At 44.4% G+C, this 61,013-nt stretch overlaps 1 pseudogene; it reads left to right on the forward strand.

Moving 5' to 3' along the window:
- Positions 1-8,658: 8,658 nt before the first annotated feature.
- Positions 8,659-60,356, forward strand: LOC123326389 (annotated as a pseudogene).
- Positions 60,357-61,013: the final 657 nt, after the last annotated feature.

Here is a 61,013-nt window from a genome sequence, read left to right on the forward strand (position 1 = left end):
TTAAAGATTTTATTTATTTGAGACAGAATGAGAGAGACAGAGAGCACATGAGAGGGGGGAGGGTCAGAGGGAGAAGCAGGCTCCCTGCCGAGCAGGGAGCCCGATGCGGGACTCGATCCAGGGACTCCAGGATCATGACCTGAGCCGAAGGCAGTCGCTTAACCAACTGAGCCACCCAGGCGCCCTCCACTATTCTTTTTATCAGAAACAATACTGTTTGGTTCAGAGGACCACTCTTTTCACTCCTCATTCTTCCCAAACATTTTCTACATGTATGTTTAGCATAATAATAAGGTTAGAGTTATCCAGTGAAAACATCATCTAGATGCTTCTGGTACATTTTGAAAAGACAGAATCATTTGACTATATTTGAAGCTGAAGAGATTATTTGCTGTATCCACTAAGGTACATTTGGCTGCAAGTAGCAGAAACCCTCCACTAAGCCATAACAGGAAACTCAGAGACAGTTCCTATCAGGACGGGTCTGCCAGTTTACCAGTGTCATTAAGAACTCAGTCTTTCTGCCTTTCCACTTTGTATATTGGCCTATCACCCCCATGCATGTCACCTCATGGTTGCAAGACGGCTGCTGCCGTTCCAAGTATCACGTGCAGATTCAAGGCAGAAAGAGGGGGCAGCCACTACGAGTCCACCACTACTTTCTCAAGAAAGCAAAAACTCTCTAGAAGTTTCCCTGAAGACTCCCTCTTGCATCTCATTGGCATGAAATGGAACACACACCCACAACACTACTCGCTGAGAGGGCAACTGGGAAATTGTCTAGTGAAAGAGGATGAGATCGTCATGACTGGTTTTGAAATTTGATGACTCATCCTCTCAGACTGGGCACACTGTCACTGTGAGCAAAATCTGGGTTCTGTTAGCAGAAAGAAAGGAGGAAATGGATCTGGGCAAACAGCATTTGCACGTTGCCTTAGCTGCCCTCATGTACCTTGTCTTCTCAACCTGTTGGAGGCAGAAAAATAAATAAGACCTGAAATGTGCTTTTATCCTTTTACCTTTTTTTTTTTTTCCAGCCTGGGCAACCTGAACTCCTTTGGGCTTCTGAGTAAGTAGCATAAACTGCCCTACCCCCCAAAATGTCCAAACAGGGCATTCTGGGGAGGGCCTTGAGTCCCTGAAACCCCTCCATGGGTGACTAAGTTAAGAAATCCAATCAAGGTCAACTCAGTCTTGTAAGCATAGCCTGGTCCCCCACAGTATACAGCTTCTAGGTTCCACTCTGCTGTTTCAAGTATAGTTGTGTGTAGGGTCTGCTGCTTGCTGACTCTGAACTTCGTTGTATCTCTCCATAACTGAGCTTGCAATGGAGGAAACTTAACATCTAAAATAGTATAACAAGATAAATTAGATTTTCATGGTTCGTTATGTTGAAAATAAAGAGACCCAAAGTTAAAAACTGAGTTCCCTTCTTCAAAGCATAGTCATTATCAAGCATCTGATTCCAGAATATTAGACACGGGAAACTGCCTGAGCCCAGCTCCCGCTGCTGAGAATCTGTAATCCGAGACAATCTGGTAATAATCTCATTTGGGTCATCAAAGGGGAGGGCACAATGTTAAGTTATTAAATAATATGTGATTGCTTTTAGACGCGCAGACTCTTTTGAAAATGCCAAGTTCTGGAATCAGTTGTTAAGTCTTCAGTCCATGTTGCAACAAGTAAAATCAGAGACTGCCAACAGTGTCCTAAATCACATCTGCTACTCTATGGAAACAGATTACCGGGCACGCTTTGATTGTGAAATAAGCACAGCGATTTGTAAGCACGGACTCTGCCCTCACACCTAGAAATACTGTCAGATTTCTAGTAACAACTGAACGTGATTCAAAATTCATTCTTAGGCAGAGAAAAAGTAGAGGAAAGGAAAAGAACAGAAAATTGTGGGGCAAATGTAAATAAAATTCTTTTTTCTGCCTAGATTCAAAGAGTTTGCTTTTCAACTTCATTTCCTTCTTTGTCAGTCCAGTAAAGCATTACCATGTGCAACTTTATGCTTGTTTTAAAAAAAAAAAAAAAACTAAGCTCCTGGTTCAACTTACCACATTTCCTCTCTACCAACAGACATTCTCCATGGCTCCTTCCCTTGGTCTCCGTGGGATCCTGTACTTCGCACGAGTTTTGGTTTTGTGAAGACCTGAATCATTCTGTAAGCGGTTATGAAATATCTCCCATCGAGCTGTGGCCCAGGGCAGATGGAGAAATTAACTCGACGGAGGAAAGAGCAGTCTGAGCGGCCTTCTTCCCAGGCAGATAGCTGATGATGTGGTCTCAGCCAGAACTAGAGCATCGACTCCTCCCGCCTGGTCCACAGCTCGGCCAGCAGAGCCTCGGTTCCATCGAGGGAGGCTCTGGGCTCTGGTTTCAGCCCAGGGACGGTGAGATCCTATTTCCTCCCTGTCTGAGCCCAGTTATCTGAAGCAGATGCTTGTTGGAGGCTGCCTACAATCGCAACCTTACTTCGGCCCCTTATCGTTTCCTTCTAGCTCAGCTTCAGCTCCGAAGGCTTATTTATGCTCAGGAGGAATTTGGTTTGCCCACTGGCTTTCTCCTAAGCATACATAATCCCGACCTTGACAGGGCTTCGTAGGGTGGGGTCTGGGTTCCAGGGGGAAATTTCTCCCCAAACGTAACCAGAAGCACAGCGATTTCACATCCACTTTCTTTTCTTCTTCTTCTCTTTTTGCTCCGTCTGTGCTTTCTTTCCCCTCCCCCCTTCCCCGATACAAATTTATAGCAGAAACCTGCCATTCTAGTAATTTAAAAGCTATTTTACTCTAGTGTTAAAGATGTCCTGTATAACAGAGCTCGTAGTTCATTTCATGAAAATTTATTTCCATACACATGAACCAACAATTTCAAAGACTCCAATGCATATAAAATTAATAAACCTGAACACTGCCTGATAGCACAACCGTGGTGAAATCTACAAATTGAAATCACTGTTGCGGCCCCAATATATCCACATTTTAAAACTGCGTAGCCTTCTATTTTTTTTTTTTTTTTTTTACTTTTGTTATACATCTGCAATTTTATTTTTTCTTTGGGGTTAGGGTTGGGGGAAACAGAGGTTTTGGCTGAGAAATAAACTTTTTTGCTGAAATTATATCCTGAAAATTTTAAATAAGTACCAGAAAAAGGGGAAGATTGGTAGTTGGTAAACTGGGGCCTAAAGTTGCTATTCCATTTCTGCCACCAGGACTTCCTGTCCCAAACCAAATTATAACAGAGAAGAAAACTCTTCTGTATTTTGCTCGTTAATGATCTAGACAAGAGACAGAGAAGGAGGTACCACCACAAGTTCCCAAGAACGAAGGGCACAGGTCTGTTCATTCTACTGTCTGTGTCCGAGGTACAATCCCTAAGACCCCTATCAAAGAGTGGAAGGTAACTGTATGGACTCGATTTGCTTCCGGACCTTTTCCAGAGCTTTTCTGTCCAGCTGTCGCTGACAACAATGACAAGGCAAGCGAAGACCAAGGCCACACCCATGATGGCCCCTTCAAATTTCCAGCATAAGTGTTGTTCCCTCAGAGCTGAGTGGCAGCTTTTGAATTCATGTCCTCTTAGATGAGCTGCATGTGATTTTCTCCGCGTACCCTGAGGAACCACACTCAGGGGTGGTTTTAGTCTGGAAATTAGAACATGGAGCACATTCTTCTGCCACCACAAACTCTTCCACCAGCCAGCACGGCAAATTTGAGGTGCTCACAGAGCTTTAAGGTGAAAGCGCAGAGCACCCAACAGAGGTGGCTGCCCTGGGGGGAGGCCACACAGCCCTCCCCCACAGGCATGGAGTGCTCAGTGTTCCGCCCGTTGGGACAGAGGGACTTACTTGACTGGCCTCGTGCCTCCGTCGGAGCGCTTACACTGCAGCCCTCCAGGAGGTTCCAGGTCAGGGCTGCGAAATGCTGGGATTGCCTATGGGGGCAAAGGCATTATTGGGACGTCCCCATGGCCACGGCAAGAAAAAGCCAACACGCGTTTGTTGGACGGGGTTGTGAGCTCACTTCTTCAGACCCGCACGGCCCTCGGGACAGGCTGCGGGGCGTAGGGTCTAGTTTCCCCCCACCCCATGGCCTTCTAAACCAAATAAACGTTTGCCCTCTAGTGAGCCGTCTTGGTGTGGGGGTAGGGGGCACCGGAAGGGCAAGTTCAGCTGTCCTTAGGACATTTGGGTTAAGACGAGAAGGTCTAGAGTTGGGGCCATGGAACTGTCCTGGTGATAGACCAGAGTAACCCAGGACAACTCAGGCTCTTGCATCAAAGAAAAGAGAGAAGGAGATCGAGCAGCTAGAGTGCCCAATACCTGCCAAGTGTTTTCTACTCACTTTGCATACACTAATTCATTTAATCTTCGGGTTTCGTACATGAAGGAGGTAGGCTTTCCCCTTTTACAGATGGGGAAACTGAGTTCTTTGAAAGCTCCCTGGTCAGCAGTCCTCAGTGCCTAAGCCAGCTGAGGGGTAGATCCTATTTCCCTTATTCTGCATTATTCCGTTGTTTTGCACTGTGTCTTATATAGAGAAGGCACTCATTGAATACTTGAAGAAGCAGCCCTCCCCTGTCTTCCTAGGGTGGCCTGCCCCTTAGAGCAGATCTTGCTAGACTTTAATAAGACCTTAACTAATTAGGGGTGCTCTCTGTTTCCTTTGAGGCAGGGGATCATCCATAAGCCTCCAGTTCCCTGATACAAATCAGGACCACATGCTCTGGCCACATCTGTGTCTCAGTCCGGGTAAACATATCTGCAGGAGGCTCCCGGGGTCAGGTTCCCGGTTCTGCAGTTCAAGCCCTCTAGTTGGTATCACAGCCTTTCATCGGGCTTCTTCAAGAAAGACAAGCACATGACCGCCATTACCTTTCCTCTGTCTGACCCACTGCCAAGCCCACCATGTATCTTAACAATAATATTGTGTCCTGTGTCCCCAAAACATTTGATAAGAGCGTTCAGAACAAATACAGATCCCCCAAGGGATTATAATCCTATTAATTTTGATTTTACATCTACGTTAGTCAAATTAATTCCTTCTGGGCTGAGATTTATACGTATCTCACAACCACTATAACAGCAAGTAGAGAATCTTTTCATTTTCTGACCTGATTTATTCAACTATATCTCTTTGCGTCTAGGAAAAAACCAAAAAGATTGTTTTTCGAAATGTTTGAGAAGTTGAGCGGAGTATATAGAATCTGGCTGTGTGATCACCAATTTCTTGGAAACACTGTTAAGGTTTGTTGCTTCCTACCATTAACACACCCCATCACCACACCCCTTCTCAGTCCTTAAGGTGTAAGGTAGCATGTATTAAACTTCTTTTTACTTATTTATTTTTAAAGATTTTACTTATTTGAGAGAGAGAGTGCGCATGAGCAGAGCAGAGGGGCAGAGGGAGAGGGAAAAGCAGGCTCTCCACTGAGCAAGGAGCCCGAAGCGGGGCTCAATCCCAGGACCCTGAGATCATGACCTGAGCTGAAGGCAGATGCTTAACTGACTGAGCCACCCAGGCACCCACTTCTTTTATTTTTAATTTGAAAAAAATTTAGACAGAAAGAAGTTGAAAAGATAGTGCAAAGAATTTTTATACATTCTTCACTGAGATTCCCCAAATGTTAACATTTTATATTCATTCTCTCTCTCTTTCTATATGTGTACATATACACATAGAGGGTGCTCAATTAATGCATGTTGAGTTACTTGATGTCTTGAGGGCATTGGATTATATGATCTCTAATTTTCCTTCTCTAAGGAATCTATGATCTTATTGCTTGTATATAAGGTAAATTCTTTCATAATATTTGTAATATGTATTCATATACAGCATCAAAACACCAATAACTAATCAACTTAGCCAAATGATAAGCTAATAGTTCAGATGCAAATGCTTGGCACTTCCATAGAAAAAACATCACACTAGATGCCAACTCATACAAGAATTGTCTTGTAAATAGGACATGAGTGAGAGCTAATTACCCCTGCCCAAGAAATGGAAAATAAGAGGAAACTGACGTAGACCCAGAAGAGGTAGACCTGGGGATGGATCAAAGTCACCTGCCCATCTGGGACTCACTGAAGCTTACAGGCGACATTGATGCCCACACTCATGGGTCCCACCAGTGCCGCAGACTGAACTGGCTCACGCCGAAGTCCCTAAGTCAGCTTGTGTCCCTGTGTCCTCTGTTCAACGTGGTGACACGGTCACCAGTTCTGGAAGTTGAGATCCTCCTCAAAAATGTTCTTCCATTCCCAGCTTCTGATCAGTCACCAAGTTCTGCCCAGCTAGGCGACTGTGGGCCCTGCTTGATCAGGAGAGCTCAGGAGCTATCCATGTGAGAGAGACATGGGGGCTTGGTATTTAGAGAGTCTTAATCAGAAAATGCCCAGAGATAAGTATTTAAGGAGACATGGTCTAGAAAGCTGACTGGGGAAGCCAGGGTAGTTCTGAGGATGTGGCTGCTTCTGTGCCATTGTATCTTGTGAGCTTAGTGCTAGCAAGAGTTAGAGACCGGTTGCTAAGAAAGCAACTTGGAGGGGTGCCTGGGTGGCTTAGTCGTTAAAGGTCTGCTTTTGGCTCAGGTCATGATCTCAGGGTCCTGGGATCAAGCCCCATGTTGGGCTCCCTGCTCAGTGGGGAGTCTGCTTCTCTCTCTCCTGCTCCCCCTGCTTGTGCTCTCTGTCAAATAAATAAATAAAATCTTTTTTTTTTAAGATTTTATTTATTCATAAGAGACAGAGAGAGAGAGAGGCAGAGGGAGAAGCAGGCTCCCCGCTGAGCAGGGAGCCTGATGCGGGACTTGATCCCAGGACCCTGGGATCATGACCTGAGCCGAAGGCAGATGCTTAACCATCTGAGCCACCCAGGCGCCCCAATAAATAAAATCTTGAAAGAAAGAAAGAAAGAAAGAAAGAAAGAAAGAAAGAAAGAAAGAAAGAAAGAAAGAAAGAAAGGCTCTAAATGCCATCACAGGGATAACTCCGCAGACTCAGAGGGACCACCTGGTCCAGGGGGCCATGGGGGGCTTCGGGGGAAGGACCCCGGAGAACTGCACTAGGAAACAGCTTGCAGAGCCCGCCTGCCTGCTTCTGCCTATGCTCATCTCCAGATTGCTAAATCATGTCTCCCTGCTTTGTTGCATTAGGGGTGAGCATTCGGCAGAGATGTGTGGCCTAATCATCGTTTTCAGACACACTGAATCAGGTCAAACCTAAACTAGAAAGGAGTTGTAATAGAGATGAGAGAAGAGAGAGACTCTAGAGACAAAACAGGCAGACCTTGGGAACTAAATGTGGGAAGTGAGCATGAGATGCAGAAAAAGGGCATTCACCCTGGTTGAGGCCCTACTGTGTGCCAGGCACTGCACATACTGTAGTATTTATGTGAGGCAGCCCTCATTAGCCCCATTTTATGGATGAGAAATTGAGTTTCAGAGAGGTGAAGTGACTTGCCAAGGGTCACACAGCTAATAAGGACGGGGTCAAGACACTACCCATTAACATAAAACTTTTTTTTTTTCTGTTTAAGCAGCATAACCTAGTCTTGAAATGAAACCTTAAACAAAAGCCCAATACATAAAACAGATCTGCTCTCATGGGGCACCCGGCTGATTCAGTTTGAAGAGCATGGGGTGCATGATCTCGGGGTCATGAGTTTGAGCCCTATGTTGGGCATAGAGATTACTTAAATAAATAATAAATATACTTAAAAAAAAAAAAAAAACCAGATCTGCTCTGGTTAGAAAGGTATAAAGGGAAAAGCAAAACTATGGAGACAGTAAGAAAATCAGTGGTTGTCGGGGGGTAGAGGGAGGGAGGAATGACGAGGTGGAGCAAGGAGAATTTTTAAGCTAGAGAAACAGCTCTTTATGATATTATAATGGTGGATACATGTCATTGTATATTTGTCCAAACCCACAGAATATACACCACCAAGAGTGAACCCTAATGTTGACTATGGTCTCTGAGAGATGAGGATCTGTCAGTGGAGGTTCATCATCTGTAACAAATGTCCCACTCTGGAGGAGGATGTTGATGGTGGGGAGGCTGTGCATGTGTGGGGGGCAGAAGGAAATGGGGACTCTCTGTACCTTCCTTTCAATTTTGCTGTGAACATAAAACTGCTCTAAAAATAAAATCTATGTGGGGCGCCTGGGTGGCTCAGTTGGTAAAGTGACTGCCTTTGGCTCAGGTGATGATCTGGAGTCCCAGGATCGAGTCCTGCATCGGACTCCCTGCTCGGCAGGGAGTCTGCTTCTCCCTCTGACCCTCCCCTCTCTCATGTGCTCTCTCTCTCTCATTCTCTCTCTCAAATAAAAAAATAAAAAGAAAAAAAATCTATGTAAATTTTATTATTTTTTTTAAGAGTGGGAGAGAGGCAGAGGGAGAGAGAGAGAGAGAGAGAATCTTAAGCAGGCTCCATGCCCAGCATGGAGCCCAATGAGGGGCTCGATCTCATAACCCTGTCATCATGACCTGAGCTGAAATCAAGAGTCAGGTGCTTAACTGACTAAGCCACACAGGTGCCCCCCCCCCCCCCGGAAATTTTATTTTGAAAAGGATGAGGGGCCTCAAATCTCCCCAACCTCCATGCCACTCTTCCCTTTGGAAGTCCCTGATGCCACCAAGGGTCCTTCAAGGGCATGGGCGATATAAAGGCCATCATGCCCACCACAAGAGGCAACCCCTTCTGTGAAGAGGCCAAAAGCAGCCCTCTGCAGTCCACACCAGAGGTATGTATGGTACAGCTCTTTCTTCTCACCATTCTGAATTCTGTTCCTGGGTCTCCTCCCCCAGATGGATAGCAGGAATCTATCTCCCAGAGGGTGATCCTTCCAGGTGTTAACCTCTCAGGTCATAAGGAGCTCGCATAACTAGAATGTGTTTGCCCCAGTGCTATGAACTCTGGGGGTCTACTCAGGCCCAGACAACATCTCAGGCCAGCCACCCTGTGGGAAAAGAAAGGGTGTCTAGAGACAGACATGGCCAGGACAGCTCTGAGACCCAAACACCTTCTATAGCTCAGAAAGGAGAATGAAAGAGAAAGTTACGAGAGGCTTCCTGGGTCCATCTCCCTAGGTCGCAGGCCTTTTTTTTTAACTTTTAAAATTCCTACTTATTTCCTTGTCTCAGCAGTCAACCCAGCGTGGACCCCCAGGAGGCATTTAACAAAGGCAAACTGAGTAAAGAATTGTGAGGCCTTTAGGGAGACTCCCTCCTCATCAGCTAGGGACTCACTGAACATGGTATAACAGTTGCAATAAATGATTCACTTAACTGACAGAGCCACCCAGACATCCCAGCAATAAGTGATTCAAAAGCAAGGAGAGAGGAAATGTCTCCTCCAGCCTCCTAAGCTGTGACCCAGAGGTGAGAAAGTTTTTTTTTGTTTTTTTGTTTTTTAAAGATTTTATTTATTTATTTGACAGAGAGAGACACAGCGAGAGAGGGAACACAAGCAGGGGGACTGGGAGAGGGAGAAGCAGGCTTCCCGCGGAGCAGGGAGCCCAATGCAGGGCTCGATCCCAGGACCCTGGGATCGTGACCTGAGCTGAAGGCAGACGCTTAAGGACTGAGCCACCCAGGTGCCCCGAGAAAGTTTCTGATGGGGGAAAATGGATTGAAGAAGCTCTCCTTAAATTTAGAACCGTAAGAACCCTTCAGAACCCTTCATTAGCCCTTCTGGGTCCCAAGGTAGCATTTGCTATCCTGAGGAATAATGTTTCCTCCAACCTAATCTTGTTCATCAATATCACCAGTGGGAGGCAATGGCTCAGAACATCTCAAAGAACCATCCCTCAATCACTAACTTTGAGTTCAGTTATATCCCCTCAATGTGTGTGACTAATAGGATGCAGCGGAACAGATGCCATTCTATTTTCTGGCCAAGGCCTTATTGGCCCAGCAGTTTTTACTTCCTGCTTCTTTGGAATGGTTGTCCTCGAGCAACCGCCACGCTGCGAGAAACCCACACTACATGAAGAGGCCATGTGCAGGTGCTCCAGCTCACAGCTCCATCTGAGCCCCCAGCCAAACCCAACATCACCTGTGGTCATGTAGATGCACCATCTTGGATACCCAACCCAGTCATACCTGCAGATGACTCCAATCCCAGCCACCATCTCAGATTCCTGACAGAGAAGGACCCAAGTGGGCCCCGTAAACCCACACAAATATGAGGGGTATGTTCATTTCCTAGGGCTGCCTTACCACAATACTACAAACTGTGTGGCCTAAAACAATCGAAAGTCATTCTCTCACAGTTCTAGATGCCGGAAGTCTGAAATCAAGGTGTAAGCAGGGAGGTGCTCCCTCCGAAACCTCTAGGAGAGGGTCCTTCCTTGCCTCTTCCAGCTTCTGGTAGTTCCAGGCGTTCTTTGACTTAATGGCAACATAATTCCAATCACTGCCTCCAATGTCACATGGCCTTCTTCACTGACGTCTCTGACCAATTTCCCTCCTCTTGTGAGGACACCAGTTATACTGGATTTGGACCCACCCTAGTAAGCTCATCTTAACTTGATGACATCTGCAAACATTTTATTTTCAAATAAGGTCACATTCACAAGTACTGAGGGTTAGAACTTCAGCATGTATTTTGGGGGGACACAATTTAACCCACAACCCTTGTACACAAGGGACATAAGCTGACTATTTAACGGACGCCAGTCTATGATTAAAAAGTGGATATGCAGGGGCGCCTGGGTGGCTCAGTCGTTAAGCGCCTGCCTTCGGCTCAGGTCATGATCCCAGGGTCCTGGGATCGGGCTCCCTGCTTCTCCCTCTCCCACTCCCTCTGCTTGTGTTCCCTCTCTCGCTGTGTCTCTCTCTGTCAAATAAATAAATAAACTCTTTTTTAAAAAAGTGGATATGCAGGTAATTGAAATGTAATTGGCAGTTTGTTTGACTTGGTTTTAGAATAGATTTAAATTGGGTTTTGTTTTGTGTCTCTTATGGTGTATTCTTCATTAATCTCTATGTACTTTTACAAAAGTCAAGGTTTCTATTCTAAGCCTATTCTATGTAACTCTCAAAGGCTGAGAGTCAGAATTGTATCTGTCCCTGACTAACTGTGTGATCTCAGGCAAATCAACCAGCCTCTCTGGGCATTAGGTGCATTCATTCAACAACCATTTATTAGACTCCTACAATATGTTGGCAGTGGTAGGGGATCAAGAGTTCATACAGCCCAGTGTCTCATTTCACAGATCAGGCAGGTGAGCCAGTGTGGGTTAAAGGAGCTTCCAGTCATAAACCAGCTGTATTCTGATAGTATTCATCGTTAAATGATGGTTCGGGACAAATTTTCTGAAAGGCTTTTTCCAGTCATTAAACTGATTCTGATTCTAAAACCATGAATCTATATTTTACCCATTTAAAATTAAAAAGAAATACTACATTCAATTCAGCTGATGCATTTCTGAGACTCAGAAGTTGTGGCTGCCAAATTATGTCACCACAGTTTCCTTGACTTTGATGCTTATGAATTACGAAGGCAGTGAGTAGAAAGTTTCATCAAACCATCAAAAGCTAAAATGGGGGTTTTTTTTGTACTTTCAGTTTGCATAATTTTGAAGATGCTGTTTTTACTAATCCTAATAATGTCTCCATACTTTTAAAAGCCCCTAGAATACCTCATCGTGGCAAAGCTGAATCACAGGGCTCATCTACCAAGAGCTCAGCCTTGCAAAGGCACTCATTGCCTGATTTAATAGAAAAAAATTAATTTGAGACTAACATGCAAGAAAAAAAGCGAGTATACATCGTACGTACATGATATATGATGTATACACATATCTATACATTATATATACATATGTATATATCACATACTCATATATCATTTTCTTTTTTTTTTTTTAAGATTATTTATTTATTTATTTATTTGACAGAGAGGGAACACAAGCAGGGGGAGTGGGAGAGGGAGAAGCAGGCTTCCTGCTGAGCAGGGAGCCCGACGTGGGGCTTGATTCCAGGACCTTGGGATCATGACCTGAGCCAAAGGCAGACGCTTAACCACTGAGCCACCCAGGCGCCCCTCATATATCATTTTCTTTGAAAATAGGAAGCAATCTCAAATGTTGTATGGATAGGTGTTGGAACTGTTTGTTTGAGATGTATTATTGGATTCATCCTCCAATTATGTGCCAGAGTACCAGACTTAATGATCTGCAGGAATATTTATACGAAAGGATTGCTTTTGAAATTGAAAGGCACGTCATACAGAATATAAGTTAATGGTGACACCAAGCATGTGCTGGGTAAAAAGATGTTTTAATGATGTATCAGGAGAAAAATCTGGGTAAGTGGGATTAAGATACAGATTTAGACTATATGTTCTGCCAGCATCGCAAAACCTGAGAATATGAATCAGAATTAAAGAGTCATAAAATGAGGAAGTGTTTGCTACCTAGTCAGAGCACGGTTATCAATCACGGTCGGCTCCAAATGTTGAAAGCCTGTCAGAAGCACGCAGGGACCATTTCTTTGTTCCTGGGCACTCCTGGGCTCCTTCCCCCCTGTTCCCAAATCCTTGTTAAGTGCATTTTTATAGCACTTGACCCACGCATGGTCCTTATTAGTTTATAGTTCATGTACCTGTCCAGGCTGTGAGCATCTGTGGGAGATAAATTATGTCTTAACTGTCTTGTGTACCCAGGGTCTCCCCGTGCCTTGGGTACAGAAGGTGATCAAGGAGCCATCTTTCTCCAGTCCCTCCACTGACAGCAGCAAAGAGGCTGGGGGCGACGCAGCCATGAAGAGGAAGCTGAAATAATGTGCATTTGGAACAGAACAGATTTTTCCTTCCAGGGAGCTCCGGGTAACTGTTAACAAACGTGCTATTCATTCGTACCTGTCCCCATCCATCCCTGTCTCGGCTGGCGTGGTGACTTCTAGCCTCTGGACTGTTGGGGGAGGGCCTCCTGCCCCGCCGCCCGATGGCAGCCCCAAGGGCAGCTGTCTCTCCGAAGCACCTGCCGCGGACTCAGACGCAAACAGAGCCGCCCTCGCAAAGGTCCTCCTTCTCCCCCGCTTCCACCGAGTCCCGAGCGTGACTCAGACGTGGCAGCGATGAAGGAGAGGGAAGTTTTCTCGGACAGACAGTTTTGGAAGCACGGATCGTACGCACCGCGCCTCGGTTGGGGCGCACCCTTGCCAAGGGCCTTTCCGCCCTGAACGGAGGGTCCCCCCCCCCACCTCCCGACACCCACCCCCCTCCCCGCCCCGGCTTTGCCCGGGCTTCGCGGGATCTCCGCCGGATCTCCTAGCCCAGCTGCCGCTCCCTGGGGACCCACAGAGGACAGCGGGTCGGCCCCGGGTCCGAGATCAGGGACCGGGACCGTCTGGGATCTGGTTCCCCGGCGAGCGCTCAGCGGCGCGGGGTGCCAGGCGCTGGGCCCGGGGGGCTCCCGCCTCGCACGCGAGGCCCGGAGCCCGCTGCACGGCGCTCGTGAAGGTGGAGCTGGAATTCGCTGCGTGAGACCTCGCGGGTAGGCCCTGCCAAAGCCTCGGCTGGCTGCCCTGGGGCTGCCTCGTGGCTTGCACCAGAAGCTTCTCCACGAACTGTCCTTTCCTGATGCTCTTTGCTAGTGAGCAAATGGGAGCCTGGCTCTGCTCTCCACACCGCTTCGGGTGGGACAAAATGCACAGTTTTGCGGAGACTTTCTGCTCTCCTCCGAGTTTCCTTTCCCACCGCTTTATATTAAAGGCAGCTAGCGAGGGCCCAAGAGCGAGCCGTGGCTCCTCCCATTTGCCTGGCACTTTCCACATTAGCAGTTCCTTCCATCTTCCCGGGAGAGGTCGGCTTCACTCCCGCCCTTCACTCCTTCTCTGGTCTGGAGGCTGAAAGGTTCTGGTGAGCCGCGGACTTCTGTAAGGAGGAGAGAATGTCAGGAGTGTCGCCTGCGGCCGCACCACAAAAACGAAAAGGCTGACAAGAAGGGGCAATGCTCTGAGGTTGGCAGCGACCTGGGCCCGGCCGGGTCCTTTGACAGAGGAGTCGCAGAGAGCGCTAACCGGGGCTGTGTGTTGGGTGCCACCGTGGATTAGGCCCTTTGAGATCCTAGTATTTACACGCCACCTCCACAATAGCCTTCTGAAGAGGGCGGGATTCCCATTTCACAGATGGGAAGATGGCGGCCCAGAGACTTTAATCGCCTTCCCAGGCTCATGCAGCGGGCCCCGCCTGGCTGTCTACACGAATCATCTTTCTTATGGTTCATCACTACTCTTCATTTTCCTGTGCTCATTCTGGTCTCTTGCTTATGACAAAGTGTCACCGATTTCAAGGAGTAGAGAATTCGGGTTGGGATCTGTCTGACAACCTTACTGGGTCAGAGTTCAAAGTAAGTACATTAGGGCAGTTCTCAAAGTGTCGTCTGTGGAGCGGGGTCCAAAATGTCACCATCTGCCCAGGGAAAAATATAAAAACTAACCACCTAAAAAGTTTTAAGGCAGGGTTTTTCAACCTTGGCACTGTTGATATTTTGAGCCTAATTATTCCTTAGCATGGGTGTGGGTGGGGGCTGTCCTGGGCGCTGCAGGACATGGAACAGCCTCCCTGGCCTCTGCCCACCAGTCGCCAGGAACACCCCCTCCCCAGCCGGGACAGCCGAAACTGTCTCCAGACATTGCTAAATGTCCCCTGGGCGGGGCAGGGGGAGGGGGCAAAATCATCCCCTCCCTCAGTAGAGAACGCCTTTTTAAAATTGCCCGAGGGATTTTATGTCTTTTCAATCAAATAATAAAAATATTGGACCCTGAATTTTGTATGTCTTCCTGGTTTTTTAATTTCATTTTTCCAGTAATTCATTTTTATTGATTTTATTAAAGTATCAGTCTGCAAGACATTGGGGAAATAAAAAGCAAAACAAAACTGGTCTTTCCCCATGGATGGCTGGAGAAGGAAGCCCTGTCTCGGGGGGAGAATATAACGGACAGCCTTGTGAGAGGCCATTGGGAGGACACAGGAACTACCCCACCGAATCCTGTCCGATGCTCACCAGTGGCTGTGGTGTGTGGCCCTGAACAGAGCCTTTTCTTTTTTTAAGATTTTTATTGGGATGCCTTGGTGGCTCAGTCCTTAAGCATCTGCCTTCGGCTCAGGTCATGATCCCAGGGTCCTGGGATCGAGCCCCGCATCGGGCTCCCCGCTCAGCGGGAAGCCTGCTTCTCCCTCTCCCACTCGCCCTGCTTGTGTTCCCTCTCTCACTGTGTCTCTCTCTGTCAAATAAAAAAAAAAAAGTATTTATTTATTTGAGAGAGAGAGAGAGAGCAAGCACAAGCAGGGGTAGAGGCAGAGGGAGAGGGAGAAGAAGCTGAGCAGGGAGCCCCACTCGGGGGGGGACTCTAGGGTCCTGACCTGAGCCAAAGGCAGATGTTTAAGCGACTGAGCCACCCAGGCGCCCCTGAACAGAGCCTTTTAATATTTAATTTTTTTTAACATGTGGCAAAGACACATGGTACAAAATTGCAAAGGCACAACGCCCCCTCCACCGCGATACACCTCCCCTTACGGTTACCAGTGTCTCATCTTACACCCCCTACAAGATCTTCCTAGTCTGGGCAGACAGACAGACATTCCTATGTCCTCTTTCTCTCCCTCCGACGATAGACTTTCAAGTGGTGGCAGGTCCGGTGGTGCCACAGTGCACACCCTGCCCCCCACGCGCGCAGGAAATCATCTTGATGGACGACTCTGCAACTAGATTACTTTCAGGCTCTTGGCAACACTGTTTTTATTGTCGGTGTCATCAACTTCAGGTCTGTATGTCAATATATCTTTTTCTGATTGCAAAAGAAATATACGCATATTATAAAATTGGAGTATCCTAGAAATCTGTAACTCTAAATGTGAAAATACCTATAATCTCACTCTGTCCTGCTCCTCATGATGATCACTGTGGTTAGATAATCTTCCAGAGGGGTGTGTGTGTGTTTAACCATAAATCTGTATATGTATGTGTGTGTGTGTGTGTGTGTATTTAAACAAATGGAATCATACTGTGTATTCTATTCTACAACAACTGTCCTTGGATAGTAAGGGTACGTAGAAAAATGCCAGACAAAGGTTCTGATACTAGAACAAGAACAATTTAAAATAATCTATTTGTAAAGCAAAGAACTCCTGAGACTACATCTCACCAGATTTCAGAGATGTGAAAATTCGCTGATGTGTAGCCATATGGTTGTATGTTTATTTCCTTAAAGTTCACCCAAAAGGATTGTTCTCATGCAGTATTTATTAAAATGTATGTTTTCTGTCTAACATTATTGAACAAAACAAATATTTCCCTGGACCAGCCTAACCATCTTATTAACTGTAAATTGCATTATCTGAAGTGCAATCAATATTCTTCTGGTATACAGTGCTCCTAACATATAATTCTAAACCACATTAGTAGAGGGAGAAGCCTGCAGAAGATTTAACAGGCTTTGTCTTGTCTAGCTATTGTTCAGATTTCTTCATCCAAACCCTGCAGTCTGAACTGAGCATTAATTATCACCGAGAGCAGGGAAAATGTCATTTAAAAAAAAAACAACCATTGACAATCGTAGGTCAAGAAATGGCACTTTCAGGTTTGGATACCCAGATCAAACGTTCCTCCCAAGAACATGCTTTGAGCGTGTTTTATACTCCCAAGTTCTGAGCTGGGGGCTGTGGGTGACACGAAGATGGTAAGGATGTAGTCCCTGTCTTTGCAGAGATTTCTTAGGACATGGTTTCTCTCTTTAAGAAAGAGTATACTGTAAAACATTCTACTTCTTGGTGATTTAAGCTCATGTACTAGATATCAAGTAAACATTTTTGCTGCATAGGTACATATTAAAACCCCCTTCTTGGGGCGCCTGGGTGGCTCAATCAGTTAAGCGTCTGACTCTTGATTTCGGCTCAGGTCATGATATCAGGGTCATGGGATGGAGCCCCACATCTGACTCTGCACTGGGTGTGGAGTATGCTTGGGATTCTCTCTTCTCTCTCCCTCTGCCCCTGCCCCCACCCTGCTTATGCTCTCTCTCAAAAAAAAAAAAAAAAACACAAAAACTTCTCAGTGTAGGCATCTCTCATCTCCTGCAGAATAAAATTTTTTAAAGTTTCCTTAAACTGAATTTCCACTAAATGAATCCTTCCATTATAAAGTCAGACGGGCTTTCCAAAAACAAAACCAAACCAAAAGCACTGTCTTGAAATGCAAGGGAAGTATCACTTAAAAAGCAGGCATCTAAAAATTACAATACTGAAAATGCCTGCTTAAGAGTGTATAGCACTGAGCAAGCACTCGATACATTTTCATTGTTAAATTAACATATTAATGATACTAATATTGGCCATGTTTTTCAAATTCCCCTTTGTCCCTAAAGGGCTTATCCGCTTCCTAAGTCTGACTCGGAAAATGGCAACACAACCATCAATGAAAAAGGAAACATACCCAGCGACCCTGACAACAACCGTGGGTCTGGTTCACATCCAGTCCCCCTGTGAATATTGCAGTTACCGGAGCTTTAGGATTTGGTGAAGTTCTATTTTACCCTCAAACCTCCATATCTAGCTGCGTCTCTAAAGCAATTTTTTATAGGTTTCGCTTTAATATGCTTCTAGAATTTACTTTTGTCTTACCAATGTATTCGGTAAAGAGGTAAGTGGATAATTGATTAGTTGCCTAAGACCGGAATTCTAATATCCAAGCCTCAGTATGAGGGGTCTGATTTCTAAAAACACAGCTTTCTCCTTACTGACCTGGTGAATCTGCCCCCAACAAACATTACCACTGCTCTCCCTGGAGAGGCAACTCCAAAGCGTCCTGAGTTTTCGCTCATGGTTATCACCCTCAGGTGATTAGAGATGCCATAATTGCATGGTCTGATAGTAAATCCCCCCTTACATGTACAGATACATTTAAAAATACCGAAAGTCCTGGATTTAAGATGACACACTTTTTAAACAAATTAATACTAACTCCATAATACATAAACAAACCTTTCTACTACTTCTTTTCCCATAGTAGCTTTTATGCTCTCTCCACTCTTATCCCAGACCTTTATTTAAAAGGTCACGTTTAGGGGCACGTGGGGGGCTCAGTCAGTTAAGTGTCCGACTCTTGATTTGGGCTCAGGTCATGATCTCCGGGTCGTGAGATGGAGCCCTATGTTGGGCCCCATGCTCAGTGCAGAGTCTGCTGGAGATTCTCTTTCTGTCTCTCTCTCTGCCCCTCCCCCCTCTCTAAATACAACAAAATAAAAAAATAAAAAGTCACCTTTATAATTCACCCACACTCTATTTGTGATGTCAGTTCCCAGCGGGCAACACTGGCCTATGTTCTTTCCAATTCAGGTTGGTGTCTGGTGTCTGTCTGTCTGTCTCTCTCCCCTGTCTCTTCTCCATCTAAGAATCCATTCTGCATCCAGCTCCAGAGGCCAGTGGTGGCCCAGCGTTTCTCCAGCTTTCTGTTTTTTTTCTCCACTCAAATTTTGTAGCCAAAAGCCTGTGTCCAGTGGACACATCAGAGTCTGTGAAAAAAAAATCCTGAGTTCTACTAGTCACTAAAAGAAGAAAGTCACTTAAACTACTCTGTATAATTTGCCATAATATTCAAGTTTACAGGCTTTAGGTTATAAAGCTTCCCTTAGCAAGAGATGTCTACAGAAATCTTGAGCTGCTCAGCTGACCCCATCATCACACGAAACCTCAACCACACACACACAAACATTCACTCAACTTACGAGGTGTCAGGCCTACAGAATTTCAAATGACGTCAGCCACCACCTACTACAGTTTTATGGGCTGGCAACATCTGGAGATGAAGAGCCCGAAGTGTTTTAACAGCAGCCAGCAGTCTGGTACTACAGTTTCCTGCAAGGATATCACCCCACAGGTAAAGTCTCCTCCGTAATTGTCAGGGATTAGTCTCCCAGCAAGTACTAGATCCTCCTTCCAGAACTTTCCTGGTACACCTGACACTATCAGTTACCACCAAGGTCTACATATGATGATTTTTTTAAAAGAAGAGAGACAGGAAGTGAATCATCGTAAGGTTGGTTTGGTGGGAAGGAAAGATGCGAGTTCGAGTTCTAGCTTTGGGATATTATTATGGGTTGGAAAAAGATATCTTGAAGTCCTAACCCCCAATACTCCTCTGGAACTAGGATTTTTGCAGATGTGACTCGTTAAGATGAGAGCATACTGGAGTAGAGCGGGCCCTTCGTCCAATGACTGGCGTCCTTACAAGAAGAGGGAAGACCACCATGTGAAGACGGACACACAAGGGAATGTCATGATGACTGGAGGAGGAAGAGATTGGAGGGATGTGTCTGCAAGGCAAGGGACACCAAGGGTTTCCAGCCACAGCAGAAACAGGAAGAGGCAAGGAAGGATTCTACCCAGAGTCTCAAAGAGAACTTGACCCTGGTGACACCTTGACTTTGGACTTCCAGGCTCCAGAACTGTCCAACAATCAAGTTCTATGGTTCTCGGCACCCAGCTGATGGTACTTTGTTCAATCAGCCCAAGGAGACCGATCCACATGTAGAAGGCAGGTGACATTGGACGAGAATCCTCATCTTGCCGAAGGTTTTTGTTACTGTACAAAACAGCCTAGGAGGCAGGTACCACAGGACTGTAAAGAGCCCTTTGTGTAAAATAACTACAAAACTCTGGTTATAGTTCGTGTCTGTTCAATTCTCTTCTAAAAGTGGCTCAGAAAGAGCTGGGTGGTGATGACCTAGCATTCAGCATTTGGGTTTCACCCTCGGGACAGGTTTGGTCACATTCTGAGAACAGCAACAAATCGAGAGTGCCAATTCCTCACATGGATGTGGAAAAACCCCGACCTGGGAGGGGGTCTGGCCACCTGGCTCACAGCGTGTCCTAAGTACAGCCGGGTGCCTGAGCTACATCCTCGGGAAGAAATTCTGAAACCAGCACTTACTTTACTTCTCAAAATGGCAGACCAAATGAGGACAAGTTTTATTCAAGACAAAAAAAAAAGCCAGTCTATCTATGGTGTCCCAAAGGTGAGGTGACCTTTACCACTTTCTCGAAGGTCTAGGTGTCTATTTACACCAGCTGTGCTCGCCTTGAGATTTTTGCCTCCATCTTTCCTTCTTTCTTTTTTTTTTTTTAGATTTTATTTATTTATTTGACAGAGAGAGAGACCGCAAGAGAGGGAACACAAGCAGGGGGAGTGGAAGAGGGAGAAGCAGGCTTCCCGCAGAGCAAAGAGCCCGATGTGGGGCTCCATCCCAGGACCCCGAGATCATGACCTGAGCTGAAGGCAGGGAGACACTTAGCTGATTGAGCCACCCAAGGGCCCCTCCATCTTTCTTTAATTGTTTTAAATTTCACAAGGGATTTGTAAATATATTCTCCATTTAAAAGTTTCAAATGATGGGGCACCTGGGTGGCTCAGTCATTAGGCGTCTGCCTTCGGCTTGGGTCATGGTCCCGGGGTCCTGGGATGGAGCCCTTTGTCGGGCTCCCCGCTCGGTGAGCCTGCTTCTCCCTCTCCTACTCCCCCTGCTTGTGTTCCCTCTCTCGCTGTCAATCTCTCTCTGCCAAATAAAAAATAAATAAAATCTTCAGAAAAAAAAAAAAAGATTCAAATGATACTAGAGTAGGTAGGGGAAAAGGGGACAATCCCCTCCCCTCACCCCATCCCCACCTTCCTCCTCAGAGGTGGCCACTGTTAGCAGCAGGCCTGGCCTAGTTGAGCGCTTTTCCTGTGCATTTGCACAACGCACGTGTTCGTAAGCACGCAGAGAGCATGTAAGATGTCACTCTCTTTCTAAACCCACGCCTCCAAAAGCCTATAGGTTGTCCTTTCCCCAGACACAGCCTACATATTCAATCTGAACTTTATCACAGCGTGACATCTTCTCATGGTGCTCTTAGAATGTTGAGCTGTTATGATTTAGGTTGGGGATGCAATAGAAACTCCTTGTAAATACCCTTTAAAAGCAATTTTCATTTAACTTTAGGACACTGTCATCACACAACTATGTACAATATAATGCAGGTCGTAGGACAAATGGAAACGGATGTTGTGGAGAAAAGGTGAGCCGGACCTCTGGAGCTGAGAGCAATGAAGTCCATGTCTGCCATGAGAGAAAAGTTCAAGATGCTCATGAATGTGGTTTATCATTTCCATCATGTCTACAAGTTCAGCCACTAGGGGTAAAAGTTTCCAAACTGAGTCTGGACTTTAGGAAGATTCTATAAGCAACAGTGGAACCTGCCACCCAAATTGTTCCCTTCCTCACCTTTGGTCGCAGGGCCTCCTTTGCCTGTTCTGGGCTTGCAAGCCCAGAGTCCTTTTTATTTATTTGTTTGTTTATTTTAAAGTAGGCTTCATGCCCACCATGGGGCTTGAACTCATGACCCTGAGCTTCAGAGTCGAATGTTCCACCAACTGAGGCAACCAGGCATCACCCCTAGGATTCTTTTTATATCCTCTTCCCTTCACTCTCTGCAGGCAGCCCATCACCTCTGCCCTTTCTGAATGTGTGTTGGCTTTGACCTTCCCCAGAGCTGCAGTGGGGCCTTCGCAGCCTCTCCTCTAGGTCATGCCTGCCATCTCCTGACCAGACTCCCTGGCTCGGACTTCCCTGCTCTAAGCTGTCTGGCACCCTGGTGCCCTTGAAAATTCCCAGGCCCAAATCTTCTTTGTCATGCTATAGGAGGTGATGTGGGCTGGACACTTTTCGGGGGTAAAGATTTGAGGTTTCAACTAGTTCTCATAGGAAAAATGTGGCCATGCCTTCAGGTGCTCAGTGGGCCACCTCCTCATGGGCTGGCTGACTCTCCATCAGTGCATCCCTGGGAACTGTATGTAATGAGAGTAAGCCCAGTTTTATGGGGAAGGAGATTCATAATTTTCCACTGCATTTTCGAGGGCATTCTTGACCCCACAAAGAAAAGGCATAAGAACCTTTAAATATTAGAATCTCTTCTGAATTTCAACATTGGTCAGAGGTCAGATTTAAATTGGTTACTCATTCATTCATCCATTAAAATAAAGGTGACGGGTGGGGGGGTGGTGCCTGGCTGACTCAGTCAGTAGAGCATGAGACTCTTGACCTCAAGGTTGTAAGTTGGAGCCCCACGTTGGGTGTACAGATTACTATAAAACAATCTTTAAAAAATAATTTAAAAAATAAAAGCAACAGGGCCATAAACTGTCCTTCAGCAGGATCAATCCTTTGTCAAGGTAGATCATAAGATGAGAATGGACCTGGACAGCCAAGGCTTCTTGGGGAAATGCTGTGGTTGACCTATGGTTCCTGGTTATGACCTTGGCTTTTTATTATCAGGTTGTTTTCAATTTGCTTGATTTTTTCCTCACAACACTTACTACCATGTAACATGCTATGTCTTGTAGTTACTTACTTTTCTTTTTTGTCTGTCTCCCTCCACTGGGCTATAAATTCCATGAGAGTAGTAGGAACTCAATCCATTTCTGTTGAATGAATGAATGATGCGTTCTCCCACCATCCAGTGGCACTCTCCACATCACCTGTAACTTTATCTCAGTCTCTGCCCACATCTCAATTCATCCAGACTCACTGAGCCCTCATTTCCAATTGCCTCAAATCTGCCCCTTCCTCCTCTTGGTCACTGCTACCACCACCATTTTGCCCAGTGACCCATGAATTAGCCTCCTAAATCGTCTCCCTGCCTTAGCTCTTCCCTTGGTACATCCTATATTGCCACCTCATGTTAATTCCTAAAAATATCACTTAGATAATGAGTCTCCCCAAGCCAAAAAAAAAAGGGGAGGGGGAGCAACCACAATGGCTCTAAAAAACAAGATTATAACTTCCTCTTTGTACCTCTGGTTTTTTTCTAATTTTTCCACATTAAAGGTATTCTCTTTTCATTCTAAAAGGTTATTGACGATAAACCCCCAAAATGGTTTTCTCGTGCCTACACGAAGGTTCTCCACGGTGTGGCCACCGCAGTCCAGATACCCTCAGCTGCCCTACCTGCCCCTCTGAATGGTTTCTACCCTTCTACGCACCGACGAAGCTAAACTCTGACCTGCATTTCAGGGACAGAGTCTCCCTCAGATCTCATGAAAGGAAACCAGATGGGTCAGGACGATTCCAAGGCATGAGGGGCTACAAACTTAGTCAGATGGAAGCCATATGTTGAAGACACACATCTGACCAAGCGAGAATCCCCCAAGGCAAACACTTGAGGTCTCAGTTGCATTACTCACTCCCGCGTTCTGAAATTCCTTCCTCTCACTCCATTATCCTTAATTTGAATTTGGAGTGTTGCACTGATTTTTTCTCATTGCTTACTTTTTTAATGCTAGCATGGTCATTGTGCTTTACTATTCAATAAACCATAAGAAATCTAAAATGCAAGCCTTCCTCTGAGGATAAATGAAATTGATTTTTTAAATCCATTTGGATTCACCAGAAACAACTGCCTTTTAACACTCATGTGAACTCCTACCTAATTATTTTTAGGGCTTTGGGCTAGAAAGCAAATTGCATTATGTTCTTCTAAAAGTATATACTTACAGAACCATCTGTAATCCCTTCAAAGCAATCTTTGCAAGTCACTACTGGAATACATATTGTTATAAATTCTATTAGATCATAGAATTACAGGGCTGGAAGTGATCTAGAGAACTGACAGATCCCCAATGTCTTCAAAACCACATCTTCACTAGGCCAGGAAATAAAGGACCAAATGTGCATGTTCCAAAATTTCTTCCTGCTTCCACCTCCCTAAGCGGTAAAAATACTTTCATGTAGAATGAGACCAAATCCATAAGCATTTAAATTTAAAAAGGGAATGCAGGAAGACTTGTGCTGTGCTAGGACCCATGATGACTTCCCTTACCATGCACATCTGCAGGAATCAAGTGCAAATACTCGGAGGCCAGCCCCATCCTTTCCAGTCCAACCTTTTCACTAGCTTATCAGAGGCGGGAGCCACCAGGAGCCAAATCCAGTCGACTGAGTTGACCCCCACCCGAGTTCCCACAACAGAAGCTAGCTGTTAACCCTATAAATATTATTGACCCCGGTGCTGGGGTTATCATTAACCTAGGGAATCAAGAGCTACTGGCGATTGTCTGGCAAATGGATGAGGACACTTCTCCTTCTTCCTGAGATTACATGAAGGCCACTTGGCAGGTGAGGCCGGCTCCAAATGAAGGTCCTTCACTCGATGTACTGGTTACTACCACTCTCTTCAAGGACAGAGGCCAAGTGCCCCTGACTCTTGATGCACTCAGGGCACAGTGATGGCCGAGCTGACATCTAAGCCACTCTCTGCCACCGAGTTTTGGGGATGGCGCTACCCCAGAGGACAAGTGGGAGGGATGGTTCAGCCAAGCCATCCACCCCGCCAGCCTCCCTGGGACCACCCAGTGTTTGATTTACAGACCTGAAAATCAGACAATGCCCCAGGCTTCTGTGATAATGCATTCTGTTGTTCTAGGCAGTGGTCACACAGGCATGCTCACTATAAAAATTCCACCTTATATCTTTCTTACACTTCAATTTAAACGTTTATTTAAAATATCAAGCAATGTTGAGGCGCCTGGGTGGCTCAGTCGTTAAGCGTCTGCCTTCGGCTCAGGTCATGATCCCAGGGTCCTGGGATCGAGCCCCACATCGGGCTCCCTGCTCAGCGGGAAGCCTGCTTCTCCCTCTCCCTCTGCTTGCTGCTTCTCCTATTTGTGCTCTCTCTCTCTCTAATAAATAAATAAAAATAAATAAAATAAAATATCAAGCAATGCGGTTTACTTTTTGGTTATAGTTAGCATTATGGGAAAAGATACTATGTGAGCTGGAAGACAACTTGAGAGCAACTAGTACAGCATTTACCAAAGTGTGTTCCATGGAACCCTGGGCCCGAGAGATGTTCTGCCAAGAAGAAATGGATTATGGGTCCAATAAACTCGATAAATGCCGCAAACTCTTTATCTTAGGATTTCACAATATTGGCTCCAAAACCAAGTTCACTGGCCTCCACACCCCATAATATTCCCTGCATCAGTATCACCACCAATGGCACAAGCCAGAAACTGGGGAACTGTTTCCAACTTCCTTCCCTCACTTTTTGCAATTACATCTCCAGAATTGTTCTCAGACCTGTCCACTTTTGCCCCATTTTCACCCCCATCACCCACCATCGCCAGCATCTCTCCTCTAAAATATTGCAGGCCTCCTAACGGTTCTGCCTGTTCTCTACAAAGCAGTTGGAAGGGTCTCTGCAAAGACATAAACATCACTCCTCCAGTTAAAATTCTCAGTAGCTTTTTGTCTCCCCTAGGATAAAGTCCAAAATCCCCCCCAAAGGCTTTCAAGTTCTGCAACGATCTAGCTTCCAGCCTGACTTTCTCTGATTTCTCCAGCATTCCACGTCCTCTCACTTAGCATTTATTTGCTCTTTTCTCTGCCACCCCCACCCTTAACCTGGGCAGCCCACCACCCCTGAGGGCTCCCGTGCCCAGCACTCCTGACTTCCCCTTTACAGTTCCCCTGGAATTGGCCATGGTTTGCTTTTCTGCACAGGCATGAACTCCACAGGGCGGCGGTGTCCCTGGCTTAGGAGGCGCCCAATAAATGCTTCTGGATAACTAGTAATATTAGAGGTAAAATAAAATGTAAAAACCCTTTTACACCTTATGTAACTCAGAATTTCCAAAACAAGTTTGCCCACACAGTTCCTTCTCATTGAGGCTTGCCAAACTTGTGCTTCTCAGAATATTCGGGGGGCAGTGGGGGAGCAGATCCAGCCCAAGTCTCTCTCATTTTACAGAAGATTCTGAGACCCAGACTGGTGAAAAGAGCTACCCAGAGTCATTCAGCATGTTAGTTCTTGAAGGAGTGCAGTTTGTTCTCAGAAAAATCACCTATAGCATAGTAAAATTTCACTATTTTTACCCTACCTGGAGAGGTTTTAAAGCTAAGAAACCTCACAGAAATTAGGAATCCTAATTAAGATAAGAGGGCACAGCCAGGCAAGGAAGATGGGAAGTTGGTTTTTCATCACTTACACTGAAATAAAATTAAAGAGTTGATGAAATTAAGAGTGAAACCTAGAAGGCAACGTAGGTGGATATTTAACTGAATTATCAACAAGAACTTTAAACCTAAAAGCAGTGGAAGAAACCAGATAGGAAAAGATGTGACAACTAAAAATTAATCTGAACTGTCTCATTCCTACGTGTGGCCCACCTGGCAGATACGATACTTTTTTCTCTAGCCGTATGAACGTGACCAGCCATATCGTTAACGCGTGAACAACTCGGGTTAGAGGCATCAATCCCCCCCACACCACCATGCACCCTGTCCAAAGTCTGCATATAAATTTTTTTTTAGATTTATTTATTTATTTGAGAGAGAGAGAGAGCGCATGAGTGGGATGGGCAGAGGGAGAGGGAGAGAGAATCCAAAGCAGACTCTATGATGAGCATGGAGCCTGACGGTGGGGAGGGGGGGCTCAATCTCACGAGCCCACGATCATGACCAGAGCCGAAAGCAACAGTAGGATGCCCAACCGACGGAGTCACCCATGCGCCCCCGCATATAACTTTTGACTCCCCCAAAACTTAATAGCCTACTGTTGACCAGAAGCCTTACTGATAACAACAGTTGATTAACATTTATTTTGTACATTACATGTATTATATATTGTATTCTTACAATCAAATAAGCTAGAGGAAAAAAACAGTAAGAAAACCATCAGGGAAGGAAAATACATTTACAGTACTGTATTATAAAAAAGATCTATCTGCAAGTGGACCTGCGCAGTTCAAACCTGTGTTATTCAAGGGTCAACTGTATTCAACTGGATAACCTTAAAGAGAAAAGGAAGTATCATTAGCGTAAGTCCAGGAAAATAGAAAAGCATAGCAGGAAAGGAAAAGAAGACACAGATGTAAAGTTGGTCGGTTATTAAAATTAAAACTCTGGAGAATCAAACTCAGGGGTCATTAATGAACAAATTCAAATGAATCTTTTTTGAGTGTGCGTGACGTGTGCCTGGCATCAGATGATGTGCCTTTGAGCCCTGCAGTAACCTTTGAGGGAGAGAAAGATGTATGGGGTACGAAGTAGCATTTTGATACATTAGCATTTAGCCTTTTAAGCTCAGAGAAGGTACCTGCTCCGTTTTGTGGGTTTTTTAAAAAATAGATTTTATTTATTTATTTAACAGAGAGAGAGAGAGCACAAGCAGGGGGAGCGGGAGATGGAGAAGCAGGCTCCCCACTGAGCAGGAGCCCGCCTGCCACATGGCTTGATCCCAGGACCCTGGGACCATGACCCGAGCTGAAGGCAGACACCCAATGGACTGAGCCACCTAGGCGCCCCATCTGCTCCGTTTTCTATAGTATGTGGCCCCGGGGATGTCACCTACTTTCTCTGATTTACCAACCTGATGAAATTGTTTTGAGGGTGAAATGATATAATGCTAGCAAAGATCTTAGCACAGTGCTTGGCAGGGAGGTAGATCTCAGTAAAACATTAAAAGAAAGCTGACTTGATTTGGGCATTGCAGATCTAGGACTAAGACCATTCCTATAAAGATCAAGGGCTAAACTCCTCTCTCCTCCGTGGCCCCCCCCCCCCCCCCCCCGGAAATCCCCATTAACCTCTTTGATCAGTACTTGTCCTGGTATTTCATGTTAATTCCTTCAGGTCAGTAGGGGAGGAAAAAACTTTTCCTCCACCCTCTCATGGTTAGTGTCTAGGGGTCTGTGAATTGCTCTGACAAAAGACAGTAGTAAGAGAAGAAAACAGAGCACTCAATGATGAGTAACTCAAAGGGGTGGTTAGAATTTGGAATTTATATACTTAGGGGAAAGGGAGGGGGAGAAAAGGCTGCTGGGGGATGAACAAAAGGGTTTCTTTAGGAAAGACAACTAGGTTTTCAGGAGACAGAACAGGAGATAAGAAAGTCTGTGATGTTTGTCTATACAAGTCTGAGGGGTCTTTCTGTCTTCTGCAGGGCCATAAAACTCTCCCAGAGAGGGCATTTATGAGTAGACACTCCCCAAAGAGTTAATTTATGGCAGCCTTATTTCCCAGAAGTTGCTGCTTCTGGTCAGACAAGGGAAACTCTGCGAAGTCTACTTTCTTCCTCTGTTGATTCTCAATTGTCTTCAGCTCAAAATAGTTTTATGTCAAAGTGGCATATTTGGGGGTGAGACATCCTGATTCCCTTCAGGTCCAATTACTATTACAAAGGGGAGTAAAAGCTGATGTGTTCTACGGATTTCTAAAGATAAAGATACCAGTAACATAATATGAGATAATATAAAGAAAAGTGGAAACTGTACAAATTACAATGATTACTAACCATATAAATTCCCACCTTATTCAAAAGAAAGAATCTTAAAATTCCTAAGGATGTCACTACAGTAATTATTCACTTTTAAAATGCAGGATCTGACAACATTACAAATACCTTTCTTTATCTACTGCCTTTCTTACATGTATTTTTTAAATATCACTGAATCAGCTAGCTCAGACTTCAGAATTCACTAGGTTTTTTTGTATGCACATTTTTTAGTAGTACAATTTAAAAACCTAGCATCTTAAATTTGAGGTTTTCTCCATTTTTCCAAAATTCTCAACCCAGCCCCAATATTCCCAATTTCTCAAGTTTTTCTCACTAATCACAATAGGTAATTAGGAAGTCAGCTAGAGCCTTTTTCTGAATAATTTCCTGGTTTTGTCTTTACAGGAAGAAAGAACAGTTAAGTTAGTAGGAAAACCCTAAGAAATATGTTGAATAAGAACTTTAGTTTGACTAAGTGCAGGAGATCTGTCAAAGTTTCCCCAAAAGGAATTTTTTAATTTAAAAAAAAAAAAAGGGCAAAACTGTCTTTAGGGGGGAAAAAAAATCAGATGATGCCGATATTCCAAAGCGTTCATGTATTAAACCTATTTCATACTTTGGTTTCTGGGACGTAATTCATATCTGACATAGAAAACCAAGGTTCAGGCCCATATCCTCATGGAAACCCTCTCCCTTAAGAAAAATAATTGCACGTTTTCGTTGGCAATGTTTTTTTTTTATGTGCAAAATACTTAGTGGGCAATCTCCTCTCAGTTTGTCCTTAAACTTTCACTACACATATTTAAAGCTTTGGAAAAAAGTATTAATAAAGCTTTGAAAGGTCACCAATGGTTTTGCATTTTCCCAGCCAGTTCTTGAGGAGGAATACCCCAGGCCCCTTTGGTGGGTCGAGAAAACATTAGTAATTTATGGGCGATTTAAGCTGCTGAGGAACTCCCAGAATGGGGTTTTTAGCACACACGAGGTCTGGGGGGGGTGGGGGTGGGGGAGAGGGACTCTTGCTGGAGCCACCTGTTTCACTCCCCAACTCACCTTTAATCCCTAACTACTAGCGACGTGGGTGTAGACGCTCAGGATTGGGGGGTTGAGGGCAGGCGGGCAGGGGCTCCTAAGGATAAAAGGAAGCTGAAGGGTGGTACCTGCCAGGCCCGGGAGAGGGTCCAGCAGGTCGGCGCCCCTCCGCCTCCCGGGCCCAGCTGCCCCGCGGGGGCTGTGTGCACCGTCCACACGCGGCCACGGGCTGCCGACACGCACACGAACCTGACAGGACAGCCCCCGGCGCCCCCGCCACCAAGCCCCGGGCCAGCGCCGCCCCTCCCAGCCCCGGCCAGCTGTCCTCGCCTCCCTCACCGTCGCGGCTGCCAGCCGCCCGCCCGGTTTACTTTCATATTCAGCTAGGCACTACCCATAATGCATTGGTGAAAATGAAATGCAACAAAAAGGTTAGCAGTTAACGTAATTCTCACAAACACTACTTTTAAAATAGCGATTTTCTTTTGTTTACCTCCTGTGTAATTGGGAAGTTGTACACGTCTTATTTTTTATGGTTGTGGCATAGGCCATGAAAAGTCTCCTTACTTAGAAAATAGTCTGGATGGGAACTATAAATAATCAGAAATTCAATATCTCTCATAGTTGGTCCGAGGGTTGTGGGTTATTGTTAAGCTGTTTAACATTGTCTCCCCCCACAACCATCCTTGACTGGCTTTGTCTTTTACCTCAATGAAGAACGGTCAACTGCAACGTTGACACGAATACGAATTAACCAAAGTGCATATGAAAGGAACTCTGAATTTATAATCTGAATCAGGAAAGACTTTCAAAATTACCTACTTGTTCGTAATTTTTTTTAGTAAAAATAACTTGCCAGCAGCATTTATGCATTAACCAAGTGCCTTCCCCCCCCCCCAAAAAAAACTACAAGAATGACTTCGTTTTAAATTAGCTTTAAAAAAATAAATAAATAAACCTATTCCAGAGTATAGTAGGTTTTTAGAAATCCTATAAGGAAGATTGTTAATTTGTAGCTAAACAGCAATGTATTTCTCATTATAAATCAGAAGAGGGAAAAAATCAATTGAAGAATCTTCCTCTCAAGAATATATACAGTACCATCTCACATATCTGTGTATATAAATATATGCATGTTTGTAGATGGATAGAAAAAATCTGGAAGTAACGCAGTTTAACATAACTCAAGGAGGGCATTTAAAGAAACTTTCAAATTAAAAAAGGTACAGAAAGGGGGGGTGGGAGGATGGGTTAGCCTGGTGGTGGGTATTGAGGAGGGCACATTCTGCATGGAGCACTGGGTGTTATGCACAAACAATGAATCATGGAACACTACATCTAAAACTAATGATGTAATGTATGGGGATTAACATAAGAATAAAAAAAAGGTACAGAAAGTTTGTTGCTATAAATTTAACAATTTTGTAGGTGTCTGTGAATAAGTAGATAATGTACACTTTTTGCAATAGCTTGCTTATTTCACATATATACAAGGCCGCACAGGTTCACAGACATTGATCAATATCCAATTTAAAACCAGGTCTGAGAGGAGGTGTAAGTCAGTTTCCACTCTGTATCAAGGCTTCCTGCTCCACATTCATCCATCCTTTCTGTCTGCAGTTGTCAGCAGGCTGTCATCTCCTTCTTCTTTGCTGTGATCTGAGAGTTGACACGAATAGTCAAGCAACAGGTTCCAACACACCGACTTACTTCATTAGCAAATAAACTTGACAGCTTTGTTGAAAATCTGCACCCTCTATTGTAAATGTGCTTTAAAAAAAAAAAAACTTGGAAAAAACTGGAAGGGAAGGCTCTATATTTACTCAATCTTGATAGACAAAAAGGGCATCATTTGTTAGGGAGGACGATACTAAGCTGGCAGGCACCTGCAGCTCACATTCACAGGCTGCTGGGGGCTCGTTAAAAACGGATGCTTTCTGTCAGTGAGCCTTGTTGAACTTAATACTTAAGTTAAATCCTGAATTAAAAAGCATTAAGATACAAAGTCCCCAAATTCTAGGCGACTGCTAGTCTAGAAACGTTAGAAGACCAGAATCTTGTTCAATGTTGTAAACATGATAGTCAGCTTCGGAGGACTAAAAACCGGTCAGGGTGAGGTCTGCCGCGAAGGAGATGGACTAGAAGTTAGCTTTCGCTTATGTAATTCAACCCATGACTCAGACCCACAATGACGATGCCTAAGATCATGTTGTTAGTGTTGGGTAATTTTCCCACAAAAAAATATCTATATCATAGGAAAAAATGTAGCATCCTTATAAAAATCAGAGAGAGAGAGATCCTCTTGAAATGAGGGTTATCATTCAACCTTGTCACTCCGGGGAATTATTCAGTGATCCTGCCTTTTAGTATCCATGTCCTTGTGTGATTACTGCTCCCCGAGTGAGGCCTGAACTTACTGACTCATTTCTGAGAGGCGAAAAAAAAAGGCAAAAGTAATGGGGTGTTACCTCCAAGCTTAGGTTGTAAAAAGTCGTTTTTTATGAGGGTGCTGGAGCTTTCATACTTGCTCTCGGGCTTTATCGCCTCTCTTTCCTTGGGGGTAGAGAACAGCCCTATGGAAATGCAAAGAACTGTGTCCACAGCCAATAGCTAGTCAGGCCTGAGGCCTTGTGAGTGAGCTTGGAAGCTGATCTCTCTCCAGTGGAGCCTTGAGATGACCTCAGTCCTAACTAACGTCTACATTTCAGCCCATTTCAGAGTGAGCGACCCTGAGCCTGAGCACCCAGCTAACTCTGGCCAGGTTCCTGACCCAGACATGGTAAAACAAAACAAAACTAAACTAAACAAAACATGCTCCTTTGTCTTAACGAGCAAGGGACAGGCAAGGCCGGGTAGGGAAAGACAGGTAGGGGGCGCTGTGACTAGGGTCACCCAGGGGGGCTATGTAACCAGGCTCACAGAAATCCCGGATGTGGAGAAACAGACATGATATTTATAAGAACACCCTGTTTGTTTTCATGATAATTACAAGTCCACCATGTTTGTTCTAAATATAGACATGATATTCATAAATCTACCACTATAGCAATAAGAAATTGACCAAGTTCCCTGGTCAACTGCTTATAAAAGACCAACCCTAAAAGCACTCAGTGGCAACCCATTCAGGACCCCTCTCACTCAAGAGAGCTCTTTTCTTTCTTTCGTGTTCTCACCTTCACTTAATAAACTTTCACTTCACTTCACACTTTTTGTCCCAGAGATTCATTCTCGACTCTGTGGGATGAGAACCCTGAAACCCAGAAACATCAAGTTGCTAAATTTGGGGTTAATCTTGTGTAGCAACAGATAACAAATCAATGCACTTTACCAAAAAGTGCCCCCATTGCTTAAGCAGATCTGGAATCCTTCTGTTTCCAAAGTCTCAAAGTGTGATCCACACAAGAAAGTGGACTGTGTTACTTTAATCACACCTCGGTTTTGCCAAGAAGTACTTCCCAGATTGTTCTCATTGTATTCACCATTCTTGACTTTGTTTGACAGACTCTGGCCTGTTTTAAAAACAACGCTGCCTTCCAAAGAGGAAGATTCACCCCCACGAGGAATACTAAAACAGAATATGCCACAGCTTCTAAAGACAATTTCGCTTGGTTTCAGATCTATTTTGACCAATGACTACCTCACTGGAATAAGTCTTCCAAGGGGATCATCTTGAAAGGGATAATGCTTACTTTAGATTTAACACACGGTTTACTCAAGGAATGAGTTGTTCTGTGTTTATTTAGTATCTAGCAAATGTATGACCTGTCCTGCTGAGGATTTAGGTGCTATTAACCGTCTTACAGATGACGAGACTGAGGCAGAGGACTTGCTGGAGGGTGGGGCGCACAGAGTCAGTACCAGAGCGGGAACCTCAACCGGGCAGTCCGGTTTGAGTCTTTGCTCTTTGCTACAAAGCTATCCGGCTTGTTCGCTTGATTTCTAGTTGTATCTCATACAATAATATCAAGACAATAATGAAGTATAGATTCTTATTCATTGTGATAAAATTTCACCTCTACTCAGATAATATTTTAATGTGATGGGTTTAGGAAATATACAAAATATCAAATTAATGTTTCTTCATACATTCTCCTGTAAGAGAAAGGAAAAGAAATCAGAGCATCTAAGTCTTTGGGCAAATTTAGGAAGGTACAAGCTCAAAAGAGCAAATAAAGATTTGGGTCTTTGTGTGTAAAACCTTACAGTTTTTTTGTGTTTTGGGGTTTTTTTTTTTAGTAACAGACTGACTAGAACTTTCCACTCATTCGGCTAACCAGGGTCTTATATATCCAACTGCAATGTTAGCAAAACTCATGCCAGATGTGGAGTCTGGCTTTTTGGAGAAGGCTTTACAGCAGTTACTCTGTTAAGAGACCTCGGAGGAACTACTCAGTTACTTCACAGGGTTCCTTTACCGAGAAACCTACTCTTTCATGTTCTTTTTTTGTCTGTGAGGGTGTCTGGCTGGATGTGTTCCCTCTGGCTACAACCAAGAGAAAGGTCCTTGCTGATTCCATTTCCTGGGACAATTCTCTACCCTTAGTCTGTTCCTTCCTCCTGGGAACCACAAAAGACCCTTTTTATATCTTTATTGTATGTTATTACTTAACATATCACTTGTTTTATAATAATTTGGGGGTTTTGGGGGGTTTTTTTAGATTTTATTTATTTGACAGAGAGAGAGAGCGCACAAGTAGGCAGAGAGGAAGGGAGAGGGAGAGGCAGGCCTCCCACTGAGCAGGGAGCCTGACGTGGGCCTCCATCCCAGGACCCTGGGATCATGACCTGAGCTGAAGGCAGCCGCTTAACGGACTGAGCCACCCAGGCACCCTGTTTTATAATAATTTGTAAATGTGTCTTATGCCCCCAGGTAAATTAGGACCTCTCTAGTGGTGGGAGTGTAGTTGTATCCATTTCATTAGCCTGGCAATGCCTTGTACACAGATGTCACTTATTCTAAAGAATACTTTTTTTTTTTTTTAAAGATTTTATTTATTTATTTGACAGAGAGAGACACAGCGAGAGAGGGAACACAAGCAGGGGGAGTGGGAGAGGGAGAAGCAGGCTCCCCGCAGAGCAGGGACCCCGATGCGGGACTCGATCCCAGGACCCTGGGATCATGACCTGAGCTGAAGGCAGTCGCTTAACCAACTGAGCCACCCAGGCGTCCCTCTAAAGAATACTTTTAAGTGGATGGACAGTTTTCATCTGCAAGGATCCGTGTTATTAACTACAGACAGCATCTAGGTGGCTTCAGAAGGCATGCAAGCACCAAAAAACGCTCAGTTTCTGATGTTCAATCAGCTGCAGCCAACCTTTTTGAGATTCCAAACTGCTAAGGATATTGAGGAAACTCAGCAGGACAGAGGATTCACCCTGAACTTGAGCATTTTGAGGAGTTCCCAGACTACTGCTATTGGACAGTGTTATTTTAAAGTGGTTACTTGATCTGTATTCATTTGGGCATTACTCAGCAATTTAAATAATTGCCTTCAGGGACTTCTTTTAATCCCTAAGAACCTGAATTCAAAAAGGATTCTACATAGCCACGAGCTAACCCTTGAGTGCTGTCTTTCCCATCTTTTACACAAAGTCATAAACACCATCATTTTAATAAGGATATTGTCAATATTTACTGGTGCCCGCTTTTGGCAAGCACTGTGGTGAGGAATGTGTAAGAGAAATGAATAACCTCTGTCCTCGAGTTGCCAAGTAAATAACACGATTTACCTGCCACTATGTTTTTCTCCAAAGTATAAGATAACACCGAAGTATGATGTAAGGTCCTTGTGGCACAGTGGACAGACAAGGACTTCAGACTGGAGAGGCTGGGTGGCTCAGCCAAGGATGCACGGCTGGGGAGCAACCCAACCAGAACTCAACTGCACTTTTCTGATGCCAAGCCTGATGTCCCCGTCCCCAAATTGTGATGGATGTGTAGAAATACACGTTCTGCCTGAAGAATTTTCAAGGAAAGAGCGGGACTATTTATGACTTAAAGAGCTTTTACTGCATTTTAGGGGCGCCCGGCTGGTTCAGTCGGAGAAGCATGTGACTCTTGGACTTGGGGTTGTGAGCCGGAGCCCACGTTAGGTGTGGAGATTGCTTAAAAATGAAATCTAAAAAAATAAAGAGCTTTTACTGCATTTTAAAGAAAATTATAAGCACCATGCAATTTACAGGCTAGGCTATTCTGTTTATAAAAATGACGAAAGAAAAAAAACTTCCAGAAAATTAGAATAATATAGTAAAGCATGTTAGTGGTAAGAGAATATATCTCCAAGAAAAGAACGTAAGTGCTTTTGGACTGACAGCTGGTGATGGGAAGTCCGCGCCACTGTTCTATGATGTCAGCAGGCACAGTGGGATGTGCTCATGGCAAGGAGTTGGGTTAGGAGGAAACTGCTAGGCACGGGGAGGGTAAAGGGACCCCTACAACAGGGGACAGAGATCTCTCCAAGGCCACACAGGGTCACCTCATGGGAAAGAAACAGCTGGAGCAACTGGAAACAATCTCTGCTGTAGCCTTGCTTTCCTCGAAATAACTTGTCATTTCCATTCGCCTCCTCCAGGAGGTAATAAGCAGGACGACTCAGCGGAAGCGAGGTCACAAGCCTATAGCTTCCTGTATGCAGCAGACACTCAGCAGACAGTCACGACTACATGAAAACCACATTCCATAGCATAGGAGCTGTCAGGATCCAGTGACTGCGTTGCAGGTGTCTTTACCTAATGTTGCGTACAGAAAAGGTCCTGAGGGCCTAGAGAGGGGTGCTATGTGTTTTTTTTTTAAAGATTTTATTTATTTATTTATTTGAGAGAGAGAGTGAGAGAGAGAGAGAGCACAAGAAGGGGAGCGGGAGAGGGAGAAGCAGACTCCCTGCCGAGCAGGGACCCCGATGCGGGACTCGATCCAGGGACTCCAGGATCATGACCTGAGCCGAAGGCAGTCGTTTAACCAACTGAGCCACCCAGGCGCCCGAGAGGGGTGCTATGTTAAAACCAAGAGGCTGTTTTCCCCTTGCTATGGATTGAATGTTTCTGTGCCCCACAAATCCATGAGTTGAATCCCCAGTCCCCAATACAATGGTATTTGGAGGCGGTGCCTTTGGGTGGAGCCCCCATGAATGGGATTAGCGCCTTTCTAAGGAGAGACAGGAGAGATGATCTCCCTCTCCACCATGTGAGGACACAGCGAGAAGACAGATTCTGCAAACCAAGAAAAAGAGCCCTCACCAGAAATCAGATCTGCCAGCAAGCACCCTGCCCTTGGACACCCAGCCTCCAGAACTCTCAGAAACAAATGTTTGCTGTCCGAGCCATCCAGCCTATGGTCATTTGTTTTTGCAGCCTGAGACACCACTCATCACATTCCATTTCTGCCATTAGCAGTGTGATCATGCACAAGGTAGGCAGTGGAGGCTCAGTTTTCTCATTATGGAAAATGGCTATAAGAAAACATAGCTGTGAGCTCCTCACCATCAGTCTTGGTGATGATTTTTTGGATTTGACCCCAAAAACAAAGGCAACAAAAGCAAAAATAAACAGTGGGGGGCACCTAGCTGGCTCAGTCCGTAGAGCGTGCGACTCTTGATCTCAGGGTTGTAAGTTCAAGCCCCATGTTCAGTGTAGAGATTACTTAAAAAAAATTAAAATCTTTTTTTTTTTTTAAGATTTTATTTATTTGACAGAGAGAGACACAGCGAGAGAGGGAACACAAGCAGGGGGAGTGGGAGAGGGAGAAGCAGGCTTCCCGCGGAGCTGGGAGCCCGATGCGGGGCTCGATCCCAGGACCCTGGGACCATGACCTGAGCCGAAGGCAGGCGCTTAACGACTGAGCCACCCAGGTGCCCCACGACTGAGCCACCCAAGCGCCCCAAAAATTAAAATCTTTAAAATAAATAAATAAATAAAAATAAACAGTGGTACTACATCAAACTAAAAAGCTTCTGCAGAGCAAAGGGAACCATCAATAAAATGAAAAGGCAACTTGTGGGTTAGGAGAAAATATTTGCAAGTCATACACCTTATCGATAAGGGAGTAATATCCAAATATATAAGGAACTCATAAAGCTTAATAGCAAAACAAAACACCCCAAACAATCCAATTAAAAATGGGCAGAAGATCTGCAGAGACATTTCTCCAGAAAAGACATACAGACGGCCACCAGGTACGTGAGAAGATGCTCAACATCGCTCAGCATCAGGAAAATGCAAATAAAAACCAGAGTGAAATATCACCTCACACCTGTCAGAATGGCTATTATAAAAAAGACTTGAAATGACATGTGTCAGTGAGGCTGTGGAGAAAGGGAACGCTCGTGCAAGGTTGGTGGGAATGCAAACTGGTGCAGCCACTGTGGAAAACAGCACGGGGGTTCCTCAAAAAATTAAAACTAGAGCTACCCTATGATTCAGCAGGTCCCCTTCCACGTATTTATCAGAAGGAAATGAAAACACTCACTTGAAAAGACATCTGCACCCCCATGTTCACTGCAGCATTGTTTACAATAGCCAAGACATGGAAGCAACCTAACTGTCCATTTAACGTGAATGGACGTGAATGGATAAAGAAATTGTGGTATATGTGATGGACTATTATCCAGCCATAAAAAAGAAGGACAATTTTGCCATTTGCAACAACATGGATGGGCCTTGAGGGTATTACCCTAAATGAAATATATCAAGCAGAGAAAGCCAAATACCTATATTATCTCACTTGTATGTGGAATCTTAAACAAAAGACAAAAAACAAAATCACAGATGCAGAAAACAGATTGGTGGTTGCCAGAGGTGGGGTGGGGGGTGGTGGGGAGGGATAGGGGATAGGCAAAATGAGTGAAAGTGGTCAAGAGGTACAAACTTCCAGTTATCAAATAAATAAGTCATGGGATATAACACACAGTATGGGGACTCTAGTTAATAATATCGTGTTGTATATTTGAAAGTTACGAAGAGAATAAATCTTAAAAGTCCTCCTAAGAAAAAAAATTTGTAACTGTAACTATGTTGGTGACTGATGTTAACTAGACTTGTTATTATACCTCTGGTGACTCCCAGCTGACCTGCTCCTGACGTCTCAAGTTCATTCTCAAGTTCATTCTCACGTCAGTTTTGCCACCCTCAGGCCAATCTTGATCTCAACCACCAGCTCTGGCTCCAGCCGGCTCTGGGGCTGGGATCAGGACCGAAGCGATCTCAGGGCTCCACCAACCAGTTCTGAGACCTCTGCCTGGTGAATAATGCCGCAAGTGAGTAAAAACCTCCCCCCAGAACACCAGACAGAGCAAAAAGTATTGTCCTTGAACTCAGTTTCAACATAGATGCAAAAAAAAGACAATAAAACTTCCAGCAGTGACTCTTAATAATGCCATACTCACTGACAGACTTTGAACAAGGCAATTTTTGAGCTGGTTTAGAATCCTAAAGGAGAAAGAGGAGTGGGTGTTGTGGCCACGGCTAGTCAAGACTGTGAATGTAGCAAATGGTGGCCACAAGGTCCCCGAGGGCCACTTACACGTTCACAGTTATGCTCATTTGGGCCCATAAGGTACTCTCATTCCCATTATTACAAAGGGAGAGAGACCCAGAGAGACGAAACGGCACGTAGTGGCAGAATGGGGACAAGCACCAGATCCCCAAGCCCCCCGGGGCCTTCCCACCCCAGCGCGGCTGCCTGGAAGCGGAGACCGACCAGAAGCGCCCGTCCTAGGAACAGGGCAGGCGGTCTGGTCTGCGCAGAAAGAAAGAGGTAAGTACAGAGGGGAAAGAAATAAGATTTTAAAACGGAAGAAAAAGCTCCTGAGGGGTCAGGCTGCCCAAACCAGAACACATAACGCGCTCCTGGTGGAGTCTGCGGTGGTCCTGCTGCCTCACCTGACAACCAGAGGATTCTGCAGGATCCCTCACCTCCGCAGGGACAAGGACGAGCTGAGAGTCGGCATGAAGGCTGGCGGCTCCCTGTGGCTTGTGGCTCTGTGGTCCCCAGGCCGCCTGCCCCGCCCTGGCCCAGCTCAGCCCGGTGCCTGCTCTGCAGCTGGGGGCGGGGCAAGTTCCAGGTAGAGCCTGCTGAGAGAGAAACCTGGAAACGCCGAGAACCGCCGCTCTGCCGGGTTCTCCCCACCCCGGGCTGCAGACCCTGGCCCGCCGGTCCCACAGGCCACCGAGCCGCAGGCGGGCGTCTGGAGGACTCCCATGCTGCGGTCCTGGTGCCCACATCCTTCAGGATCCCAGCCTGGGAGTAACAAGTGCCATCTTCAGAAACCAAGCCTCCCCAAGAGCTGGTGCTCCAACTGACCTGGAAGAAGCACCGGAAAATGTTTCATTCTGCTCTTTTCCCTTTCTCAAGTTGGAAAGCCACATTAAGAAGCCCGTGGCTCAGCTTTACGGAAGGTTCATGATGTTCTGGTGGCTTAAAGTTCCTTTACGGGCTCATCTGGGGTTTGGGGAATTCCATTTACATCAGATACAGGTGTTTATATGGTGTTCTTTACACCATATGGGAATTTGTTTCCTCTGCTTTGGTTATTCTAACTAGCCGAGCTGGAAGCAATGAGGGGACGGGATTTCGGATTATTGGGCAAACAGTGCTACAGCCCTGTCTAGTACAGGGAGGTTAGAGCTACACAATGCAAAGGAAAAAGAGACGCTATCCCAATATTATCAAACGTTAGATTTTCAGTTTTCTTTGCTCTTCTTCGCTCTTCTTCTGTGTTGTGAGCACAGTCTGACTTGGTTTTGCTTTTTGTTTCTTTCCCACTGAACTTTATGTGTAAGACTTTTCCTTTCTACTACCCGGTCTTCACAATTTTCCATTTTAAATCTGTGTAGCCTTCCACCTCACAACTAAATGTATAAAATATATTACTACTTTTCTCAACGTTGGATGTGATCTGGGGAAACAAGGGTTTTTATGACTGGGGGGACGTGGTCATTTTGAAGGTTGGGCACGGCTGCCCTGGGGCAGCTCTGGATGGGACAGAAGGACCGAGAAGCAGAGGAGAAAGGGACAGAAGACGTGATATACTTGAACAATTTTTGCAGTTGGCCATCTGTATTCCTCAGATTTAGATCAGATTTTCTTAATCTGAGTTCATGGTCAGGCTGGGGGGCGGGTGAGGTCCATGAACACCCTGATATTGTACACAGAATGTGTGCACTTCTGTGAACATAGATGTATAACTTTTATCAGAATCCCAAAAAGTGTAATGATTTTTTTTTAAAGATTTATTTGGGCGCCTGGGTGGCTCAGTCGTTGAGCATCTGCCTTCGGCTCAGGTCATGATCCCAGGGTCCTGGGATGGAGCCCCACATCGGGCTCCCTGCTCAGCGGGAAGCCTGGTTCTCCCTCTCCCACTCCCCCTGCCTGTGTTCCCTCTCTCGCTGTGTCTCTCTCTCTCAAATAAATAAATAAAATCTTTAAAAAAATAAAAATAAAGATTTATTTAGGGGCGTCTGGGTGGCATAGTCAGGTAAGTGTCAGACTCTTGGTTTCAGCTGTGGTCGTGATCTCAGGGTCCTGAGTACGGGCCCCACATCATGGACCAACTTAAAAGGAAAAAAAAAAACAACAAGATATATCACTTAAAAACAAAACTGCTACCTCCATGGGTTCACCTGGAGCTTCGTCATCTGCGTGACTCACGTGTCTGAACACAAGACGAGTTCCTGTTTCCCTGGTTCGGTCAATGCCGCGAGGGCCGTGAGGCCTGCCCATGTTCCCTGATGTAGCTTTACCCCCTTCCCTGCAGCAGATGTGTGGCACCCCCTTCCTGGACCCCTAAGGCTGGCCTCCCACCGTGAAGAGGGGGGCATCTTCCTGTCTTACTGACATAGCCCTCAGTGATTAAGCGATTACCCACCTGACTGAGCCTCCTAAGCAAAATACAGGATCTGAGTGATGAAAGTTGAACCCACTGGACCCTGAAGTATTGCCCCCTCCAGAGTCCATGGGCGAGGCATTCCGCTGACCTCCTGATGTTTCCTTGGTCCTCCTGACGTCTTCCAAGCACAGACCACCCAGGGCCCGGTGCCCAGCAGGACCTCCACAGACCAATGACTTCAATGATAAAGCATCTGATCCCCATTCGTTTTTGTGTTTCACTTTCTAATGTCTTACTCGTTGCTAAAATCAGATAAGAGCACAAATAAAAGTTTATAAACAACCTACAGATTTTTGAGGCATAATTTATGTGCCTAAAATTCAGCGATTTTTTTAGTAAATTTATAGACTTACACAACCATCACCACAATCCAGTTCTAGGACATTTTTATCACCCTCCCAAAAATGTGTCATACAAGTAAATTTTTATTTATTTTTTAAAGTTTATGTTTTTGTAATCTCTACACTCAACGTGGGGCTCGAACTCATGACCCTGAAATCAAGAGTTGCATGCTCCTCTGACTGAGCCAGCCAGGCGCCGCATACAAGTAAATTTTTACAAGAAAGAGAATGCCCTGGCATTCTACCACTAAAGCATTGCCATTGTCTTTTTTTTCCCCTACATTCCTTTGTGATCTTTGTCCAAAGGGCATCTTGCTATAGTTCTTGTTGTTTCCATAATTACATTCTCCTCCAGCATTTTAGAAGGGGCGTCTGTTTACATCCCAAGCACAGAGATTTTTTTAAAGGGAGAAATCATAGGGGAGACCAGCTTAGACACAGCGGGCTGACGATGCTTTTGTCCACAAAAAGATTCTCCTTAAATAACTGTTTGCTTGTTGCCCTTCCTGGCTAATAGGCGGCTGGTTATGGGGGGGGGGGGGGGGGGGGGGGGGTTACCGGCAGGCAGTTCTTGGGTCTGGCTGGAGAGCAGAGGTCATGGGCAGGTGTGGGCACAGCCCGCAGAGATGAGCCCTTGGAAGACAGGACACAGAGACATTAGGGCATTTAAATGTCATCTCAAGATGGCAAATGTCATGGAAGGGTTGCCAGCATATTCGGAAGAGAAGAATAGGTTAGCACATGAAAAGTATTCACCCCTATGACCAAATGGCCCATGTTCTTAAAGAATTGCCATTTTTCCAAATAGGCCAAAGCCCAACTGTGAGATAGGCTAATCATGTCGTCTGTCCTCCCCGCTGCCCCCTAGCTCTCCCCAGCCCCTGCTCCCGCCCCAGTAGCTGCACTCCCGGGTGCCGTTGTAGAACTTTGAGCTCAGCACCTGTTCAACTCCCATTGAGGTCCCAGCCATGTGAAACTCACCCCATGGGTTTTGTGAAGTCCAATTATCACTCTATAATGGTTATCTACACAATATTTTCTTTTTTAAAAAAGATTTATTTATTCATTTGAGAGAGTAAGCAGGGGGGAGGGGCAGAGGGAGAGAGAAAATCCTAAGCAGGCTCCCTGCCCAGCGCGGAACCCTACATAAGGCTCGATCTCACGACCCTGAGATCACCACCTGAGCTGAAACCAAGAGTCAGACGCTTAACCGACTGAGCCGCCCAGGTGCCCCTCACAATATTTTCTTTAAATAAATTAATTTGTTTTACTTAGATACTTCTTTTCATTTTTTTATCCTTATTGAGGAATAATCTTTATAATAAGATGCACCCATTTTAATTGTGCAGTTCAATGAGTTTTGACAAATGTGTACCAAATGAAATCACAACCAAGATGTAGAATGTTTTCATCACCACAAAACAGTTGCTTTAGGGCCCTTTGCAAAGTCCCCATCCTCAACCCCATCCCAGACAACCACAGGTCTGCTTCTGTTACCGTAGATTATTTTTCCCCTTTCTAGAATTTCATATGAATGAAACTGTACACTATGGGGGCCCCTGGGTGGCTCAGTTGGTTAAGCGACTGCCTTGGGCTCAGGTCAAGATCCTGGAGTCCCGGGATCAAGTCCCGCATCGGGCTCCCTGATCAGCAGGGAGTCTGCTTCTCCCTCTGACCCTACCCCTCTCAAGCTCTCTCTCTCTCTCATTCTCTCTCTCAAATAAATAAATAAAATTAAAAAAAAAAAAAAAGAAAAGAAACTGTACACTATGCACATTGTTGGAGCTGGCTTCTTTTGTTCATTATTGTTCTTGACAGTCATCCATGTTGTTGCATCTATGGCTAATTTGTCCCTTTTATTCCCCAATAATTTTTAGAAATATGTTTATTTTCTCAAGAAAACTTGATATCTCTACTCAAATTAGAAAATCAATATCAGGGGCGCCTGCGTGGCTCAGTCATTAAGCGTCTGCCTTCGGCTCAGGTCATGGTCCCAGAGTCTTGGGATCGAGCCCTGCTCACCGGGGAGTCTGCTTCTCCCTCTCCACTCCCCCTGTTTGTGTTCCCTCTCTCACTGTCTCTCCCTGTCAAATAAACAAAATCTTTAAAAAAAGAAAAGAAAATCAATAGCAATTACCATCAATAAAAGGAAACATAAATATGGATACTATGAAAAAAATAATGTTATTAAATTCTAGTGAGATCCTGTTGCTGGAAAAGGTACTCTCCCTTTGCCTAAAAAGAAGCTGAGCCAATGAGAGGTGTTATAGACCTATTATCGATGTAATCAGGATTGAAAGGAATAACTTTCTCATTATAGGAGTCAGTGTTATTTAAGCCCATGCACAGTGCAACCTAGGATTTCTCATCCCCCGCTTGTGATTCAGTGATACATATCCCATGCTTTAGGTACACTCTTTCCATAGGTTAAGAATGTGCTGAGCTGCATGTAACAGGAAACCCAAATAACAGTGCCTTGAGCCCACTCACACTGACTGTCCTCATGTCCCAGGAAGTATGGAGCTAGGCAGTGTCCAGGGCTGGAGCAATGCCCCAGATGTCCTCAATGCACCGAGATTTTTTTTCTCCTTATCTTATTCCATCTTGAGTGAGGGCCTCTGTCCTCATGGTTTCAGGATGGTTTTTCCAACTCTAGGCACCAAGCCCCATCCCAGGCAGGAGAAAGGTATGCAAGTAAGTATGTCTTCTTTCTCTTCTCTTGGCCCTGTGTTTAGTATTTCACTCAGTGATAGTGGGATTCAAGAAGGAATTCAGAAAAATGCTTGTGTTCAGGCTACCATGTTAAGCAGAATTTGATGACTTAAATTTTGATAAGAGATGTCTGAGACCAGAATGGCCTTCCATGCTAATGAATGGAACCTCTCAAATGTAGGAAAGGAGAAAGTAGTTTTGGACTGGTAAAGCTTCCAGGAAACCCCAGCTAGCCTGCTTTGGCAATCGATCCTAATCACTTCATGGATTATAAGGATGAGGACTATCTTCTCTCTACACTCTCTGGAAGTCTCAGCCTTTCCCTTCTCTAAGCTGCCATTGCCAGGGAACTATCTGAATTCTCATGCCGGGTACTTAAGAAACTTCCTGTTACTGGCCAAGCTCAATGCATATGAGATTGGCAAACATCATTCCCTCGAAAGTGACATTTCTTTAAGCATTCAAGTTAATCATACTCTTGAACACACATTTTCTTCTGTCCTTGAAACCTCCAATTCAATTTAACATTTAGTATTTTAAAATATTTATAAAACAAGAACATAAGATTTGTCAGGCACAGATAATAACTAAGATTTCTTGATCCTTTTTTTCCCCAACTAATGTGAGATTTCTTACCTGGAATTTGGCCAGGGTGCTCACACCTAATCACTGAGGGGGACTCCACCAACACAACCATTGGTAAAAGGCTATTTTCAGCATTTATGACTACCTCTGCATTGCAACAGCAGTCTTTCTGGAAATGGAAGGATACAGTCATATTAAACTTGGCATAACTATTCCACCAACTGTGACTATTAGGGATTATTATTAGGAAAAGAAGAAAAAGTCCAGAAAACAAAAAGTGTGAACCCTAAACGTGCTCTTGGCTACGAAGTTCTCTAGCTAAAGCTCTGCGCATGAAGTGGACAGAAAGTGAATCTTCTGTGTATTTACTGCCATCTGCTGCTGCCGAGCATCAGAAAGGCATTTTGCAGATCATAGACAGGAGGACGATTTAAAAAAAAAAAAAAATCAAAGCTTATTTTGCTGACATTAAATTTTTTTTCTTTATTGCTAGACATTTGGCACAAGTATGTTCATTATTTTTTTTTTCTGTGAGCTCTGAGTGTCCTAAGATATTTGTGAAGGACAAGAGACCTCCACTTGGTCATTTCTTTCTATTTCCCATCATGCAACTACATTCATTTTGAATACCAGTTTGTGTTAAACTGTCCAAAATTCAAGGAAAATAACCAGGAAATAGACTGTTTCTTGTCACAACAAACCGTATGGTTCGTGTGACATTAAACCTTTTTAAAAATTATTAAAACATGTCATCCTAAGTGATTTGGAGTAGCTCCTTATGAGATTTATATAACGAAAGTGAAAGCACTTTCCTCGGCTGGTCCGATGGTAGTGGGTTATCAGAACTTATTAACATTAGTGTCACTAAAGTTGGTATACAACCCCCCACTGCTAAATTTGACTGGCTTTTTACCGTTTGATTTGGTATCCAATTACAAAGAGAACTCTGCAAACTATTGACTTTGGGGGGAAACATTCTTAAATGAATGCAGTTGGAACAATCAGGAACAATACCATTCTTTTTCTAAATTTAATTATGACGGTATGTTATCTCCCTCTCTCTCTCTCTTTTTCTTACCAGAAATGGTCTTTTGTAGGTTTGATTTTTCCATTTGTGCTTAGCCTAAATGCCAGACAGTTTCCTATGGCTTCGGGGATGGAGGCGCACCTGCCCTGTCGTAGCCTTCTGGGATGGAGTGGAGGGGTCTCAGGTGGCTGCCATTGGGATGGGGGTGGGGGGGGTAGGGAGGGCTGTCCCTGGTGCCTGTTTGCTTGGGAGGGAGGAGCGGTTTTCAGGGGACCAGGGACAACCCCCCCTAGTTGTCTCTTTTGAGGATCAAGGCTCTCCTTGCTGTCCTGGTGACCTATTATTTAAGCTGCAAATACTTGTCAATTATCTGTCTCTGTGAGCATCTCTCAGTAGCTCAGGCTGACCCACTTTGTTTAGAGGAGTTTAGGGATGAGAGCTAAGGTGCAGGGCAAAGAGGGAGACATCCACAAGTTTTTCCTCTACCCTGTTCTATTATATTTCCTTTAGTTTAAAATAGTAATGATGATAAAAAATAATAATAAAACCAGCATAATCTTTCCTTCCTAGAGAATAAGGCTGGCCATTGGAGCAAAGTGGAGAAGGTAACAAGGGTAATGTCATTCCCAAAACTTCTTGATTATGGAGGAAATTATATATAGATCTTTTTCTTTTTCTTTTTTCTGCAGTGGGGAAAAAGAGCAATGGTTGGTGGCTGAGTGACTGAAATACAAATAATCCCAATTCCTGGATATACCATGTTAGATGATCTCTAGTCCAAACCTCATCATCATTTCCACTGGTCACAGGAAATGAAGAACTAAAGCAAATATCTGGATAATTGAGGCAGCCTCCCCATTGCTCCCCACTTTTATAACTTAATAGTGTTTTGCCTTTTGTATCTGAATAGTGTTTCCTCAGTTGCCTGAATCGTGAGATCGTAGCAGCCTCACTGTGTCTCCTCTGCATGGTCCCTTGAGGACTAATAATTGGATTGGTCCGGATATCATATGTCTTGCTCTCCAGGGGCCAGAATGGAAACTGATCCCTTGGAGAGACTCATTGCTCCCTGGGGCCCACTTCTCTGATCCCCCACTCCATCTCTGAAGCCCTAGCCACTGCCTTTGGCAAAAAACACCCTTCCCTCCCTCCAGGCAGAGTCCCCGGTGGGGTCTTTCTCCTGCCACCTATGGCCTCAGTTTCTCATTCTCCATCCACTTTTCTGGCTCCCCAGCTGGAGAGTGAGTGTTTCCCAACTTCTTTTCCCCAGGCGTTCCTTGCACCTAGCACCCAAACTCCCACTTCCCAAGTACTCAATAAGCATTTCTGGAATGAATGAACAATTGAGTGAATAACTATTTCATAAAATTCACTGAGTGTAATATGCAAAATTTTCAATGCCTTGGTCCAATAGTTTATTCCTAATGAATGGGCTAAGTCAGTGGGCCCCTGTGGGAGCTGCTGCAGGTGGTGAAGGGAATTGGCAAATGATGGGATTAAGGGGATGGGGAGGCAAGAAGGACAGAATGGAGATGGACATGGCTGAAGATGGCTCTCTTAGAACACGCTGGTCATGCTTGGGCTCTCCGCTGGCTTGGGGCCATGGTGGTCGGATGTATGCTGATAAGGCCCTCCTGACCCCACTCCACTCAGAAGCAGCTCAGAAGCACCTTCATTTCTTACCAACTTCTTTTTTTTTTTTTTTAAAGATTTTATTCATTTATTTGAGAGAGAATGAGATAGAGAGAGCAGGAGAGGGGGGAGGGTCAGAGGGAGAAGCAGACTCCCCGCTGAGCAGGGAGCCCGATGCGGGACTCGATCCCGGGACTCCAGGATCATGACCTGAGCTGAAGGCAGTCGCTTAACCAACTGAGCCACCCAGGCGCCCTTTTTTTTTTTTTTTTTTAAGATTTTATTTATCTATTTGTCAGAGAGAGAGAGAGCACAAGCAGGGGGAGAAGCAGGCTCCCCATTAAGCAAGGATCCTGATGCAGGACTTAATCCCAGGACCCTTGGATCATGACCTGAGCCAAAGGCAGATGATTGACTGAGCCACCCAGGCGTCCTACTTCTTCCCAACTTCTGAAAGTGGAAGGCAGGCCCTGATGCTGTTTCCTATCAGCCTAGGGCCTCCATCAGCAGTCATTCGCAGAAATCCAGCAGGTCCCTGTTTTTGTTGAAAGCTGCACCTTTCCATAGAAGGGTTAATTTGGCAGCCCTGTGTCTCCCAGCTCTCATGTTTATGTACAAGCCTCCCTGCGCTTTATCTCCAGAGTAAAACTGCTCACAAGTAGAAAGCGTGTGTGTGTGTTAGTTTCAGCACTGCCAGTCCCTGGAGGCTCCAGTAAGCTTCTCAGTGAAGCTCTCATCAGCATGGTTTCAGAATCAGTTCTTTTTCCTTCTTCACTTTCATCTCTGCAGAATGGAAGTGTGAGCTTCCTAATGCACCAAGGAGTTAACAACAGAGGTTGCACAGGGAAAGGGTTAAAATCGGCTACAGAAATTTGGATTCTTTGGTGGCAGCCGACCTTCTTGGCGGCAGTATCTCCCTGCTGCTGGTGATGGATACTTCTGAAGAAAGTCTGGGTGCGTTTCTGAGCGTTGTGCCTCATGTAGTACCCTTATCAGCCCCAGGGGCCAGAGGACACCCCCAGCTGCTTGATCATCATGGTCACCACTGTGGCTTGGAAAACAGGTCCTGAGACAGCAGCTTGAAGAACATTTGATTGTGTTTGTGGAGCAGCCACCAGCCCCCGCACCCCCCTGCCACAGCAGACAGCCTCAGAGAAGGTGGCACACTTCCTGGTATGGTATGATGGTACTAGGGTGGGCATAAGGACTTTGTCCCCCCAAATCAGGGTTGGTTGTGTGTTTTGATCTGCCTGGTGGATCACTTAGAGACCTGCACACATCTGGCCATGTTTCAATTGCTCAGGCTGAAGCAGCTTCTGTCAAAAGAATTTAAAGAGATAAAACAGCCTTTTTTTCTTTCTTTCTTTCTTTTTAAGATTTATTTGTTTATTTGAGAGAGAGAGAGAGAGAGAGCATGCATGCATGAGTAGGGGCAGGGGCAGAGGGAGAGAGGGAGAGAATCTTCAAGTAGACTCCCTGTTGAGTGCAGAGCCAATCACAGGGCTCGATCCCATGACTCATGAGATCATGACCTGAGTGGACACCAAGAGTCAGACATTCAACCAACTGAGCCACCCAGGTACCCCTTTCTTTTCTTACTGGATTCAGATGTTCGGATCACAGGCTGACTGTGGAGATGATGGAACAGAGAAGTCAGTGACCACACATAACAAGGAATAGAGTCTTAGCCAAAGCCATTTGGAAAAGCCACCACACAAACAAATGACTATCAACCTTAAAAAGCACCAACATCAGGGGCACCTGGGTGGCTCTGTCAGTTAAGCATCTGCCTTCAGCTCAGGTCATGATCTCGGGGTCCTAGGATCAAGCCCCGCGTTGGGCTCCCTGCTCAGCAGGGAGTCTGCTTCTCTCTCTCCTTCTTCCCCACCAACCCCCCCCAATCGTGCTCTCTCTGTCTCTCAAATAAATAAATATAATCTTAAAAAAAAAAAAAGCACCAACATCAATCCCCAGGGAGGGAGAAAAATGTGATTTCCAGAGTTATCACATTACAGTATTCAAACTGTCCAGTTTTCAACCAAACATTAGGAAGCATACAAAGAAACAGGATGGCTTATTCACAGGAAAGAAAGAAACGGTCAGAAACTATCCCTGATGGGGGCGCCTGGGTGGCTCAGATGGTTAAGCGTCTGCCTTCGGCTCAGGTCATGATCCCAGGGTCCTGGGATCAAGTCCCACATCGGGCTCCCGGCTCAGCGGGGAGCCTGCTTCTCCCTCTGACCCTCTCCCCTCTCATGCTGTTTCTCTCTCGCTCACTCTCTAAAAAATAAATAAAATCTTTAAAAAAAAAAAAGAAAGAAACTATCCCTGATGAAGCCCAGATGTTAGACTTATAAGACAAAGACTTTAAATGACCTGTGTTAAATATGCTCCAAGAGCCAAAAGGAGCCATGGACAAAGAACTCAAGGAAATCATGAGACTGAAGTATGAATTAGTAGGGAATCTTCATAGAGAAATAGGAATTATTTTTATAAAGAACCAAATAGAAATTCTGGAGCTGGAAAGTACAACAGCTGAAATGAAAAGTTCACTAGAGGGGGGTCAACATCCCAGAAGAACACCCTGGACCCAGTAAGTAATTGCTCCCCATTCCAACTGTATGCTGCTTACAAGACACTCACTGTAGATCCAAAGACACAGGGGCGCCTAGCTGGCTCAGCCAGTAGAGCACATGACCCTTGATCTCAGGGTCGTGAGTTCGAGCCCATTGTTGTGTATAGAGATTACTTAAAAAGTAAAATCTTAAAAAAAGCAAAGACACAAATAGGTAGAAAGTAAAAGGATAGAAAAGTTATTCCACGCAAAGAATAACCAAAGGAGCTGGGGAGGCTAGGTTAATATCAGACAAAATAGATTTTAACTAAAAAATTGTTACAAGAGACAAAGACTTTATGTAATGATAAGAGGACCAATTTACCAAGAAGGTATAACAGAAAGATATACACACCAAACCAGAGGCCCAAAATATATGAGGCAACACTGATAACCAAAGGAAAAAATTGATAGTTATACAATAATAGTTGGAGACTTTGATATCCTACTTTCAATAGTAGATAAAGCATCTAGACAGAAGATCAATATGGGAATAGAGGATTTGAACAACACCATGGACCCATGGGGCCTAACAGACACACAAAGCACTCCACCCAACTACAGCAGAATACACATTCTACTCATGCGTACATGGAGCATTTGCCGGGATAGACCTTCTAATGTTATGTTTTCAGGTCATAAAACAATTCTCTTTAAATGGTTGAATCATATGATGTATCTTCTCTGACTACAATAAAATGAAACTAGAAATCATTAATGGGAGAAAAACAAAAATTCACAAATAATTGAAATCAAACAACTCTTAAACAACCAGCAGGTTAAAGAAGAAATCACCAGGGAAGCTAGAAAATACTTAGAAACAAATGGAAATGAAAACACAGCATACCAAAATGTACATAATGCAGTGAAAGCAGGGATCAGGAGTAATATATGGATATAAATGCTCACATTTATTTTATAAGTAAGCTCTACACCCAAGGTGGGGCTTGAACTCAACTCTGAGATCAAGAGTTGCACGCTTCACCAACTGAGCCAGCCAGGCACCCCTAAATGCTTACATTTGAAATAAACAAACAAGGGGCGCCTGACTGGCTCAGTTGGTGGAGCGTGCAATTCTTGATCTTGGGGTTTTGAGTTGGTCCCCACAGTGGGCCTAGAGCATACTTTAAAAAATAAATTAAATTTAAACAAATAGAGATTTGGGGAGAATGGCGGCCTGGAGAGGGCAGGGAAGCTGCGTGCCCTTTCTCCAGACCTCACCCTACCTCACTCCTCCACCTGGCTGTTCCCGAGTTACATCCTTTTTTTTTTTTTTTTAAAGATTTTATTTATTTATTTGACAGAGAAAGACACAGCGAGAGAGGGAACACAAACGGGGAGTGGGAGAGGGAGAAGCAGACTCCCCGCCGAGCAGGGAGCCCGATGTGGGACTCGATCCCAGGACTCCAGGATCATGACCTGAGCCGAAGGCAGTCGCTTAACCAACTGAGCCACCCAGGCGCCCATAATTCCTTTTTTTAAAAAATGTTTTATTTATTTATTCATGAGAGTCAGAGAGAGAGAGAGAGAGAGGCAGAGGCAGAGGGAGAAGCAGGCTCCCCGCCTAGCAGGGAGCCCGATGCGGGACTCGATCCCGGGACTCCAGGATCATGACCTGAGCTGAAGGCAGTCGCTTAACCAACTGAGCCACCCAGGCGCCCGAGTTACATCCTTTTATAATCAACCACTGATCTGGTTCCATAGGACGGAGAGTGCAGTAAGAAGAAAATGATGGCCATGATGACAGTGATCAAGTTGGTGAATGCTGGACTGGAAGTGAGAGCTGATTACATGTCTTTCATTGCTATACCTTTGCTTCATCCTGGGATCAGAGTACAACGGTCTAATGGAATTCATCAGTTCAAGTGTCAGGAGTGGTGCTTTGTGTTGTCTAAGCCACCCCTGGGACCATTGGCTGAGACCTTGATGACCAAACAAAAGGTGCAAAAGACAGCCAAGCAGGTAGAAATGTCCCTGCAAACATGTGCAGCCAGAAGATCCTTTGAAACCTCGATCACCTGTTCAAGAAAGAACAAGAGAGAAACAAGACCAACAATATTTGTTACTGATGAAGAGAGTGAATCAAAATAAGAGACCACAGCTTCAGCTGAAGCAGAATGAAGTGACTCAGGAGAACTCTGCTGATCCAAGTAACACACTGTATATACAGAGGCCTCGAGACCTGTAACTCTGTAGTTTCCAGAGAAGTCTGTGGAGAAATGGCCAACCATGTAGAGAGCAAATGTTATACCAATGGAGTACACAGATTGCAATGATTAAAGTCAACAAGATATAGGGGCGCCTGGGTGCCTCAGTTGTTAAGCGTCTGCCTTCGGCTCAGGTCATGATCCCAGGGTCCTGGGATTGAGCCCCACATTGGGCTCCCTGCTCGGTGGGAAGCCTGCTTCTCCCTCTCCCACCCCCCCTGCTTGTGTTCCCTCTCTCACTGTGTCTCTCTGTCAAGTAAATAAAATCTTTAAAATAATGAAATAAAATCAACAAGATATAAAAAAAATTAAAACAAATAAAACAAAAACAAAGAAATAACCTGGCTTTACATCTTAAGGAACTAGAAAAGGAAGAACAAACTAACCCAAAGCCAACAAAGGAGGGAAATAATAAAGATTATAGCAGAAATAAAATTGAAAAGCAACAAGGCAAATAGAAACAACAGGCAAAAAGCTGGTGCTTTGAAAATCAATAAAATTGGCACACTGCTTTGAAAATCAATAAAATTGGCACACCTTTAGCTAGACTGACTAAGAAAAAATCAGACATAGACACAGCGGTATTATTACTGACCTGCCAGAAATAAAAAAGATTATCAGAGAATACTATCAGCAACTGTATACCAACAAATTAGATAACCTAGATGAAATGGACAGATTTTGAGAAACATACAAATTACCTAAACTGACTCAAGAAGAAATTAAAAATCACAACAGACTAAAGAAGACATCCAGATGGCCAACAGACACATGAAAAAATGCTCAACATCACTCATCATCAGGGAAATGCAAATCGAAAGCACAGTGAGGTATCAGCTCACACCTGTCAGATGAGCTCTTAACAAAAAGACAAAAGACAACAAGTGTTGGTGAGAATGTGGAGAAAAGGGACGTCGGTGAGAATGCAAACTGGTGCAGCCACTGTGGAAAACAGTATAAAGGGTCCTCAAAAAATTAAAAGTAGAACTACTGTATGATCCAGCAATCCCACTTCCAGGTACTTATCTGAAGAAAATGGAACATCTGTACCCCCATGTTCATTGCAGCATGATTTACAATAGCTAAGATATGAAAGCAACCTAAGTGTCCATCAATGGATGAATGTTCATCAAAGGATGCATGTCCATTCATCAGTGGATGAATGAATGAACATCAACATGTTCTTTATGTGTATAGTATATATAAAAGGGAACATTATTCAGCCATTAAAATTCAACCATTTCAACCATTAAAAAATGAAGTACAGGGGCGCCTGTGCGGCTCAGTTGGTTAAGTGTCTACCTTCGGCTCAGGTCATGGTCTCAGGGTCCTGAGATCAAGTCCTGCATCAGGCTCCCTGCTCAGTGGAGAGCCTGCTTCTCCCTCTCCCTCTGTCGCTCTCCCTGCTCCTTCTGCCTCTTACTCACTCTCTCTCTCTCAAATAAATAAATAAAATCTTAAAAAAAAATAAAATAAAATCCTGCCATTTGCAAGAACATGGATGAAGCTTGAGGGCATTTTACTAAATGAAATAAGTCAGACAGAAAAGATAAATACTGTATGATTTCACTTATATCTGGAATCTAAAAAGAAACAACAAAACGAAACAAACAAAAACCATGAGCTCATGGATATTGAGTTGCTGGAGGCAGGGAGCAGCAGGGGAGGGGGGCAAAAAAGTCTAAAGATGGTCAAAAATTACCCATTTTCAGTTATAAAATGAATAAGTCATGAGGATGTAATGTGCAGAATGATGACTATAGTTAGTAATACTGTATTGCATGGGTGCCTGGGTGGCTCAATTGTTAAGCGTCTGCCTTCGGCTCAGGTCATGATCCCAGGGTCCTGGGATCGAGCCCCTCATCGGGCTCCTTGCTCAGTGGGCAGCCTGCTTCTCCCTCTCCCACTCCCCCTGCTTGTGTTCCCTTTCTCGCTGTGTCTCTCTCTGTCAAATAAATAAATAAAATCTTAAAAAAAATAATAATACTGTACTGCATATTTGAAATTAATTAGAGGATTGAATCTTGAAAGTTCTCATCACAAGAAAAAACTTTTTTAAAACTATATATAATGACGGATGTTTCCTGGACTTATTGTGTTGACCATTTTGTAATATATACAAATATCGAATAATTATGTTGTACACCTGAGACTAATATAATGTTATCTCAATTATATCTAAATAATAAATAAATAAATAAATTGCAACATACCTCTAACAAGTTAAGAAATTGAATCAGTCCTTTAAAAAGACTCTCAAGAAAAGGGCGCCTGGGTGGCTCAGTCAGTTAAGTGTCTGAGTTTCAGCTCAGGTTGTGATCTCAGGGTCATAGGGTCAGGCCCCTTGTTGGGCTCTGTGCCCACCGTGGAGTCTGCTTGGGATTCTCTCTCTCCTCTCCCTCTGCTCACTCGCTCTCTCTCTCAAATAAATAAATAAATAAAATCTTTAAAATAAATAAATAAATAAAAGACTCCCAACAAAGAAAACCCAGGACCAGATGGCTTTATTGGTAAATTTTTTTTTTTAAGACTTTATTTATTTTTCAACAGAGAGAGAGAGACAGCAAGAGAGGGAACACAAGCAGGGGGAGTGGGAGAGGGAGAAGCAGGCTTCCCGCTGAGTAGGGAGCCAGATGTGGGACTCGATCCCAGGACCCTGGGATCATGACCTGAGCGGAAGGCAGACGCTTAACGACTGAGCCACCCAGGTGCCCTATCGGTAAATTTTACCAAACATTTAAAGAAGAATTAATATCAATCCTACTCAAACTCTTCCAAAAAATAGAATGAGAGGGAACACTATCTAACTCATTCTATGAGGTCAGCATTACCCTGATACCAAAGCCAAACAAAGATACCACAAGGAAATAAAACTATCAACTAATATCAATTATGAATATAGACCCAAAAATCCTCAATAAAATAATGGCAAACTAAATCCAACAGCCTATCAAGAAGATTACATCCATGGCCAAGAGGCATTTGTCTCAGGAACGCAAGGGTGGTTCAACACAAGAAAATGAGTCAATGTAATAAACTACATTCATAGAACAAAGAGGAACAATCCACACAATCATCTCAATAGATGCAAAATAAATAAATAAATAAAAGCATTTGACAAAATGCAACACCCTTTCATGATAAAAACACTCAGCAAACTAGGACTAGAACTTCCTTAACATGATAAAAGGACATTTATGAAAATCCACAACTAACATCGTGATCAATGGTGAAAAATGAAAGCTTTACTCTTTACTCTTTACTCTTCAGATCAGGAACAAAACAAGGATGCCCATTTTCACTACTGTTTCTCAACACTACTAGAAGTCTTAGTTAAAGAAATTAGTCAAGGGCGCCTGGGTGGCTCAGTTGGTTAAGCGACTGCCTTCCGCTCAGGTCATGGTCCTGGAGTCCCTGGATCGAGTCCCGCATCGGGCTCCCTGCTCGGCGGGCAGTCTGCTTCTCCCTCTGACCCTTCCCCCTCTCATGTGCTCTCTCTCATTCTCTCTCTCTCAAATAAATAAATAAAATCTTTAAAAAAAAAAAAAAAGAAATTAGTCAAGAAAATTTCCAGGTGGGGTGCCTGGGTGGCTCAGTTGGTTAAGCGTCTGCCTTTGGCTCAGGTCATGATCCCAGGGTCCTGAGATCAAGCCCCGCATCGGGCTCCCTGCTCCGCGGGAAGCCTGCTTCTCCCTCTCCCACTCCCCCTGCTTGTGTTCCCTCTCTCGCTGTGTCTCTCTCTGTCAAATAAATAAATAAAAATCTTAAAAAAAAAAAAAAGAAAGAAAGAAAGAAAAAGAAAATTTCCATGTCTCGGCTATTGTGAATAAAAGATATGTTTTCTCCAAACAAAGCAGAGGACAGAGGCATAAGATTCCACACAGTTCATTACAACCACAGCCCAGTTCTGTTGCCCTCAGTTGACCCTCACATTTTTCCATCATATTATAAGACGGTTCCATAGTTTTTACTAATTGAGGGCTGAATTCTAAAGTGGATAACTTTATTCTTATCTCCATCCTTCTGAGAGTTTAGAAGATACCTCACTGTTAGCCCTATGTACCTCTGATATCCATAGTTCAAGAATTCAAGATGAGGGCGTCTGGGTGGCTCAGTTGGTTAAGCGACTGCCTTTGGCTCAGGTCATGATCCTGGAGTCCCGGGATCGAGTCCCGCATCGGGCTCCCTGCTCGGCAGGGAGTCTGCTTCTCCCTCTGACCCTCCCCCCTCTCATGCTCTCTCTCTCTCATTCTCTCTCTCTCAAATAAATAAATAAAATCTTAAAAAAAAAGAATTCAAGATGAAAGATGGAAGATGTTAATGTCACCAGCATGGTGAATAGTTCGCTTTATTAGGGAGGCCTGTTTCCCAGTCAGGACCCAACAGAAAGTGGGCTTTTTATTTTTTGCCTTGGGTTGAAACTCTGAGTTCCTTGGTTTCTCAACTGCAAGGGATAAATCACTTTACAAGGGAATACCTAAATATTGGTCAACTTTGAGGGGGCCCGTTTGTTTGTTTTAAATAAAAAGATGAACTTTTGATTGTAGATTTACAGAATTATTGAGAAGATAATACAAAGAGTTTCCATATACCCTGCACCCAGTTTCCTCTATTATTAGCATCTTATGTTAGGAGGGTACATTGGTCACAATTAGTAAACCAATTGTTGGTACTTTATTATTAATTAAGGTCCATACTTTATTCAGATTTTCTGTTTTCCCCTAACATCCTTTTTCTGTCCCAGGATCCCACCCAGGATACTACATTACATTTAGAAGTCAAATCTCCTTAGGCTTCTCTTGGCCATAACAGTTTCTCTGGGTTTTCATGTTTTTGATGACTTTGACAGCTTTGAGGATTGCTGATCAGGTATTTTGTAGAACGTCCCTTTGTTTTGATTCCTCTGATGTTTTTCTCGCGATTAGTACCATTTGTACCATTCCCGTCGTATTGTATCAAGGTTACCTACTAGCAATATGACTCATCACTGTGGACTTAACCTTGATCACTTGGTTGAGGACTTGCCAGTTTTCTCCCCTGGAAAAGTGCTCCTTTTGCTCTCCCTTCCCATACTGTCCTCTTTGGTGGAAAGTTGAGCGGGCCAGTGTCTCCATGCTATGAACATTTTAATCTTTGCATTCCTCTGGTGGCCTGCCTTCCCTTGATCAGAACAACACCCACGTCAGTGCACATGAGCACACACACACTTCCTGAGTTGCCACAGACACCTTTTCCAGAGCGCTTTTTCCCTTCCTTGTGCATCGCTTGCTCTCGATACAGTGAGTCTGCACTGTACTTTGAATAAATATTCTCATGAAGCAAGAATTGGGCACGTGGGTGTCACGAGGCAGCAGGAGACAGTTTCTGTGACCCGCGGTGAAGAGGCTGTGAGTGGTGGAGAAGGCTTGTTTGTTTGTTTAAGGCTGTCGGCGGTGACACGTGGGGCAGCTAATCACCACATCACTCATCGACAGCATAATTATCGTCCCTGTTAAAACATCCGTGCCTGCTAGCAAGTATCATTAAGTTTAAATTGGATCCCTGAGCAATGTTTTAATTACAATATTTGAATTTTTAAAACGAACTCATAGAAAGATTAATTGCCTATGGTAATTAGTGATTTCCTCCTATTGGACAGAAATATGCAATGTATTTTTGAAGTAAGTGATGATTTCATCCTTGCAGCACTAGGGTGGGCTTATGTGTATGATTCATTAATTACATTTCACTTCTTATTAGAATATATTAATTCTAAATATTATATTTTATATATAACATATAATATGTATTATGTTACATATAATATCTCATATATGCATATTATATGTTTATTTATAAATATATGTTTGAATGTTTATATATTTATAGATAAGTATAATATGGAGAATAATATAGAATGTAATAGTCCATGTTACATCATATATATTCTATATTCTATTAAATGTTATATATAATCGATTATTAAATTCTATATTCTTATTAGAATATATATGCATGTTTATAAAACATCATCATGGTTGAAAATTTGACAGTGGGGAATGGCAAGATGCCATTTCTTTTTTTTTTAAGATTTTATTTATTTATTTGAGAGAGAGAGAGAGCACGAGTGGAGGGGAGGGGAGAGGCAGAGGCAGAGGGAGAAGCAGGCTCCCTGCTCAGCAGGGAGGCAGATGCTTAACCAACGGAGCCATTCAGGTGCCCCGGGAAGTCATGTTTTAATTAAAATAGAAAATGTACTCCTCGGTATTGACCCTATGCTTTTTAGGCTCCCATGGAGCAGACATGGACACGCTGGCCCTGGCAAACAGGGCAAGCTGGTTGAGAATGTCAACCTTCATCCCTACCCAAAGAGGCTTTGCCCACTGCCACTGTGTTTGGCCGGGCAGGCTGTGCACTGCACAACTCCAGAGAGCATCATTCATTCAGAGTCTATAGTATGGCCATCCTGAGAGTCTCCTAGAGTTGTACCATGTGGCTCTGGGTCTCCCATAAATTATGTATGTGGCAGAGAGGTTTTCTGCAGACTTACCTCATTTTTCTCTTTCTTTTTTTAATCCAATGTGCTCCTAGGATTTACTATTTAATGACTTACCCCTCTTGTATCTAATCCATTTGGATCTACCATCAACGCCTAGGAAGGGCAGTCTGGCCATTTACCATCATTGGATCCTTTGCTCTCTGTCACTCAACAAATAGGTACCAGCACTCCAGTCTATGCCTCTCAGTGGGCTTTCCTTCTCTTCTTTTGAAAGGCAGGCATGGAGAATCTTTTCTTTCCTGCAATCCCACGACCCACAGGGGTACAAAGTCTATCAAGATCTGCTGGAACAGAGAACCACTTAAAGTCATATTGGAAACTTGCATGTAGATATTCATGGCAGTGTTAGTCATAATATTCAAACTCACATGTCCATCCACTGATGAATGCATAAACAAAATGTAGTATATCCATACAGTAAAATGTTATCCTGCCACAAACAGGAATGGATTCCTGACACCTGCTACAACATGGCAGAACCTTGAAAACATGATGCTAAGTGAAAGAAGTCAGACACGAAAGGCCACATGTTGTATGATTCCATGTATCCAAATGTTCAGAACAGGGAAATCTAAAAAAAAAAATTTTTTTAAGATTTTATTTATTTGTCAAAGAGAGAGAGAGAGCACAAGCAGGGGGTGTGGCAGGCAGAGGGAGAAGCAGGTTCCCCACTAAGCAAGGAGCCTACGTGGGACTCAATCCCAGGACCTAATCCCAGGACCCTGGGATCATGACTTGAGCTGAAGGCAGATGCTTAACTGACTGAGCCACACAGGCGTCCCCAGAACAGGCAAATCTAGACAGACAATAGATTAGTGGTTGCCAGGCGTGGAGGTAGGAGGTTGGGGAGTGACTGCTCACGGATATGGGGTTTCTTTTCAGGGTAATGAAACTGTTCTAAAATTAGGCAGTGGTGGCACTCACACCAGCAGCTCACTCGGCATTTTTACCGTGCCTTTCACCCAAGACACTTTCCAGCACCCCACGTTGGATAATGATGATACCTTCCTGGGAAAACTCTAGGCTTCCAAGAAACTGCCATATAAGAACCCAGCTCACCTTGCTCAGCAACAGGAACCCTGGAGTCGGCTCAGCTCAACTCCCACAATCACCTCCACGCGGCGGGATATTTATTTTTTTGATCCTGAGATACCAAAGGATGACCTGGATTTCTGCTTAGCAGCCTTGTACAACCACCACATAGGGACATTCAAGAACAAAAGTGAAATACTCTTACACCAGGAGACCACCCAGGATACCCATGGAATCATCAAGATCCAATTCCCTGGAGAACTTTTACCCCTTCCTCCGCCACCTTCCATCATTTCCCGAGCTAACATCAGACACTGGATCAACCTGAAGAAGGAGTCTAGCCATAGCATCGAAGGATCCATAGTGTCCCCTCACACTGTAGCCACAAATGGAGGCTATTCGAGAAAGAATGATGGTGGCTTCTTCTCTACCTAATGTTGACAGGTCCCTGGACTAATTAATCATAGTGGAACATCCTGAGGCCCACCTCCATTAAATAGAACTGTGCTGGAAAAAAATAAAATAAGGGGCACCTGGGTGGCTCAGTCGTCAAGCGCCTGCCTTCGGATCAGGTCATGATCCCAGGGTTCTAGGATCGAGCCCCGCATCGGGCTCCCTGCTCGGCGGGAAGCCTGCTTCTCCCTCTCCCCCTCCCCCTGCTTGTGTTCCCTCTCTCACTGTGTCTCTCTCTGTCAAATAAATAAATAAAATCTTTAAAAAATAAATAAATAAAAAATAAAATAAAGTTAGATCGTGGTGACGGTTGCACAACTCTGTGAATATACTGAAAACCACTGACTTGTTCACTTTAAAAGGATGGATTTCATGGTGTATATGTCAATAAAGCTGTAGAAAAGTTTAAAAATCATATCAGAATGACAGAACTTTAGAGATGCATTTTAGGGGTCTCTAGACACATTCCTCCTCTTACATATGAGAAAAATAAGGTTCTAAGCAGTTGCTTGATTGTCCACCATCACAATAGTCTGTTAATTGCACCACTGTGATTCACTTGTTAGGGAGAAGGTGCTTTTGTGGGAGTACAAATCACATGCACGGGGCTGTTCCTGTAACCAAGAGACAGTACTCTCA

The sequence above is a fragment of the Neomonachus schauinslandi genome, chromosome 12 (genome assembly GCF_002201575.2).
Source record: "Neomonachus schauinslandi chromosome 12, ASM220157v2, whole genome shotgun sequence".
NCBI classification, from domain to species: Eukaryota; Metazoa; Chordata; class Mammalia; order Carnivora; family Phocidae; genus Neomonachus; species Neomonachus schauinslandi.